The sequence below is a fragment of the Salarias fasciatus genome, chromosome 14 (genome assembly GCF_902148845.1).
Source record: "Salarias fasciatus chromosome 14, fSalaFa1.1, whole genome shotgun sequence".
NCBI classification, from domain to species: Eukaryota; Metazoa; Chordata; class Actinopteri; order Blenniiformes; family Blenniidae; genus Salarias; species Salarias fasciatus.
In genome coordinates, this window is record NC_043758.1 from 20,559,742 (window position 1) to 20,631,830 (window position 72,089).

Here is a 72,089-nt window from a genome sequence, read left to right on the forward strand (position 1 = left end):
GGGTAACAGAAACAATGGCAATCATCATTTCTTTTCTCCTGTCTTCAGAAAAATGTTCTTCATGTTTTATACAGACAGTTGCTGTGTTTTCAGACAGATCACACAACACAAAAAACACCAGGTTGGTTCCCTGCTGTCTGGAGACACTTCTCCTGTTTTTTTTCTGTTTTTGTCTTTTCAGTCTTGAGTCTGGAATAGCCACCATCACACCTCCCTGCTAATGCACCCCCATAAGTAAAATGCTTGGGAATTGGATTAGAGAGCCAGTTATTGCTCTGTAATTGGAGAGTTATGGTGGATTTGATGTACAGTAATGATAGTTGATGGTTCTGAGTTGGAAGGCAGGAATTTACTTCGGGACATGAACGTTATCTTTGTGTCTGAAATGAAATTGGAGGAGATTCTGTCTTGTTTTCTTCCAGTTTGTTTATCCGCGACTGAGCAAATAACCAGGAATGATATTGCTCTTTGTTTGGAGGCAACCCTCACAGTCACATTGCTCAAATCATAAGTTCTGATCAATATATGTCTCTTATCATGCAGTGATATAAAGGATCAATTGGATGCCATCTATGTTCACATGAAGAGAGAAATTGGAAGTTTGTGTGATGCAAAAGACTACTGTTTAAACACTGTTTTTATTTATTTTTTATTCAGATCATCATTACATTAAGGAAAATCAGGATATTATGAAATACAATAATGATTTGATATACTATATTTTTGATTTTCTTGATTTATAAAAAAAAACTGCACAAAAAAGCCTTTTGTGTCTTTTTTATCAAATATGGAAACGTCACAGTTTAAATTAGGCTATGGAAAAATAAACTATAATAAATGTTGGACTAAGTAAAGACAAATAAGTCGAACTCAGTCGTGTCTAAAGCTTCATTTATGTGAAAACATTTGAAGTTAAAACCTTCATTGTGCTTTGATGTCTGTTTGCAAAATAGGGTTGTTTGAAGCTACTACTTTTTGAAAACGGCTACCAAGGTAGAACTTTGTAGAAAACGTTCCAACTCTGTCCTGAATCAGTCTTCACTTATAAGTTCCTGCCCATGTCTGCAGTCATCGACTCCATCAACCTCTGCCTTTCAGACGGAAATGAATTTAGTTTACCGAAAGTTCAATTCAATTTCCCTGCAGACTGAAACCTTCTACACCTTTGACGTCTTTTTTTTTTTTTTTTGCAGGATTACCAACATCAAATCAACGCTAAAGTTTTGAAGTAGGGTGAAATAGCTGCTTTTATCATAACTTGAGTGCTCATTGTTAAAATAACAAAACAAATGACTGAGGTTCTGATATTTAAATATCACCTCTTCACTGTGACCCCACTCTGACCTCGGCATTTCAGCCAGTTTTCTTCAGGAGCTCATCAGCTTTCCCTGCAGCCATTAAAGCCATGACTCGTTCAGGCCTTGAACATCTTGTTTCAGTTTCCTGCAATGGCATAATATGCAAGTGCTCTCCTAATTCCTGTCCCCACAGAAGCAGCTTTCAAGTGCTGCTTTGATTGATTTGAGAATCCCAAAAAGCAAAGCCTCATCAGTCAAACCATAACTGTGTAACCTTAGTGTTGCTCACTCTCATCTGACTTGTTCCTCTGACCGTAATTTTGAGTTTGATTTTGATTTTTCACACAGGCTGAACAATAATAATTATTATCAAATAATTGAAGACCTTACCAAACAGCAAATTGGCCGCTCTCGAGTGTTGAGCAACAGACACGGCGTTAATTAGACTTTGTTCAGACGGAGCATGTGTAATTAATGTGGATGTCAGTGAGTGATAGGCTCCTTTTACTCAAGTTCTTGTCAGGAGTAAAAAATGTTTTTATTTCTCTCCAAAATAAAGTGATGAGGGTCAAACCCTTGAGATCATGGGGGTAATTTCTGTGCTTCAAAACACTACATAAAGCTTTGTTAGTGATGTTGCATTCATCACAGTTTATCTAATGTGTTGGTGAAATCTTTGGTGTCACATTAAAGCAATGTCAATGACGGTCAAAGCAGCTATTTGCTAACATGATGTATCTCTGTTAACTCCAGTAATGGATTTACTGGGTCACATACTGTAATCAAGTATCTTGTCAATATCAGCTGAATGACAATCACACTTCTGCTTCTCACTCGCCCAGCAGATCATAAGTTGATATCCTTCATGGCTTGAATGTTGTTTGGCAGATTAATGAAGCGTCTTCTGAGACGGGTTTCCTTATGAGCCGTTGGTCCACAACCTATGTTTCATCTGTCCATTACTGCAAGCTACAAGCTGTCGATCCTCTCTCACCCTCTCACTCTCCAGGGGCTTCAGCTGTCTAATGTGTTGGCTTGACAGCTTGGAGATATACAGTAATAATAATATTTGCTGTCAGTCCACACACTGACACATTTGCTTCTCACTACAACCTTGTCTCCATGCTTCAGAAAGTCTCGGAGGTCATTACAGTGAGTCCAGTGGACATGGATACACCATTAGTATGCACACAAGCTCACTCTGTGTCCGAACATCACATGACTCACTTCTCTATATGTGGAAGCACAGAAGTGAACACACAGGATTCATATTGGAAATAATTATTCAGTCTTCACTTGATCATAGAAATCAATCTCAAACATTTACATTATTCATATGATGCATCTGTGCATTGGTACTGTATCAGCTCGGGATGTTGGAAATACTTAGTCACAGCAAAAAAAACAAAAAAACAAACAGAACTCAAAGCTTCATGGATGCATGTTCTGCAGCAGAAGAGACAGTTGTGCTTCTTGATTCCTGCGTGGCTTGAGAGGCTCCTTGTTAGGCTTTCTGCAGAGCTTCATGATGACACATTTCATTTAGTCGAGTTCTTATCAACCAGGAACACATTAAAAACATGCAGGACTGAGGCGATCAGGGAGAACTGATCGGTACATTTGTGTTTTTTTTTTTTTTTTGACAGCTCAGTCAGCATTAGCAAGTGTTACCCCTGATGTTAATCAGTTCATTGTATGGAAATTATTATCTCAAGCCATTAAGTCTCAATTGTATATTGCCTTAAGTGTAAACGGCAGAACAGAAACTCAAGCTGCTGTTTACATTTAATTCATACTGTTCTTCAGATGTGGAGATCACACATCTCATAGTGATGCAGCCGTCCTTTGGTGTCAGCATAGTTGATTGATTTATGCATGAACATACTTTGTGAAGCACTATTTTCAAAACACTGACTCATTTGAAACAGAAAAAGGAATAATGTTTAAGACATTCGTTCATTCTTTCAGGATATTTCAAGATATAAAAGTCACCGTGAAATGATTTTGTGTGACTCGAAAATGGCAAAATGCATTGAAAAAGACTTTATAGATCCAAATTACAGGTATTTCATCATTAATTGCTTTTGTTTTCTATGTTATGTATATTACTGTAAAGGTTTGTCACTGAGCGCCACTGCTTGACTACAAAGCAGTTAAAGTATTGTGAATATGCACATAAATATGTTGGCAATTTCAATGTAAAATTCTTTGCTCAAGCATGGTATTTCATGGTTTATTCCTTGTTAAATTTATCAGTCAGGCAGACGAAATGGAAGGATAACGCACCAGCAGCAGTATAGTCAATGCTGCTGAGCAGAACAGTTTCTTCAATTTATATGTGTGTATATATATATATATATATATATATATATATATATATATATATATATATATATATATATATATATATATATATATATATATATATATATATATATATATATATATATATATATATATATGTATATATATATATGTATATATATATATATTTTTTTTAAGAAATGTGCAATAAATGTAAAATCATCAGTTTGAAAGAGGCAGCAAAAAATACATGGTCAAATATTGTCACTTTCCCAGTAATAGGTTAAAGAGGTCGATCCTTAGAAGAGCAAATTCTGCCATTTTGAGCTAATCTGGCAATATTATGTCAGTTTGGGGCAGTTCTGTTTTCTCATGCCTTGCAGATTCTGAGATAACACTTGCTTTGTCCCACAGGGGTTTCCTGAGTATGTGCCTGATCCTCCTCCTCCTGCATATTTGGTGTGTTGTTCTGTTCTAGTTGTTAATCTTCCCTAAATCTTCATAACCGATTACAAAAGACCGTCAGATTCAGGCAATGCAGGCAATGGTTAACCAACACCTGGACAGTGTCAGTAATGTTTTTTGATCCACCTCCAGGTCTTGGTCCACAGACCTTATGTTTGACAGCCCTCAGTTAAAGCACGAGTCCATTACAATAAATTAAATATCTAATAATGTTAGATTTGAAATTGCTGAGGGCTACTTTATTGTTGTGTATATGTTGTGGTTTGCACTAAAAGAACTGCTTCATCTTAAATGATGTACAGCAAAGCCTTACAGCATATTTTAGCAATTTTAGCAAAAACACTCGTCATTTGTCATGAAACCCAAGTGACTCGTGTGATGAAGCGTTCGATCTGGAAGCCTTGACGGAAAGCAAAGAGGTCTCCATCAAAATAATGGAGAAAGCTGACTCCAGCGCTCTGTTGTAGCTTCTCACAAGCCTGCAATCACTTCACCTGTTCACAGTTTGGCAATCAGACACGACTGTGAGCCCGCCTGCCACTCCCAGCAGCCACCGGCTGCATGAGCTCTACTATAAAACTAAAAAATAAATAAATAAATCTAGACTCACCCCCTTCATAACTGAAACCTTTTAAGCAATGAACGATTAATGAGCACATTAACGCCATTTATTCTGACTGTAGTCAAACTTACACGCTGTGGCATTTTTGATGTCACTGAAACCCAAATTTTCTTTCCTTCCTCACACAAAAGGTTCACCTGTTAATAAGACCTGAGAACAAGAGGAGAATGCAATAAAGGCTTAACAGAGCACGGGGAATGCAGAAGGAAGAACAAATGGCCAGAATGGTCCAGACAAATTAATTCTGCTTTTGGTGCAGTGCCAGGTGTTGATTTACGGTATCTGGAGAGTGTGTCAGGGTGGCCGTTTTTATGAGAGTAATTGCTGTTGTGTTTGGGTTGTTTTTCTAACAACACCAGCACCATGAAAAAAGCTGAATGGAGCAGACAATTTTAAAACAGAATTGCAGAATTGAAATACAACACATAAATTTTAGGTGCAAATGAGCCCAATATCTGTGCATCAGTCCCCATTGTTTCACATCTTTCCTCATCTTTTTTGTCCAAGAAATGCTTCACAAGCAGATTTTATTATTTGTATCGACTGTAACTGCTTCTTACCGGTCTTTTGTATTTCGTATTGATATTATGTTTTCACTTTCAGAGGCCAGTGCTCGTTTGAGCTCAGCTTTTTGAGAACTGTCTGAGTTGGTGCTGGAGCAGCCTACAGCTTGTGATCATGTTGAGCAAATAGAAATGGTAATAATAATAATAATAATAGATTTTATTTGTAATGCACTTTACATTTAAAATCAAATCTCAAAGTGCTACATGAGACACAGGATTTAAAAACAAGCGCAGGGTAAAAACATTGCAATACAGCACACTTTAAGCAACGTTATTGTTGGTATGCCTTTCTGAAAAGGAAGGTCTTCAGTCCTTTTTTGAAAGTGCCCACCGTCTGTGGGGCCCTAAGGTGGTCTGGGAGCGCGTTCCACCAGTGGTGGGCCGTCAGGGCCTGCAAAGCCATCTCTGCTGGCCTAAAAATTATCTGAATTACAGACTGATGTAAATTATATTTTGTCCATAAATAATTAATAAATGATTCCAAACGGTATGTTCTGGTTCCTTTCATAGTTTCCCCGTGGTTGTGCTGCTTCCAGACATGTTTTTTTCATATTAAATCATTTAACCAATCAGATTTTCAGGCATCATCTGTTGCTAGGGCCAAAGAAATCTGCCCGAGGCCTTCGCTATCCGTTCCTGATGGCGCAGTGAAGTAAAGTGAAGCGTCAAACAGACAGCTGCTTCAACCAATCAGACAGTTGCTTCAACCAATCAGATTTCGAGTTGGCGACTCAGCGCCTTCTCGCTTCTAGCAACAGCGTATCCAGGCCCTCTGATTTACATTCACCAAGAGATACAGTAGGGGGCGGTATGCACCTAAGTTGTTGGTCGCCTACCGCAATTATTCCAAAGAAGAAGAAGAAGAAGACCTGAAGAGAAATAAAACTTACGCCAGAAATACCACAGGGCAAGCTGGACTTTCAGCCCTGGCTTTATGGAACTGAAACGCACGGATAATCTATATGACAGAGCAGTTGAACTCTTTTTGAGGAAGGAAAGGAGGATGTATTTTGTTTTCAAATAATCAGGATTTTGGTGAGTAAAATGTTCCTCTTTTCCTAAATAATATTGCTGTTTTATTAAGTTGTTGATGCTCATTGTATGTGCACAGATGTAGTAGGAGACTAGTGCACTTCAGCAAAGGCATTTATTCTGGCTGCACAACAGCTGTGCAACAACTCTTTATGTGCATATCTGCATAATAAGATTTTTTTTGTAGACAAAATAGTTATTGAGAGGTGGATTGGTTCAGGCGGATCTGTTCTGAAGGCCTTAGTGTGAAATGCACGGTCCGCCACTGCGTTCCACAGACGGGGAGCTGCGGCTTCAAAGGCCCGGTCCCCCATGGTTTTGAGCCGTGTCCTGGGCTGAACCAGACGATGCAGTTGGCCTGACCGGGTCCGGGCAGAGGTGTGTGGTGTGAGCAGTTCAGTGAGGTAGGTGGGGGCCGCACCGTGCAGACAGTGATGGGTGTGTAGGAGGATCTTGTACTCTATACGGGCCTGAATGGGAAGCCAGTGGAGAGTGTGAAGGATGGGAGTGATGTGCTCATATTTCCGCACCCTCATCAGGACTCTGGCAGCGCTGTTCTGTACATACTGGAGCTTTTGGAGGCTCCTGCTAGAGATCCCAATGAGGAGTGCATTACAGTAGTCCAGCCTGGAGGAAACAAAGGCGTGGACAAGCTTCTCTGCAGCAGGGAGGGAAAGGGAGGAACGTAGTCTGGAAATGTTACGAAGGTGGAAGAAGGATGTTTTGCAAATGGAGGTGACATGATTGTCAAAAGAGAGGTGGGGGTCAAACTTGACCCCAAGGTTTGTAACAGAGGGAGAGAGGGGAATGGTGTGACCAAGGAATGAAACAGAGGTAAGAGGAGAGGAGCGGAGTTGATGAGGAGTACCCGTTTGAATGGCTTCTGTTTTTGAGCCGTTAAGCTGCAGGAAGTTTTGACTCATCCACGCCCCTATATCCTCCAGGCAGGAGCTGAGGGTGGAGACAGAGGGGGTAGGAGAGCTGTTGGATGAAATTTTAATGTAGAGTTGTGTGTCGTCAGCATAGCAATGGAAGTTTATTGTATGCTTGTTGACGACACAACCAAGGGGAAGCATGTATATGGTAAAGAGGGAAGGACCGAGTACAGAGCCCTGGGGGACCCCACAAGTGACGGTGTGTGGTCTGGATTTTGCCTCCCCCAGAGCCACGTACTCCGTCCTATCAGTGAGGTAGGAGTGAAACCAGTGAAGGGCAGGACCAGTGAGACCGATGTAACGCTGGAGACGGTGAAGGAGGATGTTGTGGTCAACTGTATCAAACGCAGCAGAGAGGTCGAGGAGGATGAGGAGAGAAGTGGAACCAGAATCAGAGGCCATCATCAGGTCGTTTGTAACTCTGATGAGTGCAGTTTCTGTACTGTGGGAGGGACGAAAACCAGATTGAAATTTTTCATAGAGATTATTGCTTTTGAGATGATGATGTAACTGGGAGGAAACAACTTTTTCTAGGAGTTTGGAAATGAATGGAAGGTTTGAGATTGGTCTGTAGTTTGACAGAGGCTCAGGGTCTAATGTGGGTTTTTTGAGAAGAGGTTTTATGACGGCCGTTTTGAGTGTGGGTGGGACGATTCCTTTTGCCAATGAGTCATTTATAATTTTTGTTATGAGATGGCTGATGGATTGATTGTAAACTTTGAGCAGAGGGGATGGGAGAGGATCAAGGGAGCAGGTGGAGGATCTGGATTTGCAAATGGTTATTTATCAAATGGTTATTTATCAGCTTGTGTGGTGTGTGGTCACAAGGTAAATGAAGTGTGATGGAGAGATTAGTATGATCCACCTCCAGGTTACCAACAGCTCAGCTACACACACCCAGTCAACTGAGGAAACTCAAGAAATCTGAAACACATGAAACAAAGTACCTTCTTTGATGAAATTCTTAGATCATTAGTTGCTCTTTGTTCATTGAATTGAATGACTGGAAGTTGAGTATTGAGTGAGAACAGACAGGATGATCATAAAAGAATGGCGGCAGCTGGAAAGACAGTTGGTTGCTGCAAAGGACCGGTGCATGGGGAGTTCAGGCTTGGCAAACAGAAGTGCGCACTCACAAGAGTTCCCCACATCATGAGTGCAGATTGATTTATGGAGGGGTACCTCTGGAGCCAACTGACAGGGGGGCTCATTATCCAAACACCGCTGATAAGTCTGAACAAATGAGGATGTGAGCAGAATCTGGAACACCAAGATTTAGGAGAGCTGCTGCACATGAGTACAGACGAGTGCAGACTTTATTTATTAATCACAGGTAAAGTTTAAAAAAATATGTTTGCGTGAAATGATGAAATAATACATTTTATATTTAAATAAATAAGCAAATCTTCTCATTACAAGTTATTCACAAGTGGATGTTTGAAGTATTTAAAAAAAATATTTTTAAAATATATGTGTGGAATTCTTTTTTTTTTTTTTTATTATTCTTTTTCACAGCTTATAATCACAGTTGTCATTTTCCCAGAATCCAGCATTTTCAGTTCCATGTGCCCTAACTTCAGCTGACCATGCCAGCCTCCAAAGTGTTACAACTCCCAGTCTATATTCTCCTGTGACTTTGAAGTTGTCTTGTTTTAGAGTCGTCTGTAATAGCAATCCAATGTGTACCCATGCAAATGTTTCCACCATATTACTCTCTCTGCACATGTGTTTCGGGTTTCTTCACAAAAACATTCAACTACACCTACTTGTGGCATGGCACACGGACTACACTGCTTTCAGTGTTCCCTCTGATGTAAATGGACATTGTCTTGAGACTGTGATGTATAAGTTAGAAGCTTTTCCGAAGCAAAATTGTGAAAATGAAGAATTTTTAATTGAGTGGGACCCTGATGTTATCCTTGAGGTAGTGTGAGTTTTCATGTAGTGAAAGTACTCTTTTTTATTTTTTTTACTTTTTCTGGTTTCGAAAATTTTGAAACTGCAGCACTTGGCTTCATATGTATTTTATTAGATTTTTCAAAATCTGCTGGTGAAGCCCTCCCCATGGAAAATCACACCATGTCTGTGACAACACCTTCAATAAAACTTCTTCCAATATATTTTAAGACGCAGGAGAATACAATCGATCCAAGTTAATAACTTCGGTTTTTGAAACTTGTCATGAATCTAGCAAAAAACCCTTGTGTTAGATTTCATCAGCATTCTTTAATTCTTTTCAACATAAATGAGCATAAAAATTGCTGCTCTTGGCAATTAAAGCTAGGGTCGAGGATCTTGGAAAACTAGCATGTAGCACGAATGTAGCATCTCCCCAAGGCTCCGCCCAGCTCCCACCCCATTGGAGGAGCTCCTGTTGGGAGCGAACGCACTGGATGCGGAAGTGGCGCGCGTGGAAGCGCCACGCGCACGGAGTTTGTGATCGCCTCCAATGTTAGTAACCTTTCTGACTGCCCGCACACAACGTGCATAGGAGCGCAGTGCGCCCGCTCCGCTTCGTTCTATTTTTCACGTGAGCCACGAGCGCCTAGAGCTCCTTGGCAACGCGCGCGCGCTCTGAACCAGGGCCAGTGCACGCCATTGAAATGAACTCGCAGGGGGCTGGTGGAACGGCAAAGCGATTTGATTGGTTTCTTAAGAGCGGTCCGCGCGATACGAGTGGTCGGAGTTTTTTCCGTCCACATAATGTATTGACTTCTCCCAGGGGGCAAGGAGCATTTCACTCAGTATGACAAAAAATGCTTTTGGACAACATCGTCTACCCTAACTTTAATGATTACATATTTTCGACCAAAAAAAAAAACAAAAAAAAAATGTGGTCATATTTTTAAATTCCAAAGGGAAAGTCAGGTAAATTGCTACTCATGTGAAATCACAATTGAATATCTGTGAGGATAAATTTTCTGACATTTACTAAAAAATGTGAAGTATCATTTCACATGGCTGCTGATTTAATATTGTCCTTTGGAAACAGTTTTATCTCCAGGTCGGCAGTTTCCTGTTGAAATATGGATGCATTGCATCCTTCCTGTGTCTTGTGCTGCCTCCTGTGCAGCCCTGTGGTCCCTAAAATACTCCATTATTAATATCAATATTGCACAATCTTCCACGAGGTGAGATCATGTCTCATCCATATGCCAGGTCTCTGTGCTCTCAGCCATGCGGGACTGAGCTGTTTCTCTGTGCTAAACCTCATTCAACCTCTGACATTTTGCCATTTTCACTGGAGATGAGATCTCAAATAATTCGGCATCAATTCAAAGTGTTATCAGTGAAATATTCCACACTTGCCATTACAGCATTTTAGGGCTTATATCCCTGTTTCTAAAGAGGTGGGATTTATCCGTTTTTCCTCTCTACTGAGGTCAAATGGAAAGAATTGAGGAGCTAAAATGTGTTTTGAACTTTGTCGGCCATACATGAACCAAATATGTTCATTCAGTCTAAAATTATTCTAATACCGACTCCTGAATTTTTTTTTTTTTTCTGTGTGCATCATAGTTATGATTTGTAACACTTTGAACATAGCATAATAGAGAATTTCTCTCACATGTTATTTTATTCTTGTGGATTAATCTTTTAACAACCCTTTGGTCGATTGGTGCAGTTCTGTTGTTGCATTTGAATTGTTGATGCATTCGTCACTGAAAGAAAACGAAAATGTAATTCATCTTCAAAGAAAAAAACAAATCTCAGGATTTTTTTTTTTTTTTTTTAATTTTGTTCTAACACCGTAGAGATCAGATGGATGTTTATGGAAGCACATCGACCAGAGGAAATAGTTTGAAATAACAAACACCTCATGGACACAAAGTAATATTTGAAGAATCAAAGAGTGAACAGCCGTGGGCTCTTAAAATGTTTTTTTTTTCTAATGTAAGCATGTGTGTGTTTTACTGGCAACAACTTTTGTTTATTCAAAAGAGGTTTTATATATTTTTCATTGATTTTTTTTTTTTTTTACTGAATATCACCAAAGAATCTCTGAAACTGTGAAATCATTTATCTTGGGATTTTCCAGCATTGCAGTCCCGCAGTGCAAAGCGCTTTACCTCAGCTGAGTGCACGAGTTGAGTGAGTGGCTGGGATGGAGGAAGAAGAGACCACAGATAAGCAGGTTTTCACTGGAGTTAGTGTTCAGAGCAGAATGGCCTACAATGTTTTGTTCCTTCTACTAATACAGAAACTTTTTCTACAGTATATTCAGCCCATGAATAAACCAAAAAGACTATATTTTAATAATGGCAATTATACAACTCAATCATACAGTTTCTCAAGATATAATGCTCATGTCAGTCATTCATTCAGTCATTCAGTATGTTTCCTCATGGTTATAACACCAGTTTGAAATTCATTCAGTGACTTCCCCACTTTAAGTTGTTGCTTCATGAAAAACCACCACCTGGTAAAGCCTGTACAGTATTTTTCTCTGGCTGTGTGAGGAGGTGAGCTTTGGCTACACGGCAGTTTAGATACTGGTATGTATTTTATCTTTTTTTTTTTTTCCTCTTGAATTTTGATAATTGAAATTTTGCACCATAGAAATTGTCAAAATATTGGGATTTCTTTAAGATTTGCTTGATTTGTTCAATAATACATTTCCAATCCCATTCAAAGGGTGAAAAGAAGCTCAGTGGAGTTTGAATGTGAAAATGAATGAATGAGTGTCCAGATGGAGGGCCTTGGGGATTAGAAATTTTTCTTCAAGGGAAGAACAGTAGAAACTGTTGGACGGCGACTGAATTATGCTTTTCACCTCAAAGCAATTTTTTCCGCAAATCTCTTTGTATAAAGTGAGTTTATTAATTATATGATAAGAAAGAATTATTCTTCACCGTCAGTAAATTCATTTAGATAAAAAACATGACAGTCATGCCTCGTGGTGAATGATTATGCATATTTATTTAAATAGTGCATTGAACATGTTTTCTTTTTTCATAGTTGTAAAGCCTCTCTTTCTCTCTGTGCTTCTTTATGGAAGTTGTTGTTTTTTTTTTGTATTTTTTGTTTTTTGTATATTTCCTTGTAGATCATTTCCAGAAGAATACGTATTGTGTTCTGCTGCAGTCACACAAGAATCTCCCAAAATTGAATCAGTAAAGTGCCTCTGTCATTTCAGCTATCACTACTTCCATCTCCCGATTGTGTTGTTTTTCATTAAATTATGAATAATGGCAGAAGTTATGCTGCCATTTTAAAGCACAAAGTCACAAACAAAATAACAAAAAAAAAAAAAAACCCTCAGATTCATTTTCAGTATTTATTCACATTCTCAATTAACTGCTTGAATGGGAATAAAAACTGAAATCACTGTCTACATATGTTCTGTCTAAATTAAGCATATTCAATGGTAGAGAAGTGACATTGAAATCAGAGGCGAAGATCTTGAACTGAACAGAAGTGAATTGCAGTGTGTAAATGCTGTTCAGTGACTCTTCTTTTACAAGATATTCATCAAATCTATTCACGAAAATGCTAATTTAGTTGTTTAAGTTTCAATCTGAATGGGAAACACAGTGACCTCTCACACTTTCTGCTAATCTTGAATTAGACCCTTGCTGAAAAGCATTTGCTCAATAAATTGAACATATATGGAGAGAGGTCCATTTAATGTGTTTTTTTTTTTTCTCTTCTGCACACAGACCGATAGGTCAGGTCTGTCATTTGGGAGAGATTGAGATGAGGTACACTTGTGAAATGCAGCCAAAGTCATGACTGAATGTTGAAGGAGCTTCATTTTCACTGGCATGAAGAATAAAAAGTCTTCAGGAACGGAAAGAGCATACAAAGCTGAAGCAATAAAACGAGAGTTGGTAAACCATAAACTTTATATGGCAGTGTTAAGTTATATTGGTACAAGAGTCTTTAAGGAGTGCCACAGAGTGAAAATAGTTACTAAACAGAACGCTTTAATGAGTCATCCCGATGCTTTTTGTTTATTTTTTTCTGTATTTAGAAAAAAAGACTAAAATAATAATAAAAAAAAAAAACCTTCGCTTTCATCATAAATCCAATTTTAATGACAGCTCCATCCATCCATCCATCCATTTTCTACCGCTTATCCGGGACTGGGTAGCGGGGGCAGCAGTCTCAGCAGGGATGTCCAGACTTCCCTGTCTCCAGACACTTCCTCCAGCTCTTCCGGGAGGATCCCAAGGCGTTCCCAGGCCAGCCGAGAGACATAGTCTCTCCAGTATGTCCTGGGTCTTCCCTGGGGTCTCCTCCCGGTGGGACATGCCCAGAACACCTCCCTAGGGAGGCGTCCAGGAGGCATCCTAACCAGATGCCCGAGCCACCTCAGCTGGCTCCTCTCGATGTGGAGGAGTAGCAGCTCTACTCTGAGCTCCTCCCTGGTGACTGAGCTCCTCACCCTATCTCTAAGGGAGCGCCCAGCCATCCTATGGAGGAAGCTCATGACCGTAGGTGAGGGTACCTATGGTTTAATGGTAACTTCTGCTACAAAATACAGTGAAATGTCCAAAAGCTTATCCTATACCTGATGCACAATCCATGTTTGCAAGTAATGCTTTCAGGGCAGCATCACCGATATGTCCGCTTGGCTTTCAGTGTTCTGTTGTGTCTGATACTCTTGATACATTTTTGATGGGATAATCTTGCAGGTTAGTTTTGGCCCACGGGCTCATATGTTTGACACCCAGCATGAGAACCTCCCCTTGTGTATTTGGGTGTTTCTATGGATGACTGAAGCAGTTTGAAATGTAAAAAGTTGGCCGCAAAACATTCTCGGTCAGGTTCATTCAGTGACATGATTTGGTGGTGACTAAAACTAAAAGAAAATCTATACATAAATAAAGGCCATTTGTGTTTGGTCGATTTGTTTTTGTTGTGACAGTGCCATTTAGACCCTGTTCATTTTCATTTCAAATACCACAGTGACAACAATCAATCAGCGAGGAGAAGAGAAATGACAGGTCATCATTACTAAAAGAATTGAAAGTCAGTTGGTCCAGAAAATTGCAAAAAATGTCACCAAGTAGAGTCACATAAACCATAAAGCTATGAAACTGACTGAAATGTGGACCGCTTCAGGAAAACAAGGCCAAGAGTCACCTCTCCTGCTTGGGACAAGTTAACCGGAGTCACCAGCCTCAGAAATTGCAAGTTGGGGGGAGGAGCTCAGCGACTGATGGAGTAGGACGTGTTTCGGGGGAGCTCCTGCGAAAACGCTTAAAAATTTAACTCCAGGGCTTTTCAATAGCACTGTGGCAAGATATTTTGGGACTTTCACTTTATTCTTGCACTTTTCATCTCCGTCATGCCTCCTAAACCTAAGACCTCAAGTAAATCCACGGCGGCACAAACGCGGCTTACTGCACCAGCGTCACCCTCGGCTTCGAGTGATCGCACCCCGGCTCAACCAGTCACTCCACCTCCTGCTATGGATCCCGCCTCTGCGGACTTTAAGACAGAACTCCTTACTACCCTTCGTGACGAGGTGGTAAGCATTTTCAGAGCTGAGTTGGCGACGGCTATGTCTGATAATCTATCCAAAATAAAAGCGGAGCTACGAGAGGTGAAGGCTGAGCTAAATGTTAGCATTGGGGCCGTGAAAGCTGAGGTGAGCGAGCTGAGGGGCACTGTGCGCGATATGGAAGCTTCATTGTCGACCTGCACGGATGACATGGTCTCTCTCCAGACTAAAGTCGAGAAACTGTCTAATCAAGTTACTGTTTTGGAGAACAAATATGATGACTTGGAATCGAGAAGCCGCCGTCAGAACATCAGAATTCTGGGATACCCTGAGGAAAATGGTGCTGCTAATGCTAACACGGTATCCACTCTGCTGAAGGAGGCTTTTGGTCTTGATAAGTTGCCATTAGTTGATCGGGCGCACAGATTTGCTCAACCTTTGTCAAGTGGCCGCCCTCGTCCCATCATCGCACGCCTGCATTACTACTCGGACTGTGCAGACATTTTGAGACGTGCCAGAACCCAACAACGGATCAAGATCGGGGATGCCGTGATTTCCGTGTTCCCGGATTACACCGCGCGCACATCCAGAGCCCGGGCCGCCTTCAGCAACGTTCGACGCCAGCTCAAGGACATTCCAGATGTACGGTTTGGTATAGTGCATCCTGCTCGTCTCCGGATTACAAGTAAGGGAATCACGAGGGAGTTTACTTCTCCTGAAGAGGCCAGTGACTTTGTGAAAACTCTTAAGTGAACCCTGTTTGCATCTAGCCTACGTTCCATCTCATACAAGATGAGTACTTTAGTATGTATTAAGTTTATGGTTTAGGTCTTAGGTTTATGTTTTATACTACTTTGCCACAAGTTTCAGTGCTTTAACTGCCTTTTTTGTTTGTTTGTTGTTGTTGCTTTTTTTTTTTTTTGTTTGTTTCTTCTTTTTTTTTATAATTATATAAGTTTGATATTATTTATTTATCATTATCAGTATTTAGTTATATCTTCTTTGTCTTTTAATTAATGTTATTTTCATCACTAGGCCTTGACAAACGACTTTTTGGTTAATGGAATGTTACAATGGCCTTTTTTTGTGTGTTTTTTTTTTGTGCTTTTTCTTTTTTCTTTCTGTAAATTTAAGCGTAATTATCTTTATTTAATTTACTTACTTTAGTTATTGCAAGCTTAACTATTAGGTTTTTTTTTTTTTGTATTTAAATCAATGTTTCTTTGGCTGAGCATGTAGGCCCTGTCAGTCTGAGTTCATTATTCGCGCCTGCACTGGCGCCCCGTCATTTGGGGAGGGGGTATTGGTAAGTGCATGGGTGGGGGGGTGGGGGGAAGGGGGGTTTGGGGTTAGTCCAGATTGTTTGGAGGTTTTTTTGGGTTTTTTTTTTTTTTTTTTTTTTTTCCCCTTTTCCTTTTTTTTTTTTTTTTTTTTTTTTCTCTTTTTTTTTTTCGTATCGGGGGTTGCAAACGGAAATTTGTCTTTTCTTTTTTCTTATTTCATTTTTTGATCTGTAATATAGATGGCTAATGCTGCAGGCTCTATAGTTAGATTTATTTGCTGGAATATTAAAGGTCTAGGGGGTGCTGTTAAACGATCTCGGGTGTTTTCTCATTTGAAACGCTTGAAACCTGATATCATTTTTTTGCAGGAGACCCATATGAGATCCAGGGACCAGGTCAGACTGAGGTGTCCATGGATATCTGAAGTATTCCATTCTAGTTTTAACTCTAAGGCGAGGGGGGTTGCCATTTTGATTGCTAAATCAGTTCAATTTACACACAATAAAACAATTTCAGATCGCGATGGCAGATATTTAATAGTTTTGGGCACAATTTTTGATTCCCCAGTTTTGCTAGTCAATGTTTATGCGCCAAATTTTGATAATCCCGGCTTCATGAATAATCTGTTTGAGAATCTGCCTTCTCTCAATGACCACCTTTTGGTTTTTGGAGGGGACTTAAATTGTGCTATTAATCCTGAATTAGACCGCTCTACATCAGTGTCTGCTTCCTCTCAAATGGCCAAGGCCCTTAGCTCATTCATGTCCAGTGGAGGCTATGTTGACCCTTGGAGATGTCGTAACCCCACAAGCAGAGAATATTCTTTTTATTCTCATGTACATCAAACCTTTTCTCGAATCGATTATTTTTTTATAGATGGTAGTCTTTTGTCTAAGGTGGTTGATGTAATGTATCACCCAATAGTAATTTCAGATCATTCTCCAGTGTCACTTGATATTCAGATTCAATCACGACCCCGTTATTCCTTACCATGGAGATTTAATACATCGCTGTTATCTGATGACAAATTCTGCGGGTTTATCATGAGCGCCATTGATGATTTCATTTCTTGTAATCAATCTGATTCTAACCCTGTCTCTAAAACATTGCTATGGGAGTCTTTAAAAGCCTATCTGCGGGGCCAGATTATTTCATATTCCGCATATTTAAAAAAACTAAGAGACTCAAATATAAAGAAATTGTCCTCTGAGATTAAATGTCTTGATCAACAGCTGGCAGCAGTTCATTGTGAGAATTTAACAAAACGCCGAGTGGCTTTACAAACAGATTTGGATCTTATTACGACCACAGAAGCAGAGCGCCTACTGATGCATTCTCGCTCTAAATATTACGAGCATGGGGACAAGTCGGGTAGATTACTAGCTCATCAGTTACGTCGTCAAACCTCTTCTAGATTAATTCCTCGCATTAAGGATGGATCAGGAACCTTGGTGGAGGAGCCTAGACTTGTTAATTCTGTATTTTCCTCCTTCTGTGAATCTTTGTACAGTTCCGAGTTCTCTTCAAATGTGATGGTCATGCATACCTTTTTGAATGGCCTCGATTTTCCAATCATTGACCAGGAGTCTGCGGCTCAATTAGATTCTGAATTGACTGCTCAAGAACTGGTTCTGGCTTTACAGAGCATGAATAATCTCAGGACACCAGGTCCGGATGGATATCCGGTCGAATTTTTTAAAACTTTTCATGCAAAACTCATTCCTCTGCTTCATTCAGTATATCTTGAGTCCCTGTCATCTGGATGTCTTCCCCCAACATTGAGACAGGCGTCTATTAGCCTTATTTTAAAGAAGGAGAAGGATCCTGATCTTTGTACTTCATATAGACCTGTATCATTGATGAATGTCGACGCCAAGATTCTTGCGAAAGCTCTGGCTTGCCGCTTGGAAAAAATTCTTCCCTCTGTTATCTCAAATGAGCAGACAGGATTTATAAAAGGACGTCAGCTTTTCTACAATGTTCGTACCTTACTGAATGTTTTATATTCAAGGGAATCCTCAGCTAGTCCTGAAGTAGTAATAGCTGTAGACGCAGAAAAAGCGTTTGATAGAGTAGAGTGGCGTTATTTATTTGCAGTTTTGACAAAGTTTGGCTTCGGTAGGAAATTTATTTCATGGATCCGTCTTCTTTATACGCTACCCTGTGCTAGAGTTGTCACTAACAATATCCAATCTAACTACTTCACTTTGAACAGAGGCTGCAGACAGGGTTGTCCTTTATCACCTCTTTTATTTGCCCTTGCAATAGAACCCTTATCTATTCTTCTGAGGTCTTCCCCTTGGCTCACAGGCATTGTCCGGAAGCACACAGAATTTAAGCTTTCGTTGTATGCGGATGATTTGTTGTTATATGTTACAGATCCTAAAACGGTGGTCCCTAATATGATTTCAACCTTTCATAGATTTGGTTTGCTCTCAGGGTATAGAATTAATGTCTCGAAGTGTGAATGCTATCCCGTTAACAAACCAGCATTGCAACTCTCCTCATCAGATGTCCCGTTTAGAATATCCACTTCAGGCTTTAAATATTTGGGGGTACAACTAACTAGATCCTATAAATCTCTTTACGCTTCAAATTTTTTACCCCTGCTGGCTGAAATGAAGGCAGACTTTCAAAGGTGGAACTTTCTCCCTCTCTCATTGATTGGGAGAATTAATACAGTTAAGATGGTTGTCCTTCCAAAATTTTTGTTTCTTTGTCAGAATCTGCCTATTGTTTTGCCTAAAGCTTTTTTTAAGTCAGTTGATTCCGTTATTTCTCATTTCTTATGGAAAGGGAGACCACCCAGAGTTAGATTAAAAGTACTTCAAAGCTGCAAATTTGAGGGTGGTCTCTCCCTTCCAAATTTTCAATTTTATTATTGGGCGGTGAATATAACTAGAATTGCATATTGGACAAAACTGTTAAATGTGCCATGGTGTCAATTGGAGGCCCAATCCTGTACCTCATCATCTCTATCAGCCTTGTTGACCGGCTCTATTACAACCAACCCCTCTGGTCTTACTTCTAGCCCTGTGGTCATTTCTACTCTCAAGATATGGTTTCAGTTCAGGAAACAGCACGGTTTTACTGGTTTCAGCCCTCTCACTCCTCTCTTGGGAAATCATGCGTTTAAACCTACATTTATTGACCCAGTTTTTTCCATATGGCATGAGAAAGGGCTGAGGTGTTTTAAGGATTTCTATAAAGATGGTGTGTTCTATTCATTTACAGATCTAGCTCAAGAATTTACTCTTCCATCGTCCCATTTGTTTAGGTACTTTCAAATGAGACATTGTGCAAAATTATTATTCCCCAGTTTTCCACATCTCCCGCCTGCTCAACCTTGGGCTGAGCTCCTTCAATTAAATCCCTCTCAAAAATCACTTATTACAAAAATCTATGTCAACATTCAAGCCTTTAACAGCAATATGACAACAAAAATAAAGGAGGCCTGGGAGAATGAGTTGGGGCTCACTCTTGATAATCACTGGTGGGATTCTGTATTGCAGCACATTCATAAGAGTACCATTTGTGCCCGCTTGACGCTTATACAATTTAAAGTTCTGTTTAGGTGTCATTACTCCAAGACAAGATTAGCAAAAATTTTCCCCTCGACACTAGATATTTGTGATAGATGTGGCTTGTCTCCCTGTAACCTTACACATATGTTTTTCTCCTGCTCGGCACTCGCTAACTTTTGGCGGACTTACTTTGACACTATGTCTAAAGTTCTCCTTAAAACTGTTGATTTTTCTCCTTGTGTTGCCATCTTTGGTCTCCCAGTGGACTTCTCTAATTACTCCCCTTTACAGTTGCAGGTTATTTCCTTTACCTCCCTTATTGCCAGACGCCATCTTCTCTTACAGTGGAAGTCTGTTACAGCACCATCCAGCAAACGTTGGATTTGTGAAGTTATGTCTTTTTTGAAGTTGGAAAAGATCCGATATTCCAGAAAAGGTTGTGTTGACAAATTCTTTAGGAAATGGCAGCCTTTTATTGACTTCTTCAAAACATCCTAAACCATCCCCAGCCCCCCTCTTTTTTTTTTTTTTTTTTTTTTCATTATTATTTTAAGGAATGGCATTGTTCTTATTATTTTAATGTCACTGACGTTTTTCTGTAAATATGTGTAGCATTTTGGGTTTTTTTTTTTTTTTTTTTTTTTTTTCTTTTTCTCTTTTGTTTTTGGGTTTGTTTTGTTCTGTTGACACCTCTGTACAAAATGGGAAAATATAGGTGTGACATTTGTTGTTGCTAACATTTTGATTTGTATTTAACACACCAATAAAAAAATATTAAAAAAAAAAAAAAAAAAAAAAAAAAAAGAAATTGCAAGTTAACAGAACATTTGATTAGATGAATGCCGGTTGGGGATATATTTAAAATTGAAGGCAAACTGAACCAGCATGGCTAAAGCAGCACCCTGCAGCAACATGCCATACCATCCGGTTCCTCTTCAGTTGAACAAACATTTATTTTTCAGCAGCACAATTAGCCCAAACACACACCCAGGATGTTTTAGGCCCATTTGAAGTATTCCTGAACCCCCCGCCCCCCCCCCCCCCCCCCCCCCCCCCCCCCCCCCCACACCCGTAAAAAACAAAAAAACAAAAAAAGGAAAACGAGTTTCCTCCTTTTCACAAGAAAAGTGTCACATGTCAGTTCATTATCTTTCTTTCCTTTGACTTTTTGGAGTAAAAATTATTTCAAATTCTGCAGTGCACAAGACTGAAATGGCCTCCCTTCACCACTATTTCCCAGCTATTAAAGCTCGATTAAGCAGCTGCTTAGTATGCAGATCAAATTAAAGTCACTGGCTAAATACAGTTCTTGGAAGCAGGGATAAAATGCTAATTGGAAGAACAAGTGGCAGTTTGCCTGGAAACATGCTTGGAGACTCTGTCATCTAACATCATTTAAAAACCATTTTCTGATGTGCAGCTCTTCAGAGCCATCAATGAATGATTGCCTTGCTCATTTTCTTGGAATGAGAGGTAGAGGATTCAGGATGACAATGCGGTAAAATTCAAATTGCAATCAAAATTATAAACCAAGCAAAAGAGGATTCGACAGCAGTGATTTGTTGCATGACTGTACTTGAATCTGAGGCCTTGCTGCTTGTGAGCAAACACAAGATGCTGACAGGGCAGCACTGTTCTGCTTTCACTTATTTCAATCAATACCAACCAGATCATTCTGCAGAAGCAGTCAATGAGCTCCGCTGGACTTCTATTCAATCATGATCAAGACTGGTTCATGCAGAAGAGCCGGGATTCAGGGTCAGCTGTGGTTCACTTTACGAGTGATGGCTTTATTGTGGTTTTGTATTGAAGTGGTTGAAACAAATTGGCAAATTGTAGAGGTTGCCTTGGGTCAAGAAAAGGTGGTTGTTGGAGTCTTGCAAGTTGTAGTTCATAGTTTCATAGTCAGAAATCCTTCAGAAAAGGGAGAATCCAAACAACAGTTTGCAATAGCAGGATATCTTAAAGGTGCAGAGAAACCAAAAGTTCCAGTATCCATAATTGCATTCACTTCAACTGCAGGGTCTACAGAGACTCCTTTTTTGTGCTCCGAGAGGTCAGGTCACCTGTAAAAACAGAAAATGATTAATATTGATGAAGGTGTTCAATCTGTTAGATTTAGCTGAAGACATTCCACTGGAACCTCCTGTACTGTGGTCCAGACAAGGCAGCAGGGAGTGGCTGGCCTGGTCAGTGAACAGATGGTTAGGGTTTGAGTGTGGAGATAAATGAAGGAAGGTTGGAGCAGGACAGTTCGGTTTGGAAGCCGAACTAATTGTGGGATTTTTTTTTTTTTTTTTTTTTTGAATTTTCCCAAAGGTTGGGAAACTCACAGCAGATTCTTGCAAGGCAAGCCTATTATTTGTGTTTTGAAGTGTGTGTGTGTGTGTGTGTGTGTGTGTGTGTGTGTGTGTGTGTGTGTGTGTGTGTGTGTGTGAACTACATCATTGTTTATTCTGTTTCCATGTAAACGAACATTGTTTTCAAAACCCTGCCGTGTAATTGCCGAGCGTGTTTGTCATGTTCATTTCAAAGTTGTTTTGTATTCACGGTCTTAGACAGGTCAAGGACACTTTACCTCACTGTAAATGTCTTCCTTTACTCCTTATATTTGTGTTTCATTGCTTTTTTTTTAGTTCATCTTATGTTTGTCACTGTCAGTATTTCTGTGTACATGTGAAAAATAATGAAGAAAACATTGAGGATTAGTTCTTGAAAAGTGTAAATGTGCCTTAATCTTAAACATGTATGTTATTATTGGATGTGGGGAAATGTGGACAGCATATCAACATTCAAATTTTTTAAAAGATATTTACACAAATCCATCTTTCTTCATGTTCGCCGATTATTTCCCCCTGAGTCTTCCTTTTCTGTTGTTGCTCTGAGGCACGCACTGCCTGGTGTCTGAACACGGCCTCTCGTCGTCCTCCAGGCTTTCCGACATATCAAAGCCTCTGGCCAGACGTCTGCCGGCTCCCCGAGGCCTCAGTCGGCACACTGGACATGTTGATTCACCACTCTGTCATCCATAGTGTCTGCTGTTGGTCTTTTGCTCTCAGTGATTGATGGAGGTGCAGCATCTTGTTCTCCTGTGTACTCAAAAGGATCAGGGGGAGAAATACATTAATGAATTAAAAAGAAATAGTTGCTACGAAAAAAAAGATGCATGAATAGGAAACGTGTGCAGAAGTCTAAGTTTACTGAACAGACATGATGTAAAACTGTTTAAAATCATAAATTGCATGGGAATTGTCCATTTATAAAAGTTTTTTGTCACTTGTTTATGTTTAATGACGACTTTACTTCTATTTTATTGTGTGGTGTATTTACTTTATCTGTCTGCATAATTATGTTCACATTGTAGACACCGAGCGGTGTATAAATACAGAGTACCTCAAGGCTATCCTGAGATGGAATGCTTCCATGCCATTATGGAATTTAAAATTTTGGTCCAGTCATTACGGGGGACAGCTCATGCTTTTGCACCTGTCACAGCCAAAACAACTGGAGAACTATTTTACTTATGCATGCGAATACACACTTTTGTGACAGCAAGTCAGCGTTTTCTGTTTTAAGGCCACTTGCTGGAATATAATTAGTCGTAATGTGAAATATTTCACCCTGACTGCTCTCTGGCTGCCTTTATTTATGCCACTACTTTACATACAGGCAATCAGCATTTGAATTTTTTTGAAATGTCTACATCTTTTTTTCTTTGTGATCCCACAGTCTAAGTTGTTAGTGTGACACAGACTTATATTGAAGCGATTAAAACTAGGGATGTGCGATACCACTTTTTTTCAGACCGATACCAAGTACGAGTACTTCATCTTCAGTACTCACCGATACCGATACTTGCATACCGATACTTTATATACATAAAATTTAAAATAATGCAATGAGATTATTTTTGAAAATGAATTTTATTTCCAATAAAAAGGCAGCCCAGTCACTATGTTTAAGTCCAAAATAAAAGTCTGAAAAATAAACAAGCAATTCTGAGTTTGCACTTATTTAAATGAAATTAAGTGCAAGATAAAACAATTTCTCTGAGTTTTACACTTTACATAAACTACGATTTTTAAATGTACTAATTTGAATGATTTTTTTATGAACTAAAGTCAAAGATAGAACAACCCCCGAGTTTAAAGAGTTGCTGGTGTTATTTGTGCTGCTCTCGGATCTCTGCTCTTCAGTTTCTCGGTCTTCTGCACAGTTTGCCGTCGAGTTGCTGCAGGAGTTTTCTTTTTTTCCAGCACAACAGCGTCAGACTCTCGTCCACAAGCTTCGCCCTGAGGTGTTTCAACAAATTACTAGTGGTAAATGAACAACATCGCGCACCTCCTTTAGCAATTTTAGCATTGCAGAGTTTGCATTCTGCAAAGCTCGGCTCGTTTTCACTTATATAAAAGAATTTCCACACCGGCGGAGTTCTGGTGAGACGAGCAGCCGTTCTGAACTCATCCTGTTGTCTCTGCTCTGGATGAGACTCATGGAGAAGTCAGCCCGCTGCAGTGTAGCCCTGCGCCTGTCAGCGCTCCAGAGAGGAGCTTCTTCCTCCTTCATGTTTGTCGGCAGCTTGCATCCCATTCGGTTGCACTACCGCCAACTGCTGGTGAGGAGGGCTTACTACGTGTGGGGTTTTCTTGCCGTGAGTATCGGCGGCTGGCATCGGTAGCCTTCACGAGTACCCGATACTTTGAAATAAGGCCAGTATCGGCCCGATACCGATACCTGGTATCGGTACTCGCACATCCCTAATTAAAACTGAATGCATAAAAGTTAAAGGACATGGTTGCTGTTAACACATTCCAGAAAAGTGTTCAGGGTTTAAACCCCACAAGGTCTCAAAGAATCCTTAAGCTATAAGTCTTACTTCCAGTCAGACACATTTTCTTCAGGGTCGTTCAGTGGTAAAGAAACAATCAACGCTATTGCCTCACAGTCCCCAGTTTCACCTTATATTCTGATGTATGCGACTTGGAAAACTGGGTACAATTCTACTGAATTTGTCTGAAAAGTGTCCAAATCGTTTCGGTATGCAGGGAGGCACAGCAGTGACATGGGGCAAACCTCGGAGCTCAAAATATCATCAGAGAAACATCACTTGCCAGTTAAAAAACTGTAAAAATGCCCCTGATCCCATATTATGTGTTTGAATAGGACATACTGAGGCTGAATGTCTGTCGTCACGGTGTAGAAAATATATATACTTTGATCAAGAAATCTATTCAAACAAATAAATTCAGTTATTTGCTGTTGTTTTGTTGAACACCAAATAACTTGAGCGTGTGGTGAGCTTTGACTTTTTCCCAGATTTTCCCTCTTTCATTCAGTGAAATGAAAAAACCTTCCTCTTTAATCTGGTGTTTGTTGCCTTTTTTTTGGACGCTTCCTCCGTTGGCCTGCCCTTTCAGTGTTTTTACCTGGAGTAATGTCCAACCTCACTTATCTCGGCTGTCTGATACCCAAATCACTGCGCTCTGGCCCCACCCCGAGCCCTGCTGAGACCATTTGCTCTCAAGGCCCGTCCATGCTTCACATGTCCGCGTGGGTGCGCGTTGCGCGTTGGTCCGCGTGACGTAAAAATCGTCATGAATTCCTGTCCGCTAGGGTCCGCGCGGACCGATCCGCGGACGTCCGCGCAGCAGCCAGAATTTGAGACCGCGTTGCGCATTGCGCGCAGGTCGCGGAAGTGTGCGCCTGCGCCAGAGCGCCATAGCAAACAAAACATGACGGTAAACGTGAAAGTAGACGGAGCTCCAGCCTGATGATGGCTCCACTTAAAGACACCGAAAGAGTGAAAAACTCGTGGAAAGAGAGAGAGACTGTCTGGAGGAGGAGAAGGTCTGCAGACAGAAGTGAAAAAGTAACTAATCGCTCCGGCGCCGCCCCGCGATTCAGAAACAGAAAAAAAAAAGGCTAAATAAACTTTAATACTTAAAGATAATGTACTGACAATGTATGTGCTTAATTTTCTCTAAATAATCCATAATAAAGGAGCAGATAAACAGTCTGTAGAGCCGGAAAAGCTTCTCGAGGCTGCGTGGATCACCGCGCCTGCATGAGACGCGCACAGCTGAGCTCAAAATGTAGTATGGGAGAAAGCGCGTCCGCATCGGTGGTGCGCGGACCTTTCAAAGCGGACGCGGAAACGCGTACATGTGAAGCATGGACGAGCCTTCAGGCATTTGATTAAATGTGGTCATTGACTCCCACGGGAAATGAGTCAAGTCCAGAGTCACCTGATCAGAGCTGCCAGATTCCCTCATGACGAGTGGGCAGGATTGAGAGAGGGGGCTGCGGGGGCTGGAGGTTACAGGACGAAGGAGTTCACATGAACAATGGAGGGGATGAGAAGTGGGCGGAGATGAAACACTAAGGCCCAATCCCATTTCTCTTTCTATTCCTACCCCTTAGCCCTCCCCCTTGCCCCTACCCCTTTGAAACGGAGTGCTAAGGGTTAGGGCCGAAAGTAAACCCCTTCGACAATCGCGTACGTCATCAGTAGTCACCGCTGCCGATGGCAGATGTGACAATCGTTTGTCGAAGAAGAATGTTTTTCTTACATTTTAAAACTTCATTCATTGATAAAATACTTACATTTATGAGCCTCTTTCGTTGCGGACGCTGCCATCTTGCCGATTGTGCAAGGCTTTCTGGGAAATCTGTCATACCCCTCCGTTTGGAGTGTGCCTTGGGAGAATCTCCGTTTGGAGGGATAAATAGCCCTACCACTTCCCCCTACTCCTCTGTCATAATGACAATTGGGACACATGAACGTGCAAAACGGAGGGGGAGGGCTAAGAGGGCTGAGGGGTGAAATGGGATTCAGCCTCAATGTGCCACACACACACACACACACACACACACACGCACAGTCTTGTATTTCTATCCTTGTGGGGACCGTCCATTGACTCCCATTCATGTCTAGCCCCTAACCCTAACCCTTACCCTAACCCTAACCCACACCACAACAAAGCCTAACCCTAAAGAAATGTTTTTGCACTTTTACTTTTTTCAGTAACAACAACATGGTCAAGAAAACACTGTTTCTCCTACTTAGGACCGGAAAAAGGTCCCCACAAGGCACGTCGTTCCACGTTTTGCTATCCTTGTGGGGACATTTGGCCCCAACAAGGATAGAAATACGAGAACACACACACACACACACACACACACACACACACACACACACACACACACACACACACAGCCAGAGACATCCAGCACCCTATCGTTCCTGACTCTCTGGCAGCTTCCAGCACCCCGAGGGCCTCCCACCCCACTGACAGTGTTTAAACAGAAAGGCTTCTGATTTTATATCTGCCATCTCTATAAAGACTGCTGAAAATTCATAAATTTAAGCTTTCAAACACTCTTCTTGCTTCTGCTTCCACTGAAATGCTACAATATACTGCTTTATCGTGAGCTTGAGATGTCAATTCTGCTATTTTGCTCACCGATATGTCATCGAATCACATCTTTCTGTCTTATGAAAGGAAAAAAACTCAGCTTCAGAGCAAGCCACTTTGAATGAGCAATTCCTAGTCATTGCTATGGAATGGGAATATTTTTAATAGATTTCTAAGTTGAATTACATATGAGTATTTAAGATTACAAACTGCGGTTGGCGATTGGTCACGTTGACTAAACCACAGGTTCTTATGATTTTTTTTTTCCCCATGTGCTCAGAATCATACATTATTCACATTGTGTGGAGTCACGAGTTAAAACATTGCAATGGGAACATATTCAGCACTATAAATTTTCAAATACTCTGCAGTCCAGGAAAGGTTGCTACAGTTTGATGTAAATATTCAGTGGTTTCGCAGAATTGTAATAATTTATTCATTCACCACTTGATGAGATGTTCTTTCTTTTAACAATATGTGCTTAAATAATGAATCAAAATGAAACAAAATGGAAATCTGGCAAAAATAAAATGGGGGAAAAAATAGAATTGTTGATTTGAAGACAGCAGTCACACTGGTTTATTTTTATTATTTTACTGGATTTCTGCAGCAATGACCACCCAACTAATGGCAGTCTGACATATTAAAAAGATTAAAATATTGAGAGCGGATTGTTTGTGTGTCACACAGAGGTGCATTATATTTGTATATTATTGATAAAATTCAGTTCTAACATCCTATATAGAAGTTATGTTGTTGTGTTGTGTCATGAGACATTTTCACATCATAAAGTTCTTAGATTTGACTGTCCACATAATGAATGCCATTGGTGTTTTCGTTTTGTTTTACAGTTGTAATCATACTGCCACCACTAAGTAAGTTCGGGAACACTTTACTTGAAGCACCCTGTATAACAGATTATAAGTAGTTATAAACAGTCATAAATGATCACAATGCTTTATAACCCACTATACAGCATAGGGGTAGGTCCTGATATTATAAAGGCATTGTGATCATTTATGGGTGTTTATAACTATAGTCATACAGTGCCATAATGTACTTATAATGTGTTATACGGGGGTGCTTCAAGTAAAGTGTTACTGTAAGTTCAAATAGAAATGACTCTATCATCCCATGTGTTAGTGTGTCAGAGAGAGAGAATGCATTTCTAATAATCACCAGTATCAAGAAAAAAGTATTTGTGATCATTATTAAAAAAAAAATATATATCAAAGTAACGAAAAGTAATGTGCCTAAAATCCAGAAGAAGAAAAATAAGAATATTATAACAGATCATTTCAGCAGCCTAAACATGGTATCACAATCATCACTCATACGATTAAATAATTCATCTTGATGTTTTAAATGATAAAATCTTCACAACTCGAACAGCTTTATACATACATATATATGTATATGTATATGTATATGTATATGTATATGTATATGTATATGTATATATGTATGTAAGACAAAACTGCACAACTGGGAGATGTGGCTGAGCCTCTGATTATTGTGACATTGTGCAGTACATGAACCTATACTGAGTCTCTCGAAGCTAAAACATAAACCATACCTGGGGCCTTAATATATTACCTTCATCAACATTTTTCCTGTGGTGTGTTTAAAAGATTGATATGCAGTAAAGTGCAGAGGTCTCATCCTCCGCTGATGGAACTGAGGTGTAAACGTTTAATGAGCAGCTCTAAACACATAATCCAGCAGAGCCCTGGGGAGGAGGAGCTGAAGAGAGAGACGACGGATCCTCGGTCTCGACACCGACTGAAAACTGTATTTGAATTTTCATCAACCTTACTGGAATATCTGTCCAAACACATGATGGAGCGCTGAGAGCATCCTAGACCTGAAAAAACACACAGGAAAAACAAATCAAATATTCATCTTGGTTTGACTGAGCTGCGTCGGGTGTTCCACTCCTTCATGATGAAACTGGATAGAAAGAGGAAGGAGCCTGCCCTTTGTGTCTCTCCATAAGTCACCGTGATAAAAGATGTCCTTTTGTCTCCTTGGGAGTGAATGCTTTTAGGAAAGTGCCAAAACTATTTTGCTCATCTAATTTACATTTATGCCACTTGTTGAGTCCTTTGTGTTTTTATTAAGTGAAGCAGAGTGATGCAGAGAAATGTTGCCTCAGCTGATTGTTTTTCGTTGCACAGGGAGAACGAGAGAGAGAGACTCTGTAGTTTGGTCACGTAAAGCTGTGCTATCCTTCAATCTTCAATTCTACTTTAACTTCTCACTTCAGTTTTTTTTTTTCCTTTTTCTTTTTTTTTATTTTTAGCAGATAACCAAACCTGGGGTAATTCACTCAATCATGTTGCTCCAGTTAACTGATGGGATGGCGTCGTGTGATTGCAATTATAGTTTATCATAACTTGAATCATGAATCAGAGGAGATTGTTCAAACGTGTATCATATGGTGACTCCTGAGTATTTAGTGGATTCAGAATTAAAGTTAAACTCAGAAGTTCAACAACAAGAATTTTATAATTCCATACTTTGAATATTGAAGGGGGGAAAAACTGACTGGAGCAAAAGACAGCTGTGAAAATAGCATGGTAGCTCTAAAAATAGAGAAGTAAAAAAAAAAGATGAAATGATGAATAATATGAATAATTTATGTTTAATGGCAATAAGTCAGTAACTTGATAGAGTTTTCAAATATTACCAAACCGTGAGAGTTTCTCAGCATTGAAGGATAACGGTTCATCGTAGAAGAAAACAAGTATATTATTGTATCATAAATTGTCCATTGTCAGTGAGCAAAAGACCATCCTCTGCATGGTTCAAAAGCCTGCATCTTTAATGTTAGTGTCCAATGTTGTTGAAATGAGAACAGCTGTATATTAGAAATATGAGCTTTAATATGAGTAATTATTATGCAAGGAGATCATGTAGGAAGTATTTTTTCATTAATTTTGTATATTAATGCAATATTTCAGTTTCTTGAGACAGACTATTACTCATTGATGAGTGGTGCAGTCGGACATCTGAGCAGCACACCTCGATTTTTGCCTCCAAGCGCATGTTAAATCATGTTTCTATTCCTCATATGAATTAATCAGGTCCTTGGGGAGATTATTTCTGGTTTTGCCACAGAGTGATAATGTATAGGTACTGCTAGCAAGGCCTTCATCATTTTTTGGATTATTATTCTCTATTTCATAACATGTTGACACTTCTCATGAAGACCATATTATAATCCAAACACTGGTACATTTTTTTTTTTCACATTAAAATTGTTTGAGTGTTCAAAATCTGGACTAAACAAAAAAGAGAGTGCCACAATTTCACTGTGCAAAATCCTCAACCTCTCTCTTGACCCTTCAGTGATCATTGGCAACCTCTCGAATCCCACACGTTTAAAGCTCGCTGCTTGGTTATTGACATCTAATTATACTGAAGTGTGAGTTGAAAGCTGATTCGCTCAGGTCACTGTGGTCTGAAGGCTCCTCATCAAATCACTTAGTTGACCATCAGTTGACCATTGAATCAAAATCCACTGAATCAGTGAGGGATGCAATTGAAATTCAGCTTTTTTCTCTCTGCAGTTAAAAAAAAAAAAAAACAGTCACTTGAATGCTTTCTATAAGTCTAAGTCTTGCTGTTTGTTTACAATATTTTTCTTCATTGTTAATGCACTGAGTAAGCTGAGTTTGCATTGTTGGATGTAAGTTTTGTGTCGGTAAATGCCAGGGGAGTTTCACTGTCTCCTCATGTTCCTCATGTTTCACTGTCTCCTCATCGAGAGGGAGAACAGACACTATACAGGGGAGTGCACGGTCCTAATAAATACAGCTGCTTTGTTTTTGTCAATGCGATAGTGGTTGATGTGTGTTGGTACCCTCACCCCTCCATTGTAGGTTGTCTCTGTTCAACAGAGAAGCAGTAAATGCGGCTGCCGGTGACGATGTTCCCTAAAGCTCCCCTGCTGGGCCTTTTTTCATCTGATTACAAATGTGTGGGATGTGGAATTTTAAGTCTCAGACCGTGTCTACTCTCCAGGCATGCATATAAGAGTGTTTCATGTAAATCCATCATCTAAAATCTAATATGGAGTAATTGGTGTTTTTAGTATTTATGCCTTTTTAGATAGATATTTTCTAAATAATCTTTCATTGTCGCATGACATTGATTCCACAATGGTGATTAGGGTGACAGATGTGGATGGGTACAAACCTATCAATGATGAATGATTCTCTTTGCGTAGACCTCTTTGAGTCCAAAACTCATAATGTCCAGCGTCCGAGCACACTGTGGACTGCTGAAAGACCAATTTGGGTACTGTATTAAGAGTAGGAATGAGAATTGAGAACTGAGTCTTTTGTAGAACCGGTTCCCAGTGACTTGATCCCAAGGAATTGTTTGTCTGTCTCCGTGACGATTCCGATTATCGGTGTGCGTGATGACATAACATATATATGGAAAAAATATGGAATTGGAATCACGAAATTCTGAACAATTCCCATTCCCAATTAAGGGTAAGCATGAAGTCCACCTTGAACAGTCTTGCATCTGTGTGCGTGCGTGCGTGCGTGCGTGCGTGTGTTGGGTGGGAAGTCGTCATGACTGCCTCCTCTGTTGACCTGTAAGCAGACTGGTGTTGAGTGAGGTTGACAGAGAGAGTGACAGATATAAAGTGACTGTACAGATTTATTTTCTGTTGTTGCTTCCAGCAAACAAAGAAAGTCTGATTTAGTCTGTGGGATTCAGTTTGTAAAACTTCGATAAAACTTCGACAAGTGTGAATCTGATGAATAAAAGTTTTAGTGGATAGGTTTTTGAATCTGTGAAGGTATTTGTGGGACTGTGCTGACATTGTTGAGGGTATTTGGTGTGACTGTGGCTCAATTGGTAGTGCTGGTTGTCTCTCAATTGTAAGGCTGCAGGTTTTATTCCCTGTTTGTCCACGTAAAGTGTACTTGAGTAAGATATTGAACCTCAAACTGTTCCTCATGGGATGGATTGAGCACCTTGCATGACAGTTTCCTCTATTGGTGTGTGAATGCATGCTCTATGTTTGCATGGCTTTCCTCATTTCCCCACTGTTTGATGAATTGGTGGCTTTAAATTGCCACCAAACATGGAGGCTTCCAGCAATTTTATGTCTGTTAGATTCGGGCTTGGGCTGGACTGTTAATTTTTCCAGCTTGGATTGGTTCCAGCTAATCCAGATGAATAAATGTTCTCTCTGTGGTTTGTTTGCAATTGTTGTTTTAACACAAGTACATTTTCTACTTAATGGTTTTATATATATATATATATATATATATATATATATATATATATATATATATATATATATATTACAAAATGTAATAATTGTATCAAGCATTGAGACCGCCAGTGTTTTATTTTATGTGCCTTTAAAATGTATTATCTTGTCATATGGCACTGCCTGTTTATTTATCCAGCCTGGGTCTCTTTGCCCCATCAGTGTCTTGGCTTGTTGGTTACCATGCAGTCTGATTATTCTTTGATTGCTTTCACATTCAAAGTGAGCTGGTCCCTCTGTGACTGCTAATCTTTTGAGAGCCTTCCTCCAGTTCTCCTCACCACAGTTTGATCTGATGGTCTGACTCTGCTCAGCATGCTGTGTAATGACTCTCCACTGGGAGCTGTGTGCTGGTACCGGACAGTTTGACGGTTCTCTATTTGCTGGTATGCATGATAAGAGTAATGAGCAGCAGGAACTCATCAGAATCTTTGAGCAAAAGAAAACCACTATGATTAAAAGAAAGATTCTCACTGCTGGGAGTGAGTAGCTGCAAAACTTCCTGACTGAAGTGAGTAATTGTGTCTCAGTTGCTTGCTGTGTCTTCGTAGTTCGCCCTCCAAGCTTAGTCCCTGTCTAATACTCTAATTTATAGTCACAGTTAATCCTCTCAGTAAAGGTTCATTATCATACTTTCAACTACCTTTTCTTTACTCACTCTTGTCTCCTCTCAGTTGCAATGAAGTGAGAGTGAGTTGAAAAAGTGGAAGAGATTCAAAGAAGAAACACCTTAGGAATGGTGTTAGATGGATTAATTGAAAATGGAAAGAGGTGTACATGCAGATAGACACCAGCTGCTCCTGGAGGCAGTGAGTGGGTACTTACAGTCAGACTGTTCTGAACTCAGAGTACTTCAGCTGGATGGCTTCAAGTGTTGGTGGAAAAGCTTTGCAATACCGGACAAAGTGACAGCGCTGCCATTACCCTGGCAGTCAATCACACTGTTGATCCTCTCATCCTTCTCTTTTATTGGTTCAGCCCTATGCGGTGGGAAGGTGGAAAAAAAAAATCTGTCTTGAGAAATATTGACGAGAGATCAGATCAAACCTGGGAAGAGGAAATTATACAAACATCTACTTGATCCACCCTCTCCTGGGAAACTTGTTTACAGCAAGCAAATAAATTTATGTTGTCAGATAATGTTTGATTAAAACATTCACTGGCTTTAAAATCATCCCCAGCATCCCATTAAATTTGGGCAATTTCTGTAATTCGTACACCAAATAGTGGTTGTGCTGTAGTGGATGAGCCACGTTTCCTTGTCCAGTTGACCGGGCTTGAGAATTGCTTTAACTGAACCTGCTGAGTATGAAATTGATCCTGAATTATTTGACCAAAGCAGATCTTACTTGAACCTAATCTTTCAAATGTACATCGACGTTACAAAATGCAGATAATCCATCAGTATTGTTTTGATTTTTTTGGTCTTATTTTTCACTCTCCAATCTTCACAGGCACTTTTGGCAAAAATAATTTCATCGTTCGTTTAAGCAGTTTAGTGTGACTTGATGAACAGTTTAGCGTCTTCCAAAAAAGTTATGTGATTATAAATGACATGACTGGTAAAGTTGGCATGTTGAAGTCGTGGGTAACACTGCCGTGTCATGTGACCATTCACATATGTCAAGTTGTACAATCTTACTTGGGTTTCAGTAGGTTTTCTTGGTTGTTTCACATCTTATTCGAGCAAGAGGGCAGGCATGTGACATTGAACTCTCCACAACTTTAACTCGGATAATGTAGGTGGAAAACGGCCAACCCAATGCATTGAGTTCACCTTCCAAGCCAGATTTCCACTATCCCAAGGTATAGATGAAATACTGATGCTGTGCGGAAGTAAATCTATTTTAGGGCTTTAAGAAAAAAGGAAATCAGAAAATGTATTGTAGTAGGGGTGACATAAATTAAAGCCATTGTGTCCAGTCTGTTCCTTTATAGCCGTGAGCCATGATTATGATGTTTGATTATGCCGTTAGTCTCTCTCACTGTCCCTTCAGAACCTTTCACAGGGAGGAAAAAGCAGAAGAAAATGGCTTTTTTCCCAAAAAATCTGTTACTCCTGAGCAATTTCAACCTCTCTCTGGACATCATATTCCTGGATACTCTCAAATCTAAATCAAGTGTTGTGCTGTAATGAGGAGCTCCACAGGGACAAAGGGAGTGGCTGGCATTTTTGCACATTTCACATTTTGCAGAGATGGGATTTAGTCCCAGCCTCTTGTTATGGAAACCAACATAATTTTATTTGAAGTGCAATGTATTCGCATGTGATTAGTCTGTGCTTCTGAATTTTTATTTTTCAGCTGTTAATCCTTCTCACAGCTGACAGGAAAGGTTTACATTGGACATCAAAGCTATCAGGCTACTCCCTCGGTTTACAGAACTGCTTAAAAGACAGAGGACGCTTTCTGGCTGTGGCTCAATCTTTATTTATAAAAGCACTTTTCATTTTCCTAAAAAACAACGCAAAGTGTTGAACAATAAAAACAGAGAGAGAGAGAGAGAGAGAGAGAGAGAGAGAGAGAGGAGAGAGAGAGAGAGAGGAGAGAGAGAGAGAGAGAGAGAGAGGGAGGGAGGGAGGGAGGGAGGGAGGGAGGGAGGGAGGGAGGGAGGGAGGGAGGGAGGGAGGGAGGGAGGGAGGGAGGGAGGGACGGACGGACGGACGGACGGACGGACGGACGGACGGACGGACGGACGGACGGACGGACGGACGGACGGACGGACGGACGGACGGACGGACGGACGGACGGACGGACGGAGGGACGGAGGGACGGAGGGACGGAGAGACAGACAGACAGACAGACAGACAGACAGACAGACAGACAGACAGACAGACAGACAGACAGACAGACAGACAGACAGACAGACAGACAGACAGACAGACAGACAGAAGAACCCTGCCCGCTGCTGTGCAGGAGACGGTGATGAGGAGGGGTGTCTCGTTTCTGCGGGATGTTTTGTTTTGCATATTTGTACCACCGATAAAAGTCGAGCGTCTTGCACAGTGCGATTTTGTAGTGCGAATGAGTTCACACACCAGCGATGACACGCGCGCGGCACGGTGTCATTTGTCGTGCGAATGCAGTCGCGTTAAACGCGTCCATTGGAAACACGGCGTTAGCTTGTGAGACGCTGGAAATTGTGCAGTATCACTCTCGCAACTTATCGTATTGAATCTAATTTGATCAATATTGACTTAACTTGACATAATCAGACTCAGAACACCAAAAATCAGGCAAGCCTCTCCTTTTTAACGAAAAACTTTTGTAGCGAAATGGGAAGTCATCCATTCCAACATTCAGGTTACAAAATGAGAAAAAAATTACTCTCTGTGTTGACAGTATCACACGCCATGGAGAAGTTATCTGAAAGGTAAATTAACCTTTTAGAATACAGAGATAATTTTGAACCCTTCTGCTCTTTTTTTCTGATTTTTTTTAATTTTTTTTTTTTTTACACATATTTCACCTGCCTTGCTGTCCTCAGAAAAAAGCCTCAAAAAGTGAATTGTCAAGCAGTCCGCTCGTTTTGAACGTTTTCTTTGTCAAATCTTTTAGAAGTGTGCTTTTATGGAGCAAAATAAAATGAACAAAATACAAAATAAATGAGAGTAAAAGCTGAGCTTCAAAAAAAAAAAAAAGAAATAACCCCAAACCGAACCACATTCACTGAAAGACGTCTTCCATCCATGTGGGGCATAACGGGCATTACAGGGACACTTTAATAATGACCACAAATTAATGTTACACTCTTGCTGTGGTTTATGTCCAGTGTACTATATAACCCTGGTCATTTACCACAGGTTGCTGTGGAGGCATTCAGTCACCAGAGTCACCAAGCCGTTCACACAGCGTCTGACTTTTATATACGGGATGTTGTGTCCTTATCTTTGGCCTGACTGTGATCAGACAAGCAGCCCTGAGCAGGCTTACTCTTTAAGTAAAATCAATGGATGCACTATTATTGGCTTGACTTTGATAATGTGTGGTGTCTCTTTAATCCTTTGCAATGTATTGACTGATATTCATGTGTTCTGTTTCTATTGCTCATGGCGCTTTTCCCTCTTTCTCTCTCTGTTTTCCGAATGCTGTCTCCTCATCATCTTCATCCTGAACCTCCGCCTCTGGACTTTAGGTAAAATGCAAGAAGTGTTTTTCTGAATGTTTCTCAAAGTCTGTGTTTCCTGTTGATGAAATGCTTTTTTATTGTTCTCTTTGAGCAGGTTCTGTTTGTCTCACCATGTTGTTTTAATTGCATTTGTGTTGGTAAATATTCGTTTTTTTTTTTTTTTTTTTCTGGCTCGGTAGCTTCTGTGACAGAACCTAAACCCAAAGGTCTCAATAGATGTCTGTCCAGTAAATTTTGCTCTGTGAGCATGGTCCTGTAGGTGGTCCGTCATGAATGAAGACAAAGGCAGCAGTTTGTCATCATTCATGACACTAAGTCTGATTTAGCCCTTTTGAGACATTTTAAATATGGATCAAGCAGCCAGGACACTGAGATTCTGCAGTGTGGCTTTTGCATACCAAGCGTTTGTGTAAATGAAAAGCACAATGGCCCTCATTTATCAAACGGTAGTACGACGGTATATGGGCGTACGCCCGTCGTACGTCCATATGAAAGACGGGTTGGTTATTTATCAATTTGGTCGTGATCGTTCGGAAAGATGAAATCTCATGACAGCTCTGACATCGTGTACGCAAGTTTCAGTCAGTGTGGACTTGCGGTGCAGTGCAGAAGAACCTGGCGGAGAGTGAAAATAACTATAAAGCACATCTCAAACACGCCATAAAGCAGGAGCAGCACACATTCAGTACAGATTAAAAAATAAAAAAATAAAAAAATAAAATTTTGCCCTTACGGAATATCTAATAAAATTCTTCCTCGTGGGATTAATAAAGGATTTTTAACTTTCAATAAGTCCGCTTGTTCATTCTGCCACGGAGAGGAGCAGTTTTAACAGTGCGCAAAGACGCACAGCTGCTGCTGCGGAGCAGCTTCAGACGCTCAGATCCATCGGGGGAAACGCTGCTTTTCCTGTTCATCCCCGAAAAGGTGTGTGACTTTATTTAGGTAGTTTACACAATATTGCACTGGCGATAGAGTTACTTTGATGTGCTTGTGCCACAAGAGGATGTGGGAACCAGCAGAGCCGCACTGGGTCTGGACGGAGGAGACAGGACCTGAAGAACCGCGACTGAAATGCAAAATACACTCTAAAGTATAGAAAATGATTTATTTAATCAGTGATGTGATGCCAGCAGCCTGGAAAATAACATATGAACTAAAGGGAGGTTAAATACAGACAGAGGACGTTTAGTCAAACATTTTATGAAAACTTCTATAAATTGTTTTTAGTTTAAGCAGCACCAGCAGCGGGTGGCACGCGCCGCCCTCGGTGGCCTGAGTCCCGGGTCCTGTTCGGTCCTGTGCTGTGTCCCGTTCGGTCCGAGGTGTGTCTCGGTGGGACCGTCCCCGCTGCGTGAAGGAGACCGGGCCGCAGTGCCGCGCTGTCTGACTCTGAGACATCATAAAACAAAACAATAAAACTCTGAGCTGTACAACATGAGTCGGCTTCATTATTTGTAATATCAGGATTAAATTAACAGATCTATAATCTGTCCGTTCATCCAGGTGACGCTGCTCACCGCTGCCGTGAACAGCGTCCTCCAGACTGCGTTTTTCTATTCTCCTTTAATTTCTGTTTTTTTTTCTTCCAAAGAGCTCCTCCTGATTTCTCTCCACCTCAGACCTGAGAGGATCCATTTCCAGCTCCCAAAAGTTTCTTTTTTCGCCAAAATCGCTCCTTTTCCGTGTTTGACCTCACTGGGCGCGGCTTCGGAACTATGAATATTTCAGGGCGTAACATTGTTAATGACGATCGAATTCAGCTGCCGCATTTATCAACACCCGATCACTCAAACGCTGAGATCGGCAAGGTACGGAAGTTTCTGTAATGCCGTGCGAGCCCCGTCGTACGATGAGCTCACCGCTCAGATATACACCCGTTTGAAAGATGAATTGATAAATGAGGGCCAATGTGTGTGTTTGGACTTTTTTCATGTTGATTGTCTTACTACATTCATTTAGGTCCTCTTCTTAGGATTTTTTGTGATGGGGAGGACTTCAATGTGAGAGATCCAGGTGAAATTTTCATCTCTGCTCGGAACAAGGCTGTCTGTCACATTTGGGGCAATTTTGTCTGGTCACGGCGACCGAAGTCGGTCATTTTCTTGTTTCTTGAAAGTGTTTTCATTCATCCATGGGAAAGTGTGAGTGTGAGTGTTAATGTTAATCCAGGCAAAAAAAATCTGATTCTTTCAATGATTATATCCTGTTTTGTATCACATAGACAAATTGATGATATTTTGGAAGTGCCAGTTGGTGAGGTTGTGAGGCGTTTCACTGAAGTCGTTCAAATTCTCATGATGAGCAATGGCTGACATGAACGGAGTCTGAAGACAGAAGACTATAACTCCATTATGGCTGACGGTTTTCTTCTGAATTTACACTAAAGAAACTAAAATATCCATTTTTTTTGCATCAATTTTGAATGATCATTAATGAAAATAGCTCCTTGAAGTCCCAAAGTTAGATTTTGTCAAGGATCACTGCTGAACCACAAAGATATGTGAGCACATGATGGTGTGAACACACACCAAGGTGACCCCGAGGATACACTGAGGATGTATTTTTATATAATTTCTGAACACATCCTCTTACAAGTTGGATTGCATCCTGTAGTTTTTGCTTCCTGACTCCAGCATGGATATTTTTCTGTTTCTGTTCCTCTGGCTGGCAAAGTTGTGACATACATTGATGTCCTAAATCATACAGCTGGTAAAAACTCTTCATGAAAAAGGCATCATGATAATTTTGATTTACAGAAATGGGTCAGATCCTTAAAAAACTAAAAGCTAATTAGGTCATCATCACTATTACACGATACATGTGCGCCACATTTGAAGAAATTTCCTGACTTCATTGTATAGATGGCCTTGATAAGAGTAAGAGAGGCCTTGACCTATGAACTTGACATATGACCACCAAATCTTAAAAATAATCACTTTGTATTCCAGTGAGCTTGGACACACTCCTTGAATTCTGAATACATTGTAGCAATGAAAGAGGAAGAGATGGAAAATAAGCAGAAAACACAGAACTTTGAAAGTCAACATTTTCTTTGGCATTATCTGGTGGACGCATTAAAAAAAGGAGTCAAAGCCCTGGATGCTTTCAGCGTTGATGTAATGTTGACATTTGATGGACCCTGATAAATAATAACACCTCAGAGTCACGGTTAGATGAGTCATTGTGGTCTTCATCTAGTGGGAGGTGTTGGTCTGACAGGGGATGTGAAAGGGAGTGAACTGACAGGTCTGTAGAGATTCGACAGGAGAATCCCAGGAGACCAATGAGGACTGGAGTTTTCTTTCCAGTCAAGGTGAGGAAATGTTGCTGAATCCATCAGAGTGTGAGAGATACAGTTTCTGTATGAAGGAGTTTATGCTGTGAAGTCATATAACAAAGAGTCTTTCCTATCAATTCACCAAGTCCATCCTTTGTTTTATTTGGTTTTAAATCAGATGGCACCCAAGTACCAAGCTCACGATCCATGCTTTTTTTTTTTTTTTTTTTTTTTTTTTTATATGTCCTCTTGAACAAGACACTCAACACTGAATTGACTCACAGTGGTACCTTTACTGCTTGAACACCAATCAATTTTTTAAAATTACTTGTTGTTTCGGCGGGCCGGATTGGACCGTCTTTCTGACCACTTTTGGCTCATGAGCCTTATGTTTGACACCCCTGATGTGGCACTTTTTGAGACAGCTGAAGAGGTCACTTTACCACTTTATCCTACTGAGTGAATTCCATTTCCAGAACAGAGAATTCTGCTACATCTCGACATGAAAAGTTTTGAGAGGAACTTTGCTCAGTGTGTGAGCTAAGTTTACTAAATGCACTCATGCCTCACCTCTGGTCTGCACTTTTTTTTCTTTCTTTCTTTTCTGTTCAGGTAACTGTGACTGCGGTTTAACACATTCACATCATTGGGGACGCGTGTCAGTGATTCTGTGGATTGTATTGACAGATGCATTTAAAACCTGAGAAAACTTTTCTTTCAAATATCATAACTGCTGAAAAGAAGTTGGCAGTTTGAATTGAATACGGTGTTAACAGTTCTCAACTTGAAATTCTAATGTTCAGTGTTTGTTGTCTGACCCAGTGAGAAAGGAGCCCTGAGTGTTCATTTGGCCGTGGATGTCAGTATGAATGTCAGTGTTTGTCAAGGCTTTTATCTGTTACTCTCTAAACATTTGCAGTCTTTCACCTTTTCAAATGGTTTTATGTGAAGCTCACCATCTCTTTTTTTGCCCTTGAGACACACTGCTCGGTGCTGAAGTGCTGTAGCAGCCCTATGGTCAAGTTCAAATGCAATTTAATGAGTCATATGACACTGAGCATGTCAGTGTCAAATTTGGTCAAAAGGTGGCCTCGTGAACTGAATGCTGTCGTTCTGAACTGGCTCATTAGAGTCAGCAAGAGCAGGAACACATTTTTTGCAGGTTATGAAAAGTAATTTGGATACAGGATACTTTCACTCCATGCAGACTCAATAACATCTGCTGAAGAAAACAAGCCTAAGAAGCCTTAAGTCTTAAGTCTGAAAATGTGAATTCAATGCTTCTACTTTTCAAATTCTTCTTAGTTTCCTTCATTTTCTATTGACATTAAATGACAGGAAATGTATTGTTAAAGGAAATCGGTGCTGAAGTGGCTTTTGACAGAACCCATTAACAAACACAATACGAGACAATGAGTCAGGAATAAGTGGAAGAGACCGAGTCCAGAGGGAAAGAATTCCACAGAAAATGTGGGCAAATCAAATATGTGGTGTTTTGTGACTGACCTTTTGGCCTCATTCATCGGCGTAATGGACTCGGAGTCTGCGGAGGCATACGAGAAGCGCCGTCTCCAGCACTTTTTTCAGCTGTTACAAATCAACATGCGGTAATGTTTTTTTCCAAGTCATCTTTCAACGCATCAAGAGTGTACAGTCTTAGCAATTATGTGGTTCTGTGGCCACTAAAGAGAGGTGTGATAGAATGCGAGAGGATAATAAGTCACTGAATAGACCACAAATGTGTCCCCTTCACTTTTGAGGTGTCGGTTACACCCCTGGACTCATTGACTGTCCTAACTGCAGTGTGCCACAGCCTGCTGCTCCTGATTGTTCTGTTTCTAGTTGTGCTTCCTGAGGCAGTGCTCCTGTTGTTGATTTGATCTGTACTTTCTAATATGACAATTGAAAATCTATTATTCATTTTAAAAATAAATACACAATGAAAGTCTCATCATATTTATTCTGCACTCAAAAAATAGCAAATCTTTATCATGATAATGTCTGTGTTAATACTGTTTATAAGCACTTTTTCTTTCTTTCTTTTTTCTTTGATAGGGAATGAAAATTGTCCTTCCGGTTGCTAATGCATGTACATTATGGAAAATGCCCGTGAGTGAGCCTGGCTCAGACGGTTGAAGACAAATTACCTCGATCACAGCTTCATCATTCATTACTGCAGTTCCTTTAAAACAATAACAATGTGTTGGAAATTTTAGAGCTCATAACAAAGTTGGTTGGTTGAATATCTGTTATGCTTGAGGTTGCCTTCATGACATGGATGATGGTTTGGTTAAACTGAACACCACAGGAAAACTCCCTTAAATGATTTGGTTGAAGTGGAAATTCTACAGTGCTTAATAAAAAGAAACAAAGATATAAAGGCTTAGTATCGCCGAACTGCTGCCAAGTTGCATTCATCTTTAGCTCATTGGCTGCCAGACAGTGAGACCAGAGAGCCACTGAGTGCCAGCATTTTCAAGGATTCACACTGATCTTTAAAGACCCACAGAATATTGTGTTAAGTATGTAAACACCAAACACACCAAAAGAAAGAGGAGACTCTCTTCTTTCATCAGAGAAAGTAGTTTGATGCTCCTTTTTTTCCACTCTTTGGTAATCAGCACAGCAGTAGAATCCCGGTTTGGTTCAACAAAAACATTTCTCTCTGACCAAAGAAAAAAAAAAACCCAAACCCAGAGAAAACAAGCTTTTTATGAAAAGCCCCCCCTCCGCATACAATGCTCCCTCGGCGGCCGCCTAGTTCGCCATAGACAAGATAACCCATTAAGAGACCCAGTTTGATGAAATAAATATATTAAATTCTGTTAATGAGTTGGAAATTTACAGGCACATCCCTTTAGGATCGTCAAACTGTTCAGACTGCAGCTTTTGTGGATCCCCCCACACCACCACCACCTTTTCTTTTTTCTTCAAGTGCAGATCATGTCTGCCTCATTTGGGTCAATGCTGTTTATACAATAATACAGTAAAGATGTCTTAATTTAAGGACTGGAGGGCTTATATCACTGTTTCCATCTTTCACACTGATTTTAAATAGATTGATGGAAGAATAAAAATAGTGTATAATATAATTAAAACTAGAAATGTAGCACTGCTTCTGCTCCATTACAATGTTGCCTAATTTGCATGTATTAACAATATGTGTTCATATAATCAAAATACTTAATTTGAAAAATGAATATAATAATTAGGTTATTTTGATGTGGCCGGATAAACACTTGTGTACAATGTGGGATGAGATGTGATCCGAGACTTGCGTTGGGATTGCTGCCCCATTGCTTAAAGGGGATCAAATGAACCATGCGATGCCCGTCAAGCTTGAGTGTTGCTGACAATAGCAGAGGCGCCATTGGTAGCTGCATCGTAGAGTGATCTTGTCGGGATGTGGACCCCGAGAGATAATCAGCAAGAGGCAGAGAAAATAGTTCTGGAGACTGTCAGCTCCCTTTGCTCACATGCAATGAAAAAATGTGCCTAACAGGCACCTGCTTTAATCATTTATGGGGAGCAAATCATCACCAGGAATGAATATTTAAAGGTGCTGTAGGCAGGATTTTGCTAGTCAATGCTAATTTTTCTGTGTTTTCTTTGGATTAAATGTTAGAGTATCCATTGATAATCCTTTAGGTGTGTAGCATAATTGCACTACCTCGAGGGCGCAACGTTTCCATCTGTCTCTGTTCTGAGCTGAAAAGGAATCTCCACAGCTCCAGGTATCTTTGACCAATCAGAAGAGCCCCTGAGGCTCTAACCGTGATTGGTCGAGGGGCGTTCGTCGCACGTTCTTGTGGGAGGGGCTTAACTTGTGAGGGCAAGATGCCAGAGAAAACAGGACAGGATTGGCTGTGTTGGGTTTCAAATCGCCATCTTAGATGGGTCAAATCGCCATCTTGCTTAGGTAACCCTAAGCAAGATGGCAGAGATGCGGAATCCTGCCTACAGCACCTTTAATCTTGTGGATCTTCTCTGTGCTAGAGATTGCAAAAAAGCTACGAAGATACTAAAACTCTCGACCACAGATCATCGACTCTCAGCTTGGAACTTTACAGAATACAGACTACATGTAGTTAAAATTTGAGGTTTTATTTGAATTTTATTTCATCTGTTTTTTATTACTTTTCTCTTTTTTCAGACAACTGTATTCAAAAACTGCTGCAACAGTTTATTTCCCCTTTAAGATCAAGAACTAACTCAATGTATCCTCAAGAATGTTTGCATTGCAATAATACTGAGATCACAAATTTTCCTTTTTTTTCAATTGCACTTTTGAAAGTTATGAAGAATGGAAAAACAACAAAATAAATAATAAATAAGTAATCAACTAAAAAAGGAATAGAACAATAAATAATGATTGTTGCCTTCAGCTTGTATCACTGGAAAGTAAAATGCTGTAAGAATGAAAAACACGCTTGGCATATATACCATGCATATTTTATTCAGTTATCGCGTTGGTGAGGGGCTTCACACAGAAACAACTTATTAATGCTGCCAATTGCAATTGAAATGTCATGCTATTGAGAAAGAGAGAGAGAGAGAGAGAAAACAGATCCTTGAGCATCTTTGAGTACAGTTATCTAAATGAAGCCATTATTGCAGTGAACCAGAAACTAATTAAAACTAAACATCACAGCAGAATACACGTCTGCCTCAGTTCAGCTGTGAGTGGCTCTCCTCAACGGCCTTTTTCCAAATGTTTTTGCAGCCACTCCAGGCATAGTGTGTCGATTACATCCAACAACCACTAAAACATACTTGTCTCCGAGGAAGATCTTGTTAATGAAGTCATTATTATTGAAATGAACCAACAAATTCAGCTGAGAGACCATAATATCACTGTCTGGTTTCAAGTGTATTTGTTCCTCTTTGCTTGTAGTTGTACCTCACAGGCCTCAGTTTATTTGCACATTGAAGGAATCCCACACTGGATGCAGTTTTAAGCCATGTATGATAGTATTTGTGGACAAATAAGATGTGATCATTAAGCTGTCTCTTAGTTTTCTGAATTTTCTAAACAGACCACCCAACATTCAACATAAGCAGAGCAACGGCCAAATGTACTCACAACTGTGTCGGGCACAATTCTTAATACTCTAATCTTGGTGGTTTGCTGTAAAAAAGATACAAGGCTGGGTAAACACATGATTTGTGAAAACGGTCTTCTCAGAGATTAATCAGTTTTAGCACAATGCAAAAGTCAAGATGCTGATTTCACACTGAACGCTTCAAAAGTGGTTTTAAAACTATGTAAACAAATTAATGTGGTATCACAATCGCAAAAACAGACTCTGTCACACTGTCATCAGGAGTGTGGTATTGGAAATGTGCATTGTAACTGCAAATTAGTTGCCTCTTTTAAAAATCATTTTATTAAAATATTGTGGCGCTGGTAGCAGCGACTCGCGAGTCGCGACGGAGGCAATGATCGATGAGGACTCCTGCCCTTTAAGCTCAATCAAAGTTTTTATTGTCACAACAACTAAAGCATGTTGGGAGCATGTCACACACACACAACAATGTCGGTATGCAGGCCGCTTCACTCGCCCAGCAACCCCCCTGGCTCACGGTCCGACACATAATAAACATAAAATAACACATAAAGTGGCAAAAGCACACAGAACAAGACTAACAAACATAACTAATAATGAAAGGAACCTCAAGAACACATAAAACCCCCACAAAACGGTCCCAAAGTCCCAAACAGTTCAACCCATAATGCCTTGCGGCTCCCCGGGGCACTGTTCACGTGCCGCAGCGGCCCCTATGGCTGCAACAATATAGTATTTGCTGCATTTACAAAATTACCTATTTGGGAAACTAGGTTGATGGAAATTATGTTTGTCTTCCTCCATCAGGTTTGTCTTTGTGATGTGACCCCCCATTCGATGACGTCTGCCTGATCGTTCTACATCGGATCATAATTTTGGATAGAAGGAACATTTTTATTGATTGTTTCTGTTCATGTGAATAGAATCTCTTTCATAAAGTATTAAAGGATCTGTTATGCTTGGGTCATGTCGACCAAAGAAACATGAATTCAATCATTTTGTGTGTAGCAGTACTTTGTGCTCCAGCTCAGACACATTTTTCCATGATCCTCTGCTCTGCAGCCTTACGGTCGACTCTCTTGTTTAGTCTCGATTCGATCCCCCCTCCATTCATTTGCATTGTCTGACCTCCCTGCTCTCCATTCCCTCCAACCATGACTGTACTAATAGAGCTGATTTGGCTCTTCTCATGCAGCCAGGAGCTGAATCAACTGATTTCTTTTGTCTCCCACAAGAACATGGCACTGAGAAAGGCGGACACCCTGACCAAGCACATTAGATTCACTTTAATACAGCGCTGATGCTGGCAAGCAGCATGGATAGATAGTGATGTGTCAGACAGTGATGAAAATAGACAGATGGGCACAATGTGGGAGACACTCTGTCGTGGTGGCAGTGGAAGGAATTCATATGCGAAATAAATTGGAAAAAAAATGTATTATTTTGTTGCAGAGTTTTTATTAGCATTATTCCAGCATCCCTCATACTTCTCCAAGTTCCACTTCCACCTAGAAATTAACATATTGTTTCCGTTAGAATTAGACAGTGACCAAATCTATCACTGTGATGTTATTGGAGGTGCTACTAGTGTTTTGTCAGATAGAGCTGATTGTGCCTGATTACATATCCTTGTTGTTTCCCATCGCTGTCATTTGAGTTCCTCTCTCTCTTCGCCTACACAAAACCTCTTTTTGTTCAGTTCTTGTAACCATTACTGAACTTTAAAGAGCTGCAGGGGTATTACCTCTCAGACCAGAGAGTGGGCTTTTGTTTAAACTGTAATCTTGTTGAATCTTTTGCATGGTAAAAATTTTACTGCCCACTTTGTGAATGCAACTGCAGCAAATACAGGCAGATTTCTCATCTCCTCGTTCGGATCCACACAACTGTTGAAGCTGAAAGAGAAGAAGAAAAAAGGGGAAACCCAAAAACTATCAGACAGTATAATCAACACAGTCAGTGGACTGTGCCGTCTGAAGATGAGCCTCATTGCTGGTCGATCCATCCAAGATGATGAGAGGATGATGGCTGCAGATTTCACGTCACTCAAAGCTCAGATTTTTTTTTTTACTTCATGAATGTAACCCATTATTAATCTTTTCAAAAGTCCAGTTTCTTTTTAAACTTATATGCTTTATACTCAGCTTTCTCTGGTCGATAAACGTTTATCGTCTGCTGTGTGGAAGCTGTTACAGCAGGTCTCGTTTTGCCCGACTGCGCCGTCTCCTGTGAACAAGGCCAGAGGTTCTTTCATCATTCTGCAGCGTTTTCCACAGAACAATATGATGTTATATCAAACATAATTGGAACTAAGTTAACCAGAGAAGCATTCCTGCACAACAGCACAAATTGATGAGTTTTTTTTTAATTATTATTATTATTTATGTGATTTGTTTAATACAGTACAGTTGTTTAATGCAGTTTTTACGCTTTGAAGTTGCTACGCTTGTTATGCTCCATCAGGACCGGCCCAGGCTTGTTACGGGCCCTGGACGAGCCCGAGAAGAGCCTGAGACGAGCGCCCTCATCCACACTGCGCCCTAAGTGGCCGCCAAGTTCGCCTATGCCCAAGGCCAGCCCTGCGCTCCATTCCCAAGTTTTTTTTGTTTATTTTTTCACTGAGATTCATTTCTTCTAGGTTTTAAATGCATTCATGTTGAAATGATTTTAAAAACACACCTGTTCCTCCTTCTATTTGGTTTAGCTACACATTCACAGACTGTGTAAAGGTTGAGACCAGCTAACAAAAAGAAAAGAACAAATTGCTCAAACAAAAGGAAAACAGCTCTGTGACGTTGAGTGTTTTATTCGCTGAGATGATCAGAGATCCAAATCTGCTCAGTCTGCTTCTGTTTTTCTTGTCACACAAAACTCATTTTGAAGCTCCCACAGCAGAGCTCCCTGCTGTTCACATAAATCAGTGTTTTGTGAGCTCCAAGTTGACTTTTGTTGTAAAAGGCAGATAATCTCCATGTTTTCTTCAGTTTACTGTCACTTGAAACTTTTTTTTTTTTTTTGGTTTGTTTGTGCAGACTGCTTTTGGTCTTACTTCGCCTTGGTCGCCCATTTCTTCTGCAGCGCTGAATGTTTTTGAACATCATTTACATAAAAAGTGAGACAATCCTTTGAATATTTACAGACTTTGGTTTTTGTAGTTTATGTACTTTCATCTTTTTCATCTTTGTGTTTTTATCACTTGTTTTGGCTCGAGTTCAAGGTGAAGGTTTTGATAAGATATACAGATGTATAAAGTTGTTCTTGTTAAAGTCGGACAATGTGGACTCACAAGGGAAGCGTTGTTGGGGATTCAGTTCAAATGAGATTTCAGTGAGGACTTGAAGCCCCGCACAGGCCACAATTTGTCTAACTTCAGTTATTTTGAAATACATTTTGCCTTTTATTAAATCAGATAAAGGCAATAAACCAAAGCAACATAGTTGTGTGTGTCTACCAAAGATAGACAGAAATTCAAACACAGGCAACACAGATCAAAACAGGAACTTTGTCCCTTGGAACCAAATAGAGAAACTCATTTTTTACATTAAACTGGGAATCAGCCCACAGTTTTTAAATGTCATGCAGCCTTTACAGAATCACGGAAATTATTTTTGAAGTAGAATACTGAATAGCCTATTGATCCACAGTACGAGGAGCCAGAGGGGAGCAGATTCGAGAAATATTTATGCAAAGCATGTCTGTTAATGCTCAGGCACATTATAAACACAAAATATCCACTCATTGGAAAGGAAATTGAAGAGAAAAGGAAGATATTGTAGACAAGCTATTGAAAATAACATGAGGCAATCTAAAAGTGGAAATAGAAAAGGGAGAAAGGTCACTCCAGGCAGAGGAACATGCAAATACTCCAGTGATGAAAACACAACTTTATGTAGCTTGAAATTATAATTAAACCAAAGTACATTGAAGGAAAGTGTTTCACTTTGAAAAACTTTCTGATCAATAGGTTGCATCAAGACTCATGGTCCTAGAAGATTTCACAAAAATGTGAGAAATAGTTGTCAGAAAATAACAACTAGCCTATAGGTTGAAAAATTGCTCCTCTTTCTTCTGACTGTCATAAATATAATAATACTACTAAAATTAATAATGATAATAATCATAAAAAAAACCCTCTGTGACTAGTTTCATTGACAGCTATGATTAAACTGTTTTTAACTATTTTATTTAATGCTTGATGAATTGCATTGAGTTGCATTAAATTACATTAACAATGACATTAACAAGTCCCTTTCATTTAACTCCTGCTGAAGTGATCATATTCTCATTTCTTTTGCCGAAAACACCCAGTTCTACAAAATCTATCTGGTGATACTTGACTCAAGCATCTCTCTATTCATTATTTATTGTGCTGGAAAAACAGTGCATTAAATGTTATCTGTCACAAGATCATCTGAACACCCAACATGACAAGAAGTGTTTTATGCCAATACATACAACCAGTCACTTCATGATTTTATACTTTCCAAACTGTATTTTTTGCCTCTGATAAACCTGCTATCAAAGAATTACGCTATGTTTTTTTAAACATAAATTTAATTATTTTCCTGATATCAGCCTCAGTTTTTTTAATCCTGACAGTGGCTACAAAGGCATTTGTACTGACAGTGCCATGAGGACTCAGACTGACACGCGTCCCACAAGAGTCTTCTTCTTATCATGGTTCAACACTTAATAATGATACGAGCTTCCACAATGACATAATGTGCCTCAATGGCCCAGTTTACATGGGTGTTTTATTTTTTTCAATCCTTTTGAAAACAATCATGTTAAATGCATCTGTATACATTGGACGGCATACAACGCGATCCACGATGAATCCTCGTTTACAAGGACCCTGGCTGAAGCAGATCATACAGTGTCCTTTGACATGCGCACAAAGTCTCTTACGGAATTTTCACGTCTTTAGCATTGCAGCCAGCGGTTCTCAGGACCGAGCAATGTGTTTTTATCTGCTGGATATCTGCTCCAACGATGTTCCAACATCTCCATGATACGCTGCTCAAAGAGTGATCGGTCCCCCGGAGACAGTACCACCCTGCCGAGTGGCACATCCCGGTGTGTGCACCGGGGCTCTGCTCCGCCTGCCAGTGTTTTGAATTAACTGGTTTCCATGTTTACTTATGACCAACAGAATTTGAAAACCCAGCGGAAACTTGTAGTTGTTCTAGCGAATATCAGTTGTCTACAGTTACAGTAAATTTATGAGTTTAATGACTTTTGTAAGTGCTATTTTAAAGGGGCCGTTTCCAGAAATCCGTCACTCGTTGACATTGGAACCAGTTAATGCATAACATTGGGCGGGAGGTCCGCTGGCAGTCCACCACGGAGCTCTTTGAAGAACTCAGCGTTGACCTATTTTCGGCCATCTCGTCTCTCCAGGGTTTGTTCTCTCAGGGTTTTTATTTAGAAAGATTTTATCAACCACCGTCGAGTTCTTCTGCTTGTTTTTGACCTTCTTGCTTCCCGTTTATGTACGAGGGAACACATGCATGGAATTAATAATCCCTCATTTAATCCGCTCCGCTGTCGAGCACTGTTAAGATGAGACATGGAGTGGATTATTGATCGGCATAAACGACCTCGCACAATCAGATCCAAAATATAATCCGCTCCCAGTGAAGCGGATCTACTGCTGTTCTAGGTGTTTATATGACACATTTACAATCCGCTTGACCTTACTTCACCTTACTGCTTCACCGGAGCGGTTTTGGGCCGATGAAATAAGTCTCCCTCTTGACCTGAGTTTCTCTCAAATTTCCCCTCAAACTGAATAAAACAGACACTCTAAATTCATTTTTAGTCTTCTCTTGATTCCTTTCCCATTTGAATACAGTCTAGTCATTTGCAGCTTTTCGAGCTGAATTAGGGATTTGCTGATTGCTCCAGTTATTCTGCCATCACAGTCATCACTGTGATGGTTATTACCCCCGTGTGTTTGCGAGTGTCTGGGATTTGTACAGCAGTGGTGGGGTCAGTTTATTCATTTGTGTCTGCTTCCCACACTGGGACCTCAAATTAGCTGCTCGTGTTGTGTGTGGGATTCTGTCTGTGGGGAAGTTCCTGTTTTCTCATTAGTTTCTTTCTGGAACATGGAACTATAGCTTTAAAGAGCCCATATTCCTTCTCCCTTCATGGTTTTAAAGCAAAAACAACTGATTCCTCGAGTGCTATAAAACCTTCACCCAACACTGTTTTCATGGTGACAGAATTTATGGTGTGGGAATTAACAGCCCCACAAGCAGTGTCCTTGGGTCATGGCATTAGAGACCACTTTAATAAGGATCTCTGAAGGATCTCTTTTATTTTACATTAACTACATTGACTTTGTCAAATTATTGTCCAAAAGAATTGTGACTCTCGGGAAAGCGAAGCATCGAGTTTTTCCACATTGGTTATGCAGTTGATGAGGTGTGAGCACTGACATGCTCGGCATGAAAGACTGACAGCTTGAACTTCATTTTTAAGTCTGTTTTCGATGAATATAAAGTTGTGATTTGTGTTATTTAACTTGACTTTGATACAACTTGCCAAGTAGGAAATGGCCAAATCCAATTATGAAGTTGTCACTGACATAAAAGCTCGTCAACACTAATCAGGGCATTTTCATAGATCTGTGTCATCAGCATCAGCAGAAAGAAAAGTGCTTTTAACTTCATGAAAAAGCCATTTTTTTTTTTTTTTTTGCTTGAGATTGTAACTTCACACTATTGAAATGGTGGTGTGGATATATTGTGTGACAAAAACTAATAATTACAACAGGAGTGTCAAACATAAGGCCCGTGGACCAAAAGTGACTCTAATTCAGCACGCCAAGCCACAAACCCAATAGTACACATTTAAAAGATTTTTTTTCTTCAAGTGTAGGAAACACAGCACTGAGATCCTGAGATTGTTGTGAGCAAAATAGCATTACCCTCCAACTCATGCGGACGTGAAACTGGACTGCATGTGGCCCCTGAACTAAAATGGTGTTTGACACCTTTTGTGTGGACAATTGTAAAAATCCTTCTCTATGTTGTACTGACTGACATGGCCAAAGTAAAATTTCATTAAAATGATCAGTAAATCAGAACTGTATGCAACCCAACACTTCAAAAAAAAAAAAAAAAAATATCTAGAGCGAAGAGAAGATTAAGGGGAATATGAAGTCACCTTTTCCCACATTTTCCCTGGAGAGATGTCAGAGCGCTGACTGGAAACTCTGAGCTGCTCGTCACATTGATCCAGTTGTTGAAAGAGGCACTCGATATTTTTATCCTGTATCCTATGTGCCACAACAAAGAAAAAAACTTTAAAGGTCCCGTATCATGCTATTTTTCAGTCAGGTTATATAGGTCTCAGAAGCCCCAAAACATAGTATTTAAGTTTGTTCGCCCCAAATTCATCCGTTGTTCAGAGTTTCAGCGGTCTAAAAAGTCGCTCTGATGAGCCCTCCTCAGAACAGCCTGTTTCCGAGTGTGAGCGCCGACGGTCCGCAGGGCAATGTTTACTTTACTCGCGCTGTCATGGCTGCTTCCAGTGGCAATGAAACCTCCACGGTACTCCGATGTAATGAAGAAATCAAAAGGAATTTATTCCGGATCCACAAGACGATCTTCATACAGGAGCTATTAGGTAAGCAATCACCAACAGAAAACTTAGTTCACGCTACAGCTGCGGTAAGAAAAACTATGAAGCCTCCGTCCCCGCTTACGCCGGCACACGCCAACCCGTCCCTGGCCATTAGGCCGCTAATATAACCCAGCTGTGCGCCTCTCAGGGGGAGGTTCCATCAAACGTCATAATAAAATTCCGATCAAAATTATCTGAAGTAAACAAAACTTTTCTCCACGTAACTCATCAAACCAAAGCCTTCCTAATATCCTATCCAAACCCTCTGCAGTATGCAATGTAAATAAACAATCCAAACAATGAAATAACAGCATACCGATCTTACGTCTTTAAATATAGACTCTGAAAGTCTGAAACTCTGAAGTCTTAATAAGATAGATTAAATCAACAAATGTCCAAAAGTCCGTTGTAAGCCTTGGCTCATGCTTTGGCTCCTACATACCGGCCCCTAATTTCTCTTTTAAATAGAGACAATTACCAAAACTAATTAACGAAAAGAGGGAGCCAAAGCTTAACTTAACGAAAGTGTCTGTTGCTGGGTAACCAATACCTGGCGCCAGAGGTTACTAGCACGTGGCGCACCGTGGGAGGACGCTCCTCAACACTGCCTCATGCAGCTTCCTGGAGAAGACAGACCTTAGTAACGGGTCTGTCTAAGATGGTTGTCTTCGTCTTGATGCGAACCCGACGCACAAGTCCGCTCTTGTCAGGAATTGCCTCAATGACCTTGCCCAGGATCCAGGAGTTTCGTGGCGCAGAATCATCGACGACCAGGACGACGTCCCCCTCCGCGAAGTTGCGAGTCACACGCCTCCACTTTTGGCGCTCTTGTAGCTGAGGTAAGTACTCCCTTGTCCACCGTTTCCAGAATATGTCCACCATGTACTGGACTTGTTTCCATCTCCTGCGTGAATAGAGCTCCTCCTTCACAAAGAGACCAGGTGGCAGAGAAGGCTTTGACTGGAGGAGCAAGAGATGATTAGGGGTGAGCGCTTCCAGGTCCAAAGGGTCGTTCGAAGCTTTGGTTATTGGACGACTGTTTATTATGGCTTCTGCCTCACACAAGAGGGTGTGTAGGCCTTCTTCATCCAGGGTCTGGAGCCTTAAAGTAGTGCTGAGGATCTTTCGGATGGACCGGATCATCCGCTCCCAGACCCCGCCCTGGTGAGAACCAGTAGGGGGGTTGAAGATCCACTGGATGCCTTTCTGTCGCAGACTGCTGTCGATCTTGAGATTGTTCCATTGTTCCATAGCTCTCTTTAGCTCTTTCTCCGCTCCAATGAAGTTTGTCCCATTATCAGACCTGAGGATCTTCACCTGGCCTCTTCTCGCAAGAAAGCGTCGTAGAGCATGGATAAATGAGTCTGTGTCCAAGGATGATGCCACCTCAATGTGGATGGCACGGATAGCCAGGCAGGTAAAGATAACTCCCCACCTCTTCACCAAGCTTCTGCCCCGCTTAACCTCAAACGGACCGAAGTAGTCGACACCGGTGTTGGTGAAAGGGGGTTCATCTGGGAGTACCCTGTCCTGGGGCAAGTCTGCCATCTGTTGCTGCCCAGCGGCACCATGCGAGCGGCGACATGTGACACACCTTGAAAGGACTCTTCTTATTGCTGCGTGAGCACCAGGGATCCAGTACCTGGTTCTGAGCTTTGACAACACATGGTTACGACCACTGTGACCCACATTTTCATGGATATTTCTGATAATAAGTTCTGTTACTGGACAGTCCTTAGGTAGGATGACAGGGTGCATTGCCTCTTCTGGCATCGCCGATCTGCTGAGCCTTCCTCCTACCCTGAGGATTCCATCCAGAAGTACAGGTTTGAGCCTGTAGATGTGGCTGCTCCTTTTAATGCCGTAACCCTTCAGAAGTGCAGAGATCTCACCGGAGTACTTCCGCAGCTGACAGAAATGAATTATCTCCATCTCAGCTTCCTTCATGTTCTCCACTGTGAGGTTAGTCTTCTGTAGACTTGCCTTGAAGCTCCTCATCTCAGCCTGCACCTTGGGCGGAGTGAACATGGCACCCATTTCCTTTCTCTTGCGACACAGGATCAGCAGTATGCCTTTCAGCCTTAACATCCAAGCGACTCCCTTTTTCAGGCGCTCCCAGGTGGAGTAGTACTCCAGGAATCGCTGAACTGTGTCCAACTGCTCTTCGGCCACAGTAGTGCTAACCACTGCCTTTTTTATCTCTGGGTCCTCCATCGTTAGATTTCCAAAGTTGTCAGTGTTTTGAGGCCATTCCTCCTCAGGCTTGGTGAGGAAATCCGGCCCCTGTATCCAAGTCTCGTTGCGGAGAAAAGACTCCGCACTGAGTCCTCTGGATGCGAAGTCAGCAGGATTCTGTGTCGTCCTTACATACCGCCATTGTCCTTCTTCTGACAGCTTCAGAATGGTCTCAATTCGATTTGCAACAAAAGTGCGAAACCTGCTAGTTCTGTTTCTGATGTATTTGAGCACTGTGGTGCTGTCCGACCAAAACACCGATTCTTGTAGATGAAGCTTCATTTCTGATCTCAAGGTACTGTCCATGCGCGCTGCCAGAGTTGCCGCCACTAGTTCCATACGTGGGATCGTCAGGGGCTTGAGCGGAGCCACTCTGGCCTTTGCCATAACAAAGGCAACGTGAAGCTGATTATTCTCATTCTTCTGCAGCAGATAGCTCACAGTTTCGTAGCCTTCTTGGCTAGCATCCGCGAAGTGGTGCAACTGATTAAATGTTGCATTGCCAAAGCCTTTTGGCTTCAAACAGCGAGACACTTCAAAATCCTCCAGTCGCAGAAGGTCCTCCATCCAGCTGTTCCATAGTTGAGCAAAGTGTTCGGGGATGTCATTGTCCCATCCCAACTTGAGGCGACAGAGCTCTTGGAGGATTCTTTTTGCATTCAGGACCACCGGTGCTAGAATGCCCAGTGGATCATAGATTGAGCCAACTACAGAGAGAATGCCTCTTCTCGTGGGTGGTTTTGCTTGCAAGACGATCTTGAACTTGAAGCTGTCATTCTCTGTGCACCACCGGACTCCTAAAGCTCGCTCGACAGGGAGTATGTCCAAGTCAAGATCCAGGTCCCTTAGCTCCTCTGCTCTTTCCTTTGCAGGGATAGCTGACAACACGACACGGCTGTTGCTAACCCACTTGGCGAGCCGAAATCCTCCAGAGGCAAGAATGTCTCTCAACTCATAACACAAGGACACTGCTTCCTCTTCAGAACTAACCGATTTAAGGCAGTCATCAACGTAGAAGTTTTGAAGCACAGTGTTGACCCCTCCAGTGCTGAACTGTTCTTTGTGGTCTCGTGCACACTTCTGTAGGGCAAAGGTGGCACAACTTGGGGAAGAAGTGGCACCGAATATGTGCACTCTCATTCTGTACTCCGTGAGGTTTTGGCTGATGTCACCAGATGGCCACCAGAGAAATCGGAGAAGATCTGCATCCTCGTCTGGCACCCTGACTTGGTGGAACATGGCCTCCACATCTGCCATAAGAGCAACCTCCTCTTGTCTGAATCTAGTGATGACACCGAGCAGCGTGCTAGTCAGATCCGGCCCTTGAAGCAGCTGCTCATTCAATGTGTATCCTTGATAAGACGCCCCACAATCGAAAACCACTCGGATCTTCTTCTTCTTGGCATGATACACGCCATGGTGTGGCAAGTACCAAATCTTTCCATCATTGCGGCTGAGGTCCCTCTCAGGAACCTTGACTGCATACCCCTTTGTAATCCAGTCTTCCACAAAGGCTGAGTAGTCAGTATGGAAGTGAGGATTTTTCATGAACTTCCTTCTTAGGTTGAGAGCTCGTTGTTCAGCCACTCTTCTATTGTTTGGCATTTTGATGGCTGTGTCCCTCAGTGGTAGACCAATGCTGTAGTGACCCTCTGTCAGCTTAGCAGACTTTGACACCATCTCCAGGAACTGGACATCCTCTCTTGACATCTCCTGTTGGTCATCTCGGCACTCTGGGAAGTCATTCTTGAACTGCTGATGCCACAGCTCGTTCAGCGTGACCACTGTTGTGCGGTTGGAGGTAACCTGAATGAGTCCACTTGTAGTTCCATGGCCGTTGTCTCCTCTGAGGGGGCCATTGATGATCCAGCCCAGTCGGGTTTTGACCGCGTATGGCCCATTTTCCACGCTGGGCACCACTTGCCACGGCTCCATAGCCTTGGGCACATCCGTGCCGATGAGAAGGCCAACCTCTGCCTGGATCTTAGGGATCTTCACCCGACTGAGATGAGGCCACTTGTTCACTTCCTCTTGCAGTGGGATGTTCTGTTTGCGAGCAGGGATCTCCTTCTGACAGTAGATGTCGGGCAGTTCCAGGTAGTCATCACTGTTCATGCAGCTGACCTCGAGGCCAGACACCACCTGGCTGCTCACAAGCCGCTCGCCTCCCATGGTCTTCAGCAAGATACTAGTTCTTCTGCCGGAAATGTTAAGTGAGGTCATCAGCTTCTCGGTGCAGAAAGTGACGTTGCTGCCTGGGTCGAGGAACGCATAGGTCGCCACCACCTTGCTGCCCCTTTTGGCTTTGACGTGGACTGGAACAATAGCCAGGATGTTGTCCATGTTGCCGGCCCCAGTAGCTCTGCAAGGCCTACTCTCTGCGCTGATGCATCCACTGACCACTGAAGTGGCCTTGCTTCTTTCTGATGACTCGCCCTGTTTTGACTCTTTGGATGCGTCGTTGAAGTTCTCCTTCTTCGGCTTTCCCTCACCAGATGTCCCTTGATTTCTGTTCTTTATGTGAAGAACTGTTGGATGGCTGAGCTGGCAGACTTGACAGCTCACCTTTTCATTGCAGGCATTCGCCATATGTCCCCGCTTCAAGCAACCGAAGCACAAACCGTGTCTTTTGAGGAAGTCTATTTTCTCAGTGTGGAGTGACCTCTTCATCCTTTTACAGTTCTCCATGGCGTGTTGTCCTTGGCAGAAGAGGCAAGGGGTGGAGAAGGCACAAAAAATATCCCCCTTGGCTTGGACCTTTGTTTCCAGTGGGCTGTTGACTGTAGTAGTCGCCATAGTAAAAACCCTCCGAGTAGCGCTCCTTCTGATTGATCTCTCATCCATGTTGTGAGCTTTATCTCGGCCTTTGTTTCCATCAACGATGTGACCGAAGAGAGGGTGCAAGGCTTCTTTGGATTGTCGGTTAACAAAGTCTACAAGGTCGCTGAACCTAGCTCTACGTTGTTCTTCTTCTTGGAGATTGTAGGCTTTGCTTCTCCACCTTTCCCTCTGCTTGTACGGAAGCTTGGCGATAATGGCTCGCATATGGGACACGCTGTCGAGCTCTTCCATATACTCCATGTCCCTCATGGCGTTGAGACATCCAGTGAGGTACAGTCCAAAGGAGTGAAGCGCTTCTCCATCATCTGACTTGATGGCAGGCCAGTTCAGTGCCTTGTCAATGTAGGCCATTGAAATCTTGTATCTGTCTCCAAAGTGCTCCTTTAAGAGCTTCTTTGCTGTGCAGTAGCCATGTTCTGGTTCCATGTGAAAGCAACTTCTGATCAGCTCTCTGGGTTGTCCTTCTGTGTACTGCTCCATGAAGTACAGCCGGTCTTTGTGGCTTTCTGTTTTGTCCTCCACTCCCTGTTCAAAGGCCCTAATGAATAACCTGTACTCCAGAGGGTCCCCCTTGAATATTGGAATCTTCTGAGGAGGCAGAGCAGTTAGATTCTGCTGTTTGACTAAGAAGCCCATGATGCCTTGTGTGGATTCTTGATGTGGAGCTTCCTGCTCCCTCTGTGTAGCTCTAGCAGGAATACTGTGGTTGATGTTGCTGGTCGGCTCTGTTCTGTCAGCAGCAGGGTGAGTAGGCATGGCTTCTTTGCGAGCTTGTGCAATCTGAAGATATGAGTTCATTCCGTCTTCTTGGCTCACACAAGATGCACCTGCCTGGCTTGCCAACTCCTCCAGCACTCTACACTTCGCTTCTGAGGCAGCTAAAGCAGTCTGAATTTGCAGTTCTTCTCTGTCTGCTTTTAGCTTCGCCTCCTGTTCATCGAGCAGTCTCTTCTGTTTTAAGGCTGCAGCTTGGGCTAGTAACTCAGCCTTCTCCAATTCAGCTTTCACACGCGCTGATGAAGCAGATGATGATGATCTGGATAGTGTTGCTGAAGGCGTCTTAGATCCTCTCTTTTTCCTAAAGCCTGTGACAGATGCACTATCTTCAGGTGCAACCTCGATATCTGTCTTCTCTGCATCAGTTAAACGCTGTTGCACCTCCTTAATCCATGCCTCAGCTTTCAAGGTGAAACTATAGAACAGGTCCGCCTTGGGTGTGAACCATCCGTCCTGATCTGCCTTCATCTCATCTTCTGATATCTCACTCAATAACGCTTTGACTGAGATATTAAGTTCACAAAACTCTCCAAATAGCTTGTTGAATTCAACCATCAATGTTGTCTGTACAACTGGCAGATTATTGTCATCACCAGCCTCCATGAGCTGATTAATCTGATTCATTTTACTTGTCAGCCGACCGAGCTTAGCCTTTCTATTGTTAATAGCATGACGGATCTTCTCCCCGAGGGCTTTCTCAGTCATTTTAATCCTTCTAGATTCAGCACGCTGTGACACTGACGCAGATTCCTCCACTTGGCTCATGTTGACTGTATGTTGCAGCTATTGAAAGTCACTGTAACGGCTGTCACGCAGTTCTCCACAGCGAGCCTGTCAGTCCAAAATGAGGGCAAACCGAGCTTTCCGTTACACACCTCAGGAGCCTGTCAGTCAATGACGAGGGCAAAATGAGTCCGCAGCACAGCGCATCCACTTGGAGAAAAGGCTTAAACAGCGCCCACGTTATCGATCTTCATCACTCACTGCTGGAGTCTTTACCTTTTTCCTTTTTTCCCATTAATCCAGGAATCCTTGGTCCACTTTTTCCACTTGGGGCGGAGTTTTTCTTACAAATGTGAGCGCCGACGGTCCGCAGGGCAATGTTTACTTTACTCGCGCTGTCATGGCTGCTTCCAGTGGCAATGAAACCTCCACGGTACTCCGATGTAATGAAGAAATCAAAAGGAATTTATTCCGGATCCACAAGACGATCTTCATACAGGAGCTATTAGGTAAGCAATCACCAACAGAAAACTTAGTTCACGCTACAGCTGCGGTAAGAAAAACTATGAAGCCTCCGTCCCCGCTTACGCCGGCACACGCCAACCCGTCCCTGGCCATTAGGCCGCTAATATAACCCAGCTGTGCGCCTCTCAGGGGGAGGTTCCATCAAACGTCATAATAAAATTCCGATCAAAATTATCTGAAGTAAACAAAACTTTTCTCCACGTAACTCATCAAACCAAAGCCTTCCTAATATCCTATCCAAACCCTCTGCAGTATGCAATGTAAATAAACAATCCAAACAATGAAATAACAGCATACCGATCTTACGTCTTTAAATATAGACTCTGAAAGTCTGAAACTCTGAAGTCTTAATAAGATAGATTAAATCAACAAATGTCCAAAAGTCCGTTGTAAGCCTTGGCTCATGCTTTGGCTCCTACACCGAGCCTGCATCTGGGTATGCACATGAATGTATCTGGCCACGCCCACTCTCTCACACACACACACATGGTGGGGGCACAGTCAGGGGGATGATTAATTAAATCCGTTTATTTCAGGATAAGCGGACCAAACTCAAACTCCACCGGTTGAGCAGGCATTTTCACAGAATGTGGTGCAGCAAGACAGGGAGGAAACAGTTTTCAAATTTGAACCTCATAATGAGGCTACAGCAACACATACTACGATAAACTCTTCACAAAGTGAGAAATGCATAATATGGCCCCTTTAAAGTTTAAATTTGAAGGTCATTATGACAATATTTGACCAAAATATTGATGCCCCCTGTATTTAACAAAAACATAACCTCACCACAAAAAAAAAAAAAAAAAAAAAAAAGTTTTTATACTGAATTTTGGTCAAAAATGTCAACAGATATTTTCTCAACTCTAAAATATTTGATTGAAAGCTGCGCTTCACTGTGTTTTAATCAAAAATCCAACAGTCGTTTTTGTCCAGAGTTGTCAGTTTGCAATTTGGCCATCTGTGAGGAGCTGTCCATGGTGCTGAACTCTGATCCTCTGCATTCTATTCTTCCTGCAAGTACACCACAGTTTTAGCACTTCAGTAAAGATTCTGAGACATAATACAGATTACAGCAACACATGTTCTACCACACACCTCCCTCTGAATTACACTTTAACAAACCCACTGAACACCTGTACTGACCAGGGTCTGCACTTTGCTGCCTTTGGCATTCATTGTTTGTGTAATTATAATGAACAGAGACTGTTACAGGAAAACAGTTCTTTTAAAGTTGATTCACAGAAAGAGATATGTGACTTGAATATGTCAGTACAGTTAAAATGTTGAGAATGTCTCACACAAGTGAGAGAATGTAAGGAAAAATGGTATGTTTTACTATGACAATTCAGTAAACACTATTGTGAAAACAGATTTTTGGGGAACTCACAATGTTGACATTCAAAGTCAGGGGGAATACATTTATAAGGAATACAACACAGTGATACTGACTGGGGGAAACACTAGTTTATGGAAGGCAGTAGTTTACTAAATTGGAAATTGTTTTTCAGCTTTTTCCCTGCTCTTCCTGGAAGAGTTGTGATGGATTTTCTCTGTTATTCCTAGTTGAATTACACATCATTGCATCCTTTTTTATATACTTTTCATAGCATGTCCTTTTTAGAATGAAGGTGTTTTTGTAAATATGCTCATATGGATTTTTTTAATGCTCTAATTTTGTTGTAGCCTCACACACATAAAAGTAACAGATCAGTAATGTCAACATCTCAACCCAGTTTACATGTGCCAATTATGATGTTCATTTGTTCACTGACAATTGTAAGTTCGGTCATGAACTGGGAGTGTGGAAGTGGAGTAAATCTAGCTGTATTTTCAGATTGTTTTTTTGCGTTTATGGACTAGGGTGCGATGCCACTGCTTTCCCCGAACACACACTTGTCACCAGTCTTGTGCATTATCTCTGTTAGGATGCCCATCAACTTGAGGATCACAGCAGAGATATTGTCAGCAGGCCACCCTGAAGCAGTTATCTCTGCTGCCTGATGCTGATCTAAAGCAGTCCCCTGTGGCCCACCCGAAAGGCCCGTGTTGGCTATCAGCTTAGAGCAGTTTGATTATCTGTAGACATCGATTTCCACTTAAAAGGAGCCAAGTACAGCAGTGTCCGACCAGAGCTCTTGGCTTTCTAATGAGCGGAGAGAGTAACTGTGGGTGGAAAAGTGATGCATTCAGAGAGGTAGAAGGAGATTAAAGGTCTAAATGTGGAAAACAAACACCAGCAAAACATGGTACTTTAAGGCCCTTCGCTCTATTACCTAATAGTTGTCGAACTTTACATAGTAATTTCGAGCATTTGTGTTTTCAAATATCAGCATTGTACAATTTTCTCTGAATACTGTTAAACAATCTCATTATCTGTGTGTTAGCTGCAATGATCATTTGCAAATAACCTAAATTGAGTTTAAATTGTGTTTTCACTGACAAACTAACTGCAGGTTCAAGTTGAGCACAATACATGAATAAACCAGTCAGAGTGCCATTTTATATTTGATTTATGAAGCAGCTGCTTATTCTTGGAATAAGTGATGGATTTCCCAACATCTTTCTGAACCCATCACAACGGGAATCAGCTGTGCAACAAACAAAATGTGAATGTCTGTCAGCTCAGCTCAGAGGTCTGAATTGATAGTGTCTATTAAATCCTGACCCACCATAAAACACGTAAAAAAAGCCACTGCTGTCATGCACATGAACAGGAAGCAATGATGTGCAGACAGATGTAGCTGTCTGGTGCCTCTAATATCTCATTAACTCAGAAAATATGACAGCAATCAGCATGTATATTTTGTATTGCATGAGCAAGACTTGCTGCAGTCTTCAGCAATGTTTCATTTGGTCAATTCAGTCACTTCAAGACTGCAGTATATTACTCCAGTTTTGAAAGCTTTAAACATTCAAAGGTAGCAAAGAATATCTGTACTTTTTGCAAAATCTCACAGGTAGAGCCATTCATGTTTAAGGCTAAAAAAAAGAGAAAATAATTCACATTTAAATTTTATTCATAGTGATGATGGAAGTTGTCACTTCTAATATTGTGAATGCAAAACAACATGTGAACTGCATTTTTTGTAAGCATGAAAAATTGGCTTTGTTGACGCTTATTTATGGTGCTTCTGCTTGTGAATCCAGCATCCAGTCTTAGTGTGAGTGTGTCTGACTGTGTGTCTTCGTGTGTTTGTCCTGTGATTGGCTGGTGACCTGTCCAGGGTGTATCCTATCCTGCATTGGATAAAAACATTTTGAAAATAGATGGATGGAAAACAGTTTAAACCAATGCATGCAGAATAACAACTATGATCATTGTTATGTTCTGATGGTTTTCACTTTCAAAGTCGAAGATTTGCACTGCCGTCTCTCAATAATCGGTAAGCGAAGGCACTGACAGTTTTGCTGTTAATGAGGCAAAATAAAAAGAAAAGGAAATCTCAATTTAAATCAATGAAGAATTCTCATAGTCATTCACATATCATGCTCAGTGCATGACATTGTGACATTCTGTCTTTACTTTGCAATTTAAAAAAGTGTATTTATTGTGCTTTTTACAGTTCATATTGATTCTTTTTTAAGATATCACTTCTCACTCAATGTGGGGTATAGTTTCAGAAAATGACATTTTATTCCACCAGCAGTAAAAACATCTGTCTCCACTCTGTATGGGTGTCAAATAGTGCTTCACGTTTGCACCAAGACTTGCTTTGGTCTGGAGAAAGACTTTCATGTTTTGTCTGTTTTGTTCGGAGGGAACTGAACATTGTCTCAGGCTGGTGACAGATGTGTCACTGCAGTGAGTCGAGAGCAAACATCAGAAGCAGTGACAGGTCTGCAGCCGCACTGACACGAGATTAACTCTCCACAGGCTGTAGAGTATCAAGGTCTGTTGTTATAATGTCATGTGTCGTGCTGCCGGAGAGGATGTGACCCACACAGAGGTCGTAGGAGAAACAGCGGGCAGGAGGCCAGATGAGACCGACACCTTCCAACACCAAGGTTACACGACTACACACACGCCCGTGCACGTCGATGTGTGGCACCCACTGCTCCTCTTCCAGAGGTTACTCAGCCGGTGGACAGCAAAGCAGCAGAGTGGAATTCCCACAACTGAACCAGCTGACTGACATGAGCATGAAAGAAGCTTTTAGCCATGGCCAAGTACAAAGAGCCTCCTGTCACAGCAGGGGAGGGCCAGGATGGGAGCAGTGGGGAGGCAGAGCCTTAATCTGTCCCACAGGTGAGACACAAGAGCGGCATGAGGAAGGTGGTGGAGGTTTAAATTGACAGCCTGGCAGTGGTGAGCTGAGTCGGTCCCAGAGGACGGAGACACCCGGACAAGCCCGAGCTGATGTTTAATTCATTGCTTCATATAAGTCATCCCGATTGATGTGCCCTGACTTACATGCTATGCTGCCTTCTGGATAAGTCAAGAAGTTCTGTGGCAATGTGGTGCAAAGACCACAGCCAACTGATCTGCATCACAGGTTTACATCACTTTGAAATTATGCTGGTTCGTATTTTATAAGCATGCTCCAAGCAGTTCTGAAGCCAGAAAATGAAAACATCTAAGCTCTAAATGTACCCCTTCACCTATCTTAAGCACAACCTTTATCTATTATAACGTCATTCCTCTGAACCCAGTGTCCTCTTAGATTTCTTTTTATTATCTGATTTTAAATGAAGTACTAAATATTTTAGTGTCACTTTGACTTTTTTCTTTTGCATTTTAATATTTGATTTTGTTTATTTCTTTAAATTCAACTTTTTAATTTTTTTCCCTTTACATTAAATCCAATGTATGTGTTTGTGCTTTTTGAGTTTATTACCTCAGTTTCATTTTGTTCTCTTGCGTGATTGCATTTTGTTTAAACATTCAAATGACACCAAATAAACATGGAATCTAGATCAGGTGAATTCAGTTTTGATAACTTTTCATTAATCTTTGTTTAGATTCAGGCTGATGGATTCTGCACAACTTGCAATGTGATTTATCACTTTTGAAAACACGCAATTTAAACCAGTGTCTCTTTTAATAAGAAAGTGTTTGAAAACATGCAACAAATCTAATACACCTATAGCAGGGCTTTTATTTTATAAAAGACATTTCCTACACTGTACCTCAAAATTGAACTTTTTCATCATCACGATTGCTTCATTCATCTTCAGCAAATTCAGATTTATTCACTCTAAGTTTTCGATATGTTTGATAACTTTCTCTGTCACTGTGTTTAAATTAATTTTTGAGCTGGAGAAAACTCATAACTGAATAAAATCACTCAATGATGATCTCAAGCAAACAACACAAAGCCAACACTGCTTCCAGTTGATTTTCCTCATGCAAACAGGAAAATGCAAAGCCCTCATTTGAAAGCTTTGTTTGCAATACGATGTCATTGTGTTATTCTGAGTAAATCACATTCAAAATACACACAAACTGAAAGCTTTGTGAAAACATTCAAGATTCAAGATTCTTTATTTGTTTATTCTTTATTTCCTGAACAGTGCAGTTGCAGCAGGTTCACTACAGTGCAATAAAATTATTAGAAGTACCATAGAATAAGTAGCAAATAGTACACAATGGGCCATTTTCACAGCTCCACTACTTCCTGAAATTAACTGTGCACATTCATTTCCTGTCTTGTATTATTGGCCAAAATGATTAATCCAGGTGTGTCTTGTTGCAGCAGTCTAAACCAGACACACCTGGATTAATCAGTTTGGCCAATAATGCAAGACAGGAAATGAATGTGCACAGCTATTTTCAGGAAGTAGTGAGGCGGTGAAAATACCCAATAGTAAGTAAAAATGTCAACAATAGTAAGTAAAGTGTTTAATAATGGGTAAAGAGAGGGACAATATGCAGAGTAATAAATAATGTTTTTTGGCTATTTGTCTAAGGTAGGTGGATCATAAAGTAAAGTATTGCACTTAGGAATAAATAAATAGTGGTATTGCACATAGTAATACGTGTACATGAGTGGTGGTGTCAATATTGCACGTGAAAGACATGGTTCACAGTGATCTTTATAGAAGGTGTTCATGTCATGCCATGATTTATGAAGGATCTTAAATCAGGTCCCCAATGTCATCCCGACTGACATGCATGGAAAGACAGACGATCTTCAACAAAGCCCATCTCTCTGAATCAGACCATTCAGAGTCTCAGTCTCTCAGAGGTAGAGCCTGCAAATGGGCTCATTTAATGGTTCTGCTTGTAATAAGGACATGAAATCGATTCTGCAAATATATGCTCTGTATGGGATGTTTGACTTTCTAATGGTCATTGCAGTTCCGTTAATTGACAAGTGACTCATCTGTATGAGCGAGATAATGGACTAATACTGTGGAAACAAATACGGAGGAGGGATTTTCTTCTTTTTGTGTTTGGTCTGGTCTCAAAGAAAATAATTCCTCAAGCAGTAATGAGCAGCAGTTAGAAAGAACAAACCTGGAGGCTTTTGACTGTTTTCTTGCAATGTCCATTAGAGAAGTGTAAGTGAGAGATTACAATACATAAACTTACTAGTTTATGTTTTAAACTTGTGCTTTTAGTGAAATGAGTTCTGTAACTGAGATTATACTACAGTTATGCTATTAAAAAAATCTTGCTGAAACTGTATTTGTTCCTCATAAAGTGTGACGGAGTTGTGAAAAAAGGTTGTGTTTCATTGACTGGAAATGTAGAATGAAATCTCTGCCCCTGATAATGATGCTTAATGTGGAGCCTCAGGTGTTTCTCCACATTCCCCTCACAGTTCCCAACATTTCCCGCAGGGGATGGTATTTGTCACATGAGTCCTCACTGTCACCTTCACTTAAAAGCAGAGCAGCTTTGAAAAACTGTGGAGCAAGACCATTCGCCATCTGTATTCTGCAGTTCAACCATCCATCCAGAGTTAGTCCTGATTCCTGCAGTGCTCTTCACTGCAAAGTGCCAGACACATTTTTTTTTTAAAAAACAAGCTGACTGAAACAAAAGTTTTCATCTAACTCATAAACAATAATCCATCTGTCATCTCTTGGAAGCACTTTGCTGAAGGAGCCCTTGTCATCTGTAGTTTTCTTTTCTTTTCCCTTGATGTTTGAACCTGTTCGATATTTGACTCTGCCAAGGGCGACGCTTACCATATCTTCAGGAAAACATGAACTTGAACATTTATGTCACAGAGATCTTCTCTGTGAAGGACGAGAGACTAATCAAGGATGCATGACAAGACTGATAAATATAAAACAAAATTGAATGCAATGGATTGCAAAGCTCACAGCCGATGTTTTATTCCAGGAAAGCATAAATAACATTTCACAGTTTGAATGAAAAGAATTTTACAATTTCAGGGAAGATATTGAGTCATTTTGAAAATTATGTCTCTACCTGTATTTTTGTCACATTTTAGTCTGTAAACAAAGTGATCAGTTCCCAAGGAAGTGAGAACTTCAGCAAGGCTGAAGTGTTTTTGGTAAACACTCGGGGTGGGACAAGACACAAATTCCACAAGATCGAGACGAGACGAGATTCTAATTAACTTTATAAAGATACAAAAACACATTTTCAAATGTGTTTTCACTTTATTCAACAGCAACATTAACAATCTTATATCAAGTGCAACCGTTAAACACAAACTTAAGAGTAACTTCTGTTCCAGAATCATTCTTCAAATGTTCCTTCAAAAACAGCTGCAGATGAGAGGTCTTATTAACTCTGCAATTTAACTGCATACTTAGTGCAAAACAAATTTGCAAAACATTGATTAAAACTATTTTAAAAATATTATGACTGCAATCTAATCCAGGGTTGAGCGGACAGCAACATTAACAATCTAAATAAAGTGCAACTGTTAAACACAAACTTAGGAGTAACTTTGTTCCTCACTCTTTTTTCAAATGTAATAACTTTTGCCCTACTAATGCCCAATCAAACCACTGCGCACAGACGCCATGACTGCATTTACGCTTCATGCCACTAGGTGTGCTGTTTGCATGTTCAATCTTATTTTACACAGACACCACAGAAGAAGGGGGAGCAGCCGCTGCAGGCTCTCTCTGCATGTTGTTAGAAAAAGAGTGTGAGCCGGCAAGACGCTGTAATATGTTCAATGATGCGATGCACCGTTTTTTCAATAAAAGAGATAGAAATAGATTATCTAATAGATAGATAGAAATATATCGTTCAACACGTTGATGAGAAATCTCGCGGCATTTTGATCTTGCGAGATATCGTGACACAAGATGCCGTCCCATCCCTACTAAACACATAATTGTTAAGAAAGAAAACATGACCAGACCATATTGAGATTCAGAGATGCAGTTATTCAATCTGGATACTTGCTGAATTTCCCAAACTGTTTCAAAGAAAGATCATAGAAGACTGCTGCATTTTGGAGGTAAAGTTCCAGGTTGATGTGACGATTGTCAGTACGTACAGAAGTATACAGAAGTCATGACTTTGGTGTAGTATTTCCATTTAAAGCTCAAAGGAGACACAGTCAGCCCCGTGACATGCGGGAGAAGCAGCAGTGGTGAACAAAGAGCTTTGGCCGTCAGCCTTTTGTGTGGTCACTGCAGTGTGAAATGCTGCTCCGCTCCGCTCCGGCTCCGTCTCTTCAGGTTTGATGATGCTTCATAATCAGCAGCTCCCTCAGATATGAGCCGGGCTCCGAGCCGCATGATAGTCACTGAAGGAGAGGCCAGCTGTGAGAGAGAAAGAGACACATATGAGTTCCTAGTACAATGAATATGATAAAGATTCTTTTAAACATCTATGTAATTCTGGCTATAGTCAATAAAGAATCGAATCATTACATTACCAAGATAATCCCTCACAAGTGACTCTATTAGGGCTGGGTACTGTTAGATATTTTTTGGGTACAAGTACTTTTTCGATACCTCATGTACAGTACTGGTTCCTGAACGGTACTTTTTTTGATACCTGCCTTCACGGCGCAGACGACGCCACGACTGCATTTGCACTTCATGCCACTAGGTGTGCTGTTTGCATGTTCAACCTTATTTTACACAGACAACACAGAGGAAGAAGAGCGCTGCAGGCGCTGCAGGCTCTCTCTGCATGTTGTTAGAAAAAGAGTGTGAGCCGGCAAGACGTGGTAATATGTTCAACTAGAAATTGGCACTCAGAGAGCGCAGACCTCCGCCACAGCTCAAATCAGTCACCAACAACAATAAGAACACCATATACGAGGGGGGACCCAAAAATAACCGGAATTTGGTCATAAAATACTAATAATAATGAGTTTCAACTTCTGGCCGTCAGATGTGCTACAGGTAAGCCTCGTGCATATCTGTGAAAAAACTGAGCTCCCAGAGTGACACTGACGCCTGTCAGGTGCTATTTATAGCAGGGCCGTTTCTTCCTATAGGCCAACTAGGCGAACGCCTTGGGCCCCCAAGCCACCAGGGGGCCCCAAAGCTGCATGTTCAACCTCTTCTGAGGATAATTAAAATGTCCTGTTTTTATCTGTAGCTCGCTCTTGTATTTATTACACCTCTTACATGCTTAAAAATAAACGTCGGATATAAATAAAATAAACTGCAATGATAAGCTGTGGCTGGTGCTTTTGTGGCATTATTAGTCTGTTGGACCGCTCTGTCACACAGCAAGTGACGTCACATAGCGCCCGCCGACAGGTACGATGGGAATGATGGACAGCTCCCCGTCATTAGCGAGAGGATTAACAAAAAAACCATAATGGCATCAACAAGAAATTATCCCAGCGGTGAAAAATGGAGGAAAAAGAAGACTGAGGAAGAAAAACGTTCAAAGGATAAAGGTAAGTCATTTGTTGGTGATGTGGGCTGGAGATGTGGAGGTGAAACAAGTTAGGGTTAGTTTTTTTTTTAGGTAAAGTTTTTTTTATCTGTTCGTAACAAACTCAGCTTTCATGTTTGTCTCATGAAAGTTGGCCTGTCTTGCCATGGGAATGATTGGCTGATTCCTGACCCGTAAACCCGTTTATTCAGATTATAAGGAGGGAGGGCATGTTGTAGTAGTCTGCTCTGTCATTGTTCAGTGGAAGTTGTCTTTCACATATTTTACACTTTATTTTATGATTAGTTAGAATTAATTTACTAAGTTTAGTGTGTATTGTATAGGGCTCTAATTAAAACTGTGCTACTTTTTTAATTTTAATTTAAAGAACTATTTTAAAGGTTTGTGTTTTTATCGATCAATAAATCAATATTTATTTAATAGAGCCCTTTACAACACATACAGTGACCAAAGTGCGCTCCAAATATATATGTATATATATGTGTGTATATATATATTAGGGCTGAACAATATGGGCAAAATTTCATATCTCGATATCCATGCCAGATATCTCGATATCGATACGATATATTATAAAGGATTCAGTGAAAGTTAAGCATTTTTCAGAAAAATCAAAACAACATAATACAAAAGGATGTAAAAAAAAATGCAATTTTATTTATGAGAACTCGCTGCCACTACCACCAAACTCGTTTGTGTAAATTCTGCAACTGCCCTCTGCCATCAGCTGTCAACCAGTAAACGAGGTTTGTGGTTGGCTGGCCTTACCTGTGCAGGGGCGAGCTTACATGCAGGGCAAGCAGGGGAAATCTTGATATCATTGATTCTGAAAAACTAATGTCCTGAATGTTCATATCCTGATATCGATATGATAACGGTATATCATTCAGCTCTTATACATACATACATATATACATATATTAATAAAAATAACTACATAATTTAAAACCAATGAAACAAATAATAAAACAATATTAAACCAATAAAAACAAATACAAGTAATGTGTTTGATTAGTGTGTCTTACGTGATTTATAAATATTAGACATGGTGTTTTGTTCTTATTTTAGACTGTTGTGGCAGTGGTTCATTTGTCTTAGTTTTATTAATTTAGTACAATTGGTAAACTAATGCAGAAAACTCTTAAAAGTGGCAAGTTTGTAACTGGTTATACATTTCAAAGGGACACTGCGCATCACAATGTTTACTACAAAAACAGATTAATTTTAATTTTCTGTATTACTGCAACAACACTAATAATAAAATAGAAGATGTACTCAGGATCTATTTTTTGCTTGATAACCTAATGAGCTTTGTCTTTGCAGGAGCAATTCTAAAATATTTTGGAGCTCCAGACATCGAGCCTGAGAGATCGTCTGAACATCTTGACCAGGAAGCCCCAGGGCCATCAAGTGCTTCCAAACCTCCTTCTGTCCAGGAAGCATCAACTGCACATGGTCAGCTGTCTGTTTTGGATCCAGCTGACTGGCCAGTGGCCATCACTTTTCTCTGATTCATTCAGAACAGATATAGTCGGCAGAGGGCCGTTTCAGATCAGTTCTGTTTTAACGTTCCCCAGAAAAGAAGATAGCAGAAAGTAGGGCTATCACGATATCAAATTTTCTCTTGACGATTATCGTGGGCAAAAAATATCACGATAACGATATTATCACGATATCGGCAAAAATTTAACTAATAATGGTACAAACATTTAGATTCATCTTTAATTTTATTTTTGTTTGTTTTCTCTCTTTTCCCAGATGAATTACATTCAGAATACCTGTCAAATGAGGTGTTGAAACAATATGAGAACAGTGACTGTACAACTGCACACAAAAAGTGTAGTTACACTCAACTAATTAAAATCTGATGAACTGATTAACAGAGGATCCACAGCAGAGGCATAATTTACGTAGGGTTGGTGGGTTATGAAAACCCATGGGCCCTGTTGGGGTGAAATCCTGTACCACCACCACACTGCCGATAACTTTTGTTTGTTTGTTTAAATCCGAGGCGGAATGAGCGCAGCAGCTGCTTCTCTCCAGCCAGAGGCGCCGCTACTGGCTAGGGCCCCGAGCTGAAGGGGGCCCCAAGGGACGGCTGACATCAGTCAATTTCAATGACAGATTTAAGGCGCTACACTAGACGCTGCAACGACAACGTGTCGAAAATCCCCCGCATGGGGCCCTTTTCCGAGTACTCACCGGTTAGTTGCTGGAAGGGGGCCGGCGGAGAAGACGGCGAATATCAGCGACACAACTTGAAACCCCCCGGACACATTACAATGACACGTCTGGAACCTACCTAATGGGGCCCCACTACTACCCGGCTTGCATCAACGTGCAGTCAGTGTTGCTAAACACACTTTTTTCGGGTTAGGATAGAGCGTCTCACTGTCGTTGTCGGCCACCGCCGACATGTTTAGTTCACTCGAGACGCTCGCTAACTGGGAGCCACGCTAGCTTGGAGCCGAGCCGCTACCGCTGCTCTGCTGTGTTTACATTTGAGGAGAGGGGGAAAGGTGGGGGTGCTGCAGGAGGGAGACGAAGCAGGGCGGAAGAACAGGAGCAGATTTTGAAAATACACGTTTCAAGTGGCACTAGATCCTCTTTACGATATTATCATGTGCGCATTTTGAGCACGATATTGAAATTTCATTTTTTATTACCACGATTATCGTCGATACCGGTTTACCGCGACAGCCCTAGCAGAAAGCTAGGAAGCAGAAATTTTGAAAGCAATATACTGTGACTGTTACTGTGAATGGTGTGCTATTAGCTGTTGTGCTGAGTGTGAGTGACACTGTAGTGTTAAGTATTATTTTAAGCAGTGGTTTGTGTTGATTGTTGCACTTTAAAATACATGTTGATTTGTTATGTTTTCTTATTTAAAGTAAAC